This window comes from Hibiscus syriacus, unplaced genomic scaffold (assembly GCF_006381635.1).
Source record: "Hibiscus syriacus cultivar Baekdansim isolate YM2019G1 unplaced genomic scaffold, ASM638163v2 tig00110059_pilon, whole genome shotgun sequence".
NCBI classification, from domain to species: Eukaryota; Viridiplantae; Streptophyta; class Magnoliopsida; order Malvales; family Malvaceae; genus Hibiscus; species Hibiscus syriacus.
The window spans coordinates 238820-310908 of record NW_024062582.1 but is presented as its reverse complement, the minus strand read 5'-3'; the positions used below and the strand labels follow the sequence as shown (position 1 = coordinate 310908).

The window sequence follows — 72089 nt, the reverse complement described above, 5'->3', positions numbered from 1 at the left end:
ACGTAAGATAAAAAATGCTTAAGGTAACCAGATGACACTTCCTTTTACTACTTTTTGATTTACACACTGGATAGCAAATTCTGACAACAAGATCTGCCAATGAGCTAACCTTCCAGATAATGCAGGTATATTCATCATATACTTCAAAGGATCAAATCTGGATATGAGCCATATGGTGTGATATAACATATACTGTCTAAACCTTCGAGTGGCCCATACCAAAGCATAACACAAATTTTCAATTGGTGAGTATCTGGAAGGTTAACACAAATTCTTCGATAAGTTCCCAATGAGCTAATCTTCACCAAATGAAGATCCCAAGCTTGTAGAATATCGTAAATTTATTGTGGAACTTATCGAAGAATTTAAATAAGTAACATTCAATTACCTCCCTAGAGAAGATAACCAGATGGCAAATGCCTTGGCCACTTTGGCAGCGGCATTCAAGGTAGATGAGCATTCGAGCATGATGCCTATTGAAATGCAGGCTTATGAGTACCCAACCCATTGTTTTAACATTGAAGAAAAAGAAGATGAGAACCCCTGGTACTATGATATTTTTCAATAAATCAGATATCGGAATTATCCTGAACAGGCAACCGAGAATGATAAAAGAACTATCAGAAGAATGGCATCAGGGTATGTACTCGATGGTGAAATACTATACAAAAAAAGCTTGGATCAAGTCTTATTGAGATGCGTGGACACCAAAGAGACCAAAACATTTCTCGAAGAGGTGCATGAAGGAGTATTTGGTACTCATGCCAATGGGCATACAATGGCTAGACAAATTATGAGATTTGGGTACTATTGGTCAACTATGGAAACGGATTGTATCAATTATGCCCGAAAATGTCATAAGTGTCAAATTTATGGAGATAGAATGCATACCCCTCCTCATCTATTACACATGATGACAGCTCCGTGGCCATTTTCTATGTGGGGCATAGATGTTATTGGACAAATTTTCCCAAAAGCTTCAAATGGCCATCGCTTCATTTTGGTAGCAATAGACTATTTTACCAAATGGGTAGAAGCGGCTTCTTATGCAAACATCACTCAGACTACAGTCTGTAAATTCTTGAAAAAGGAAATCATTTGTCGATATGGTTTACCAGAAAATATTATTTTTGACAATGCTTTGAATTTAAACAACAAGATGATGAAATCAGTTTGTGTGCAATTCAAAATAAAGTATCATAATTCCACTACCTATCGCCCAAAGATGAATGGAGCAGTTGAGGCAGCTAATAAGAATATCAAGAGGCTTATAGAGAAGATGACTGAAACTTATAAAGATTGGCATGAGAAACTACCATTTGCTTTATTGGCTTATAGAACGTCAGTACGAACATCGACTGGGGCAACTCTGTTTTTGTTAGCCTATGGAATGGAAGCTGTCCTACCTATTGAGGTAGAAATTCCTTCGCTTCGAGTTTTATCAGAGGTAAAACTAAATGAAGCAGAATGGGTACAAGCTAGATATGACCAGTTAAATTTGATTGAAGAAAAGAGACTGAAAGCTATTTGTCATGGTCAGATATACCAAAAGCGGATGATACGAGCATATGATAAGAAAGTTCACCTCCGAGAATTTTACGAAGGAGATCTCGTACTTAGAAAGATCTTACCTATTCAAAAGGATTCCCGAGGAAAATGGATGTCAAATTGGGAAGGACCTTATATTGTAAAGAAAGCCTTTTCTGGAGGAGCTCTAGTTCTCACTGAGATGGACGGGCCATAATTACCCCACCCAGTGAATTCTGATGTGGTTAAAAAGTATTTTGCCTAATTGAAAAAATGAGGGTTTAAGATGAAAATATGAAAAGGATATATTGAAACCAAATGAGGTCTCAAGTTGAAAACTCATAAAGGGCGACTTGAGTGTTATAAGATTCATGTTTGAAATCTTGGATTCTTTGTTATGGATGCATAACATCTGGAGATTTGATAGTCAATAAGAGATTTTACATCCTTAGCTATTATCACGATTCTCGAAATCCTTTTGACAAAAGCTATACTTGAATCACTTTGCAGCATGCCAGCTCAGAAGTATTTATGTTATTGATATGTGAAGATGCCTACTAATTTTTCTTGTACATTTTTCAATAAAAGTTTGCCATGTGATTATTTAAAAACTCTTTACATTTGTATAAATAAAAAGAGACTTTTCTTGTTAACTCTCATTTTTGCAAGCATTTTGCTTTGAAAATTTAAAATATGTAGTTTAACTTGAAGTACATAAAATCATGGTGTATTATTGTACAAAAAGTTTTTTTTAAATGCAGGTTTTCTGAAATTGATAATGATTTCAACTTTCAAGATTGTATAATGACATTGATACATGGAAAATAAAATTTGAAGTACCTAGAATGTTTCAATCTTATTAAGATGATCCAAAATATTTTTCACATATGGAATAGTTGATCATTGGTACTAGCGAGGTTCAAGAAGAAAAAAAAGACTATATATGAGTAAAGATGAGATCAAGATATTCCGTTGAAGTAAATCGGCCTTGTTTGTTGTACCCAAAATGAAATGAGTCAGAAGATGGCCAATGAGAAAGGGTCTTTATTTGAAAAAGAAAATGCACTAAAATTACATCATTGTATACATTTTAGGCAAAAATAGGATCATGATATTCATAAATGCATCATTTGTTGATATTTTAGGAAACATCATCCTTAGATAACCAGACGTCCTCATCACGAATGAACCGTGTTATCTCAAATATCTTTAAAGATGGTCAGACATTCACATCACGAAGGAATAATGTCATCCACCGATCAGAACTCCTCATCACGAAGAAGCAGTATCATCCTTAGATAACCAGATGTCCTCATCACGAAGGAACCGTGTTATCTCAAATATCTTTAAAGATGGCCAGACGTCCTCATCATGAAGGAGCAATGTCATCCACCGATCAGAACTCCTCATCACGAAGAAGCAGTATCATCCTTAGATAACCAGATGTCCTCATCACGAAGGAACCGTGTTATATCAAATATCTTTAAAGATGGCCAGACGTCCTCATCATGAAGGAGCAATGTCATCCACCGATCAGAACTCCTCATCACGAAGAAGCAGCATTATCCTTAGATAACCAGATGTCCTCATCACGAAGGAACTATGTCATCTCAAATATCTTTAAAGATGGCTAGACGTCCTCATCATGAAGGAACAATGTTATCCACCGATCAGAACTCCTCATCACGAAAAAGCAGCATCATCCTTAGATAACCAGATGTCCTCATCACGAAGGAACAATGCCATCCATTGATAAGAATTCCTCATCATAAAGGAGCAGCATCATCCTTAGATAGCCAGATTTCTTCATCATGAAGGAACAATGTCATACACTAGTCTGATTTCCCTTGAATAAAGCGGATCTCTCATCAAAGCATAAAATCAACTGGACGAAAATTCTTTGTATTTTATCTTTGCTATATTCTTGTTAACATAAAAATAAACAAACAGGGGCAGTTGTCGACAGTCATTTTCGTCTCGTTATTATTTATATATTATTATTTTATTATTATTATAAATATTATTAATAAATACTAAATTTTACTATAATAGATATTTACAAATGAGGACACGGAGGCCCATTTACAAGTTCAACCCGAGTCAGGCCCAAATAACCCGAAGGCCCAACAATACCAGATCCAGTCAAAAAAACCCGATTCTTCAGCAGCCAACAAGCTCAGTCGTTGGATCTAGAGAGATCCAACGGCCCAGAATGATTCCAGCAGAAATCCTAGGGTTCACCAACCCTAGGGAGACTTTGTTGCTGCCTCCAACTGCTCCGCCGCCTATATCCAACTGCCCCATCGCCTACATCCAACTACTCTCCCGCTATGTTCCCCAACTAAATTCTTCCATGCCATCGAAGGCTCCAGAAGACGTGAAGAGGACCGCACAACTCATCGAAGCTACGGTGAGTCACCATCGTAGATCCGGTGACTCACCGAAGGGTTTAGCATAATAGTGGCTCATCGAGGCCTATAAAAAGCCTTGAAATCCTGCAAAGAAAGAGGACAGAGAGCAAGGAGGAAACAACCAACAAAGAAAGCTACGAACAACCAGCAGTGGCCATTTAAAATCAAGGAAACAAAAGGGAGAAGAAACATACCTTTGTCAAAGCTCAAAAGTCGTCAGAAACCATTTTACCGAAGGTAAAATCTTAGATCTAGGCTGATTGAAAGACTTTTAGGGAAAAATGAGGGTGGTTTCAGGTTTAGGGTGTTTCGATTTACGATTTGGTGTATTTTTATTTTTTTCGATCGTGAATAGTGATAGGAATAGTAACCAGCGGTGGTGAATAGTGACTGGTGGTCGGAGCTCCCTCCGGTGAGGGAACTTAGAGAGAACAGAGAGCTTCTCTTTCTTTAGAGAGAGAAGCAAAATAGAAAAATGAAGAAGAATAACTTGAAATGGTCATTTAATGCCTATTTATACCCAAATCAAAACTACGTCGTTTTGGGGAGAAAGTGTTTGTGTAATTTCATTATGAGAAAACCCTTTCTGTGGTCCCTTAAATTTGTAATAATTTCAAATTGGTCACTAAAATCATATTTTTGTGCCTTTTAATTTGGACATCGTATTTTGTTTTTTTATATTTTAGTCTCTGCTAGTATTTATATATATTTAGGGTAAATATTAGATTTAATCTCTTAGATTTTAATAGTTTATAATTTAATTAGAATATTATTTAGGGATAAATTACACTGTTAATACCTATATTTTATTATATTTCAAATTAGGGCTATTAATTTATATATTTTTGTAAATTAATCTTATTTTTTAATTTCTTTTATTTTGGTCACTATTTTATTTTATATTTTATTATTACACCTTTATTTTTCAATTTTTTAAATTTAGTATTTTAATTTTTATCCCCTATATTTTTAATAATTTTTATTTTAATTCCTTATAATTAATTATGATTAAATTACTATTAATACCTATATTAAATGTTTTGTTTATTGATTACAGATGTTAGGTTATAAAAATTATATTATATAAATATATTGATAATAAAATCACCATGGGAATAGTATGTTGTTAAAGCTATTCAACTACTCTTACTTTTTAAATTGTTAGTCATGCATGTAGTAATGTATTCAAAGATGATTTTGTTTAAAATATATATATTTACTTTATTAGAATATACTTTATTATTAGTCACGCACATGTAGTAATGTATTCAACATGGGAATATATTGGAAATTATTAGTCATGTTTAATATATATATATATATATATACTTTATTTAAATTAATTTTTAGGAAAATTATCATATTCTTATTAATATTTATTTATTTTTTTATATCAAATAAAAGGGTTGTTTTAAAATAACTAGATGTCATTTTCTGATATTTTTAAATAAATAAATACCATATTTTATAAAACACTACAAAATATAAATATTTACTTCAATTTTATAAAAATCATTTTCTTTAGAATTATCTGATTGGATCTGAAATAATAAGATCATAAATTAAATTTAAATTCGAATTCAAATTCTTAGACTTTCACTAATAGAGACAATTTTATAATCAATGGGTACTAATTTTGGGCATTATGGGGTGCTAATCCTTCCCCAAACGTAACCGACCACGAATCACTTTTTATTACTAAAAAGAATGAATTTTTGGTTATACGCAGACCAATTTATCTTTTAACTAATGTTTTCTTAAAAACTCTCTTAAAAGGTGATTTTGAGGTATTCGACCTACCTAACTCAAAAAGGTCGATGGCGACTCTAAAACATTTCCTTAAAAAACCATTTATTTCATTCACATATTTTTCCGCCAAGGAAATTCGTGCCCGGGCGAAAACCGGTTACGACATAAATATTTTCTATTTTCTGCAAAAGCTTCCACCAAAATTTTAATTGCCAATTCACCCCTCTTGGCTATTTCGTCGATCAATTAACTCAACATTTTCCTCTTTCGTACTTTCCCATTTTCAGCTCGCATTGTGTGTTTTTTTGTTGAAAATTTTATGTTTCTGGAACTGTATGTCAAGGATCTGGATATTCAGTGTTAGTTTTGAACCAAAACCATCTAATTTTCTTTCATTCTTCTTAATCAAAACTTTTAGTACTCCTTATGAAAGATATTCAGTCCATCAGAATAGAAGTGAAAGAGGGTCATAGGCTAAATTTTTTTATCTTCTTGTTTGGTTTTTCTTTAAATCAGGGAATTGGTTGTGAGTATCGACTTAGTGAAATCGCCAGGCTCAATCCGAGCGACTGCTGGTACAAGTTTACTGGGAATTGTATTGATCCGACCTGTGGTTTTCGACATCCTGTGAGCTCGTATTCTTTTTAATAAGTTCATGTTGATTATGGGACTGATATATCGTGAACAAATTGGATTTTTTTACATCTTTTAGAAATTTTACAGTTGAATCTGTATTGAATTATAGCTTTAGAAGACAATTATACATGCACGCAACTCGAAAGGAATCATGACAGGTAGTATATTTAGAGCAACTACTTGATATGTTGCCCAAACATTGCACATTTGCACCTTCATTTCTGGCATATATATGTTTGTTGCAGTGTCCTCTATGTTTTACAATGTCTTTTATTGCTGACATGCCATGAATTTACAAGAATTATGGGGTCCTATGATTTTAGTTCCACTATCTGCTTTAGATTCTCATCATGTTTGGCTATTGAGGAACATTAAACATGGAGCATTAGAAGGAATTATACGTTAAAAGGGTAGGCCATTAATGCATTTGCAACCGGTAATGTTGTATTTGGCATCTAATGTCTATCTTAAACAATCCATTTGACGCCTTATTTTTGGAGTGACTATGACCGAACCTCTTTCCCTTTATTTATTAAGTCCTCCTTTTGAATTAGTTATTAATTGATATTCTTGGTTTATTTTAGTTATTGTTTGGTTGTATGTTGTAGTCCAATGAACTAAAACTCTTCACTATTTTCGCAGTCGTTAGATGTGCATGCTCAAGTTCTATCCAAACCTATTGGATTGTCATACCAAAGTGTGGCAACTACGAACAAGACAAATTGGCCTTATTACTTTTATTTCAATTGTTTATGCAATAAACGTGATAGATGCACTTTTCATGTTCAAAGTGTGGAAGCCGTTGGATGTGCATGCAACAAATCTCAAATTTATATTGAAGTAAACACTGTCAAATAACAAATTCATGTTCAAAATTCCAAAACACTTCAATTACATTCTAAACCCCAATTTTCAAAATACTTTAATTACATTCTAAACCCTAAATTAAAGTATTTTAAAATTTAGGGTTTAAAATATAATTGAATTATTTTGGAATTTAGGGTTTAGAATAAAATTAAGAACTGTGTTTCAAGTTTTAAAAGTTAAGGGGACCTAAATGCAAGTGCCTAAAAAGTTCAGTGACCATATTGCAAACGTACTAACGATAGTGTAACGGTCGGGGACCATATTGCAAATGGGCTAAATGTTGGAGGACTGTATTACAAGCTTTAAAAGTTGGGGGACCTAAATAAAAGCTTTAGAAAAGTTCAGTGATCATTATTATACTTTACCCTAAAAACAAGGGGCAGATATGCTGGCCTAGTTCATCTTGGATGTCGGCAATCACGACATGGGCACCATGTTCCACGAAAAGACAGGCGACGGCTTTGCCTATGCCGCTTGCACCGCCGGTGATGATGGCTACTTTGCCTTGTAGCTTGTTATTGGACATTGTGGGAATGCTGATTGTTTTTCCTACACAATTGAAGATAAAGAAGCAATCAGCAGATTTGACGAAGGCAATTGGCTCAAAAGATATGGGCATATTTAAAGCAATGATTATTATTATTTCTGTTACAGTAATTTTTTTCTATTACTCTAAGGAATTTAAAAGTGACTATATTTGTTTTTAAAATATTTTAATCATTTAATAATAAATATTTAAATATTTTATAGTCTTCAATATTAGAATTTAAGATTTTTAAAATAAAATTATTCTTTTAGCTATTAAAATAACTTCTTCTACTTCTGTCACCGTAACTTGAACTTGGAATTTGTATTTTGGTAACAGAAATGTTATAAAGCAATGGTTTGTATTTTAACATATCATTTTCATAATAAATTAATAACCTCCAATAAATTGACTTGTCATTGTTCTATATATAAAATAATCAGAAATATAAATTACACTTAATGAAGTCAAATTTAAAATTTGGGTAAACTGCACAAATAATTATTAATGTTTGAGTAAGTTTTCGTTTCTCTCTTGAGGTTTAAAAAGTAACAAATCGATCATTAATGTTATCAATTTATAAAAAAATTGGTCACTAACATTATTGATTTCTAACAAATTGGTCACTCGCGGTTAATAATCGTTACTACCGTAACATAATACTGTTGTGAAACGTTAAACCAACTGACGTAGCATGTTTGACTATGTGAAATATCCTTTGACTAATTGTTTGACTTCTTCTTCTCTTCGCCAAAAATGTTAAGGAAACAATGCGACAGCAAATCAGAATACAACTTGGATTTAAAGAGGTTAAAAACCTCGGCAGATATCTAGGCGTTCCATTATTACAAGACCGAGTAACGAAGACATCGTACCAATACGTCGTGCAAAAGGTAAGAGACAGACTTTCGGGGTGGAAAGCTTGTAGCCTCTCCCTAGCAGGACGAATAACTTTAGCAAAAGCAGTCCTTTCTACGATTCCATACTAAACATGCAACAACATTATTACCGAGGGGGAAATGCGATGAAATTGAAAGACATATCCGCAGGTTTGTGTGGGGTGCGACAGAACAAAAGGGTGGCATTTACGTAGTAAATTGGAAAGAGATATGCAAACCAATCCCGATCAAAGGCTTAGGATTTAAAGAATTACACCACCAAAACGACGCATTCTTGACCAAGATTGGCTTTAATATGATAACAAAGCAAGAACAATTATGGGTGCGAGTCCTAAGATCGATATATAAATGGGGTGACGGCCTCCCTGAATCCATAGATCGAAGGCAATGTTCACACATTTGGAGAGGCATAAGCCTGGTTTGGAAAGATATACGTGAAGGAATGTATGGAACATAGGGAATGGGAGAACAGCAGATTTTTGGTGGGATCCATGGTTGGGGGATAATGGAACGCTAAGCTCTTTAATGTTGAATAGAGAACTGGTGCAACAATTACCCCACACAAATGTGGCCTCCATGGTTGACGAGAGGGGAAGCTGGAAATAGTTTGAGTTTCAAAACTTGCTGCCCCAGTGGTGAATCAAAAAATTGCAGCAACCATGCCATCAAGACAAGAACTAGGTGAAGACACTATAGGATGGAAGTGGAAATCGGATCGCCGTTTTTCAGTCAAATCCGCATACGATCAGAGAAGATCCAAGCTGAATACAAACGTGGAAAGGGAAGACATTATTTGGTCTACGGTAGCCAAGTTCAGAGGAATTCCGATTTTCAAAAGCTTTTTATGGCTCATGGCTCATGAGCGGATTCTTACAAACAAGGAAAGGGCTCGCAGACACTTGACATCCCAAACAAAATGTGAAGCATGCGGTGCAGCAGAAGAATCAATACACCATATTTTTCGAGAATGTCCGATAGCTTATACAATCTGGCAAAGTTTAATCAGACAGGAGAAGATGACAGAACTCATGGAAACTGAAATAAAGCAATGGATTTATATAAACATCGACAAACCGGAACAGTTCATCAGAGATGCAGAAGACTGGGATCTATTATTCGGATCAATCATATGGTCGATATGGCTACACCGGAACAATAATATATTCGGATCACTCATGGAAGATAACGTGGCAACATTAAAACAGATGGATAAGACGAGACATGGAAAATATGGACTGCAAGCATGGAATCCACCCCCTACGGATGGATCAAGCTAAACACGGATGGCGCACGACACATTAAGAACGGGATAGTTTCCTGTGGGGGGAATTATTAGGAACAGCTCAGGAGGCTGGGTGGTAGGATTCTCCAAAGTTATTGGGATATGTACAGCAGCGGAAGCGGAACTATGGGGAATATGGGAAGGGCTTCAACTAGCATGGAAATCAGGCGAACGCAAGGTAATACTCGAAATCGACGGCTTGGAAGAGGTCCGTCTATTAAATACAAGGAATGCATCTTTCACACTTGTGAATAAGATTTACGGACTACTGGATAGAGAATAGAGTGTAGATATCAAGCAAGTATCAAGGGAATCGAACTTTCTAGTCGACAGGTTGTCCGAGCTCGACAAGATGGACACACAAGACCATATCGTGCACACAAATCCTCCGATGAAGATTCTTTCGCTAGTACAGTTAGAAACTGATGCCTTTAGGCATGACTGAGTTGCTTTAGGTTCTAGTCTTCATTTACCAAAAAAAAAAAAATGGAACATATGACTTATAGCTTGTTATTGATTATTGTGTAGACCGCCACCGTCCAAAGCCCCTCCTCTAAACAATCTTTCTGTAACACCAACTCGTATCTAACCCGGATACGAATCCGAGGTGTCACATTGACTTTTCAAATCATTTACTTTTTAAAATATAGTTGAAAATTTAAACTTTTATTTGTATAAAAATGGTAGAACCCTTGATCAAAGTATATAAAGATAATTCAACTTAATTTAAAAATAAAAACTCAATATATTACATAAATATAATAGTATATGTTACAAAAATGATCAGAGCATATACAATTCAACATTTAATTATATGCCAACCAAATTTAATACAACAAAATACATTGTTAAATCTTTTCTGATCCGATCTTCGGTAGAAATATGTTGTCCTGACTCCTAGCTTTGATCTTCTTGCTTCTTTGAACTTACGTGTGAAACACTCACATGCTAATTCTTTGACTTAGTGAGGCATATAAAGTGCGTAATAAAACATTAAAACATCTAATCATATGCATAAAATATTATAAAATCACATAATAAAGAATTCATAGAATATATCATAAAACAAAACATATATTATCATGCTCTGTTCATTCATGTTATTTCTTTTAATAGGCCAAAATACATAATTGAGAACTGAAGGTATGTGAGTGTAATGAGGTTGTGCACTAATGCTGTCACCACAGCTCACATATATTGCATCGAAGTGTCACGCAGAAATTGTTTGAAGGACCACAAATATACGTCCCGAAGAACCGCGTAGAAATGTTTCGAAAGACCACATAGAATTGTCCCGAAGGACCGTGCAGAACCCTCGACTCTATGCATGCCAATTATACCTTTAGCTCTCATATCACATACTTTTGGGTTTTATCATTTATAACATTTCACATAGCTTATATCACATAGATCATTATCACATAGCTTGTTTCACTTTTTTAGATAATCACATAGGTCAATGCCACATAGCTTATATCACATTTTCATGTAATCACATAGGTCAATATCATATAACATGAAATATAAACAATGCATGTTCACATAGTATCAGAATCAAAACTATGTTTATATTCATGTAATCATGTAATCAAAACATTGGAAATAGACTCATCTCAAATCTTCTTTTCATAAAACAATAAATATATAATAGTATGCACTCACCTTAGCCTCACTTAGTCAAGACACAACACTTATCACTCTTTTGGTCAATCTTATATCGTCGATTCGTCCGAAACTTGCTTTCGTTCGATATCTACACAAATATACGATCGATATGAATATTGGAATTCGAATCACTATTAATTAATCATCAATAACTTAAGCTAAAAGAAACACTTAATTCACAATTTCATTCTAAATAATATCAGTACCCTAGGCCAGTACCGATACTTCCTCACTATGGTATCGATATTATACTTCAGTGTCGATACCCACTCTACATTCTGGAATTCGACTTCTAAAAATGGTATCGATACTTATCCATTAGTATCGATACCCTTGGTATCGATATTACTCCTTCGGTCTCAATATTGATTAAAGGATTTCATACTAGTTTACCTTATGGTATCGATATTGTTCTTCCAGTATCGATACCCAAACCCAAATTTCTCTTATTTATGCTTTGAAGTATCGGTACTATTCATCCAGTACCGATACCCTTGCCTAGAAATCACCTTTTTCATTTCTAAAATTTACCAAAACTCAATTAAAATCTTCACTTTTAACTACTTTTTGCCTTTAAACTACAATACACTTATTAAAACTAATTTGTCTCACTTTAGTACTACTCAACACCCAATATCTCACTAGAACACTTGGAAACAAAAATCACACTAAATAATCAATATACCCCAAATCCATTTCTAACACTTTAGATTTCTTATTCCAGCTTATGAAAATTCAAATATGATTTCAAAATTCATTTACTAACTCTTTCTCTCCAATGTACTCAAAAACCCTTTATATTCAATCACCCATAACTTGTAAATCTTTTAGTTTCTACTTCCTTTTAAAGCTTTTTCAAGCTTTCCTAGTACCCAAAAATCAAAATAATCAAAATTTAAAAGAAATAACTAAGTTGAGTATTTCTTACCTTAGCTCAGAGACTCATGGTGAAGAAGTACAAAGAAAAGATGAAGAGCAAGAGAAAAGTCTAGATTTCTTTTTACTCATCGTTTCCTATACCCAAAGAATGAATTTTTAATTCATTTCCTTGACTAAAGACCTTTCTACCCTTTATTCTTTCAATTCTTGATAATCAATCCTACACAAATAATTTCTAATTAAATTCCTAAACTTTTCAATTTATCAAAATTGATCACTAAGTTTTAAAATCTTACACTTTAGTCACTAGCCTGATTTTTGGGATGTTACAAATCTCCCCCTTAAGAAAATTTGTCCTCGAATTTTCACTGCACAAAGAGATGGGGAAAATGTCTACACATATCATCCTTACGTTCCCATATTGCTTCCTCTACTTTATGATTCCTCCAAAAAACTTTGTCCAATGAAATTGTCTTATTCCTGAGCTGTTTAACTTCATATGCCAAAATTTGCACCGGTTCTTCCTCATAAGTCAGATCATGTTGAAATTTTATCACTCCCAACACAATGATATGAGAAGGATTAGATCGATACCTTCTGAGCATAGAAACATGGAAAACATTATGAATATTCTCCATTTTCGGTGGCAAAACTAACTGATATCCCAATGGTCCCACTCTTTTAACAATCTCATACGGACCAATAAATATGGGGCTAAGTTTTCCTATCCGGCCAAAACATATTTTCTTCCAAAGAGAGACTTTCAAGAATACTTTATCTACAACATTGAACTCAATCTCTTTTCTCTTTAGATCAATATATGACTTATGTCTATCGGCTGCCACTTTTAGATTATGCTGAATCACTTGAATTTTCTCTTCTACCTCCTTGATCAGGTCAGGACCATGAACGTCCCGTTCCTTAAGCTCATACCAATTCAGTGGCGTATAACATTTTCTCCCGTATAAAGCTTCATAGGGAGCCATCTTAATGCTTGACTGGTACCTATTGTTGTAAGCAAATTCGGCAAGTGGCAAATACTTCTCCCAAGATCTCTTGAACTCGATAACACATATTTTTAACATGTCTTCCAGGATTTGGATAGTCCGCTTGGACTGTCCCTCTGTCCGAGGGTGAAACGTTATACTAAAATTCAATCGGGTCCCTAAGGCTCCATGTAAATCTTTTAAAAATGTCGAAGTGAATCGTGGATCTCAATCAAAAACAATTGAAATAGACACACCATGCAATCGAACAATCTATTTAATGTACAATTCAGCATACTTATCCATGGAGAAATCAGCTTGAACGGGAATGAAATGTGCCGACTTGGCCAATCGGTCAACTATCACCCAAATTGAATCTCTTTTGTTCGGAGTCAAAGAAAATCCTATTACAAAATCCATCATAATATTCTCCCATTTCCATTAAGGAATACAGATTGGTTGCAGCAATCCAGAAGGAAATTGATGCTCAGTTTTGACTTGCTGACACGTCAAACACTTGGACACAAATTCAGTAATATTTCTTTTCATTCCTGGTCACCAATATCGACTTTTAAGATCCATATACATCTTGTTTCCTCCTGGGTACATAGTCAAAGGACTACAATGAGCTTATGATAATAATTCATTATTTAACCCCTCATCGTCTAGAATCATAAGCCTTCCACAATAATATAGATTACCATCATACTTAACATCAAAATCCTTACTCCCTTCATTTTCATTTGCTCTATTCTATTCAAACACTTATGGTCTTTACCTTGTAAATCTTTAATTCGATCTAGCAACATCGGCTTAAGCTTTAACTCCGCACATAATGCACTATCTCTATTTAATGAAAGTCTCGCATCTAAAGCTCACAAAGATGAGAACGTCTTCCGACTCAGAGAATAAGCTACCACATTTGCTTTCTCGGGATGAAAATCAATTATTACATCATAATCTTTGAGGAACTCAACCCATATTTGCTGCCTCAAATTTAACTCTTTCTGATCATCATATACTTCAAATTATGCGTCAGATAATTCTTTTTATGTGGTTTCAATTGTCTCGATGTATATGCCACTACTTTACCTTCTTGCGTCAATACACATCCCAAGACATTATGGGACACATCACTGTAAACCACAAAATCCTTTCCAGATTCTGGTTGAACCAATACTGGAGCTTCTGTCAAAATTCATCATATTTTTAGAGCGAACATCATTACAGCCAACTCCAAATCATGCGTCAGATAATTCTTTTCATACGATTTCAATTGTCTCGATGCATATGACACCACTTTACCTTCTTGCATCAATACACATCCCAAGCCATTATGGGACACATCACTGTAAACCATAAAATCCTTTCCAGATTCTGATTGGACCAATACTGGAGCTTCTGTCAGAATTCTCTTCAATGATTTAAAACTCATTTGACATTCAGGGGTCCAAACAAAAGACACATTTGTCCTTAACAACTTGGTTAAAGGAAAAGATATCATTGAAAAGTTCTTAACGAACCTTCGATAATAACCTGCAAGACCTAGGAAACTAAGAACTTCTGACACATTCTTTGGAATTTCCCAATCTATCACATCTTTTATCTTCTGGGATATACCCGAATCCCCTCTGTCGATACCATATTTCCAAGAAATACCACTTTAGTTAGCCAAAACTCACATTTAAACAATTTGGCATAAAGCTTCTTATCTCGTAGAGTTTATAGAACTACTCTAAGGTGTGCATCATGCTTTTCATTGGACTTTGAATACATCAGAATATCGTCAATAAAATTGACCAAGAACTGATCGAGATAGGATTGAAATACTCTATTCATTAGGTCTATAAACGCAACAGGTGCATTAGTCAACCCAAACGGCATAATGATGAATTCGTAATGACCATATATCATCCTAAAAGTTGTCTGTGGAATGTCTCTTTCATGAATCTTTAATTGATGATAACCAAAGCTAAAATCGATCTTAGAGAATACTGATGTTCCTTTTAACTGATCAAAAAAATCGTCGATTATAGGGAGAGGATACTTGTTCTTTATTGTCACCTTATTGAGTTATCGGTAATCAATGCAGAGATGCATAAACCTATCTTTCTTCTTTACAAATAACACTAGAGCTTCCCAAGGTGACACACTAGGTCTGATAAATCTCTTATCTAACAACTCTTGCAACATAGTCTTTAACTCACTCAGTTCCTTCCGGGCCATTCGGTAAGGAGCCATTGCAATCGGTGTCGTTCCAAGCATTACTTCAATTTAAAACTCAACCTCTCTATCTCGAGGTAATCCCAGTAACTTAGCTGGAAAAACGTCAGGAAATTCTCGGACTGTCAGAATATCCTCTAGTCCTATCTCATTGACTCTAGTGTCAAACACATTGGTAATGAAACATTGACATCCTTGTAACAATAACTTCTTAGCTGACATCACTGATATAATATTAGCTAACGGATTAAATCTTTCACTGCTCACAATCACTTCTAATCCATCACGACTTATCAAAGTTATTCTCTTAAATCTACAGTCGACATTGACATGATAATGATACATCCAATCCATTCCCAAGATCAATTCAAATTCATCAAAGGGTAATTCCATCATATTAGTAGGGAATTCAATTCCCTGAATCCTTATGGGACACCCACGACACAACTGATTCACCCGAGTACTATGCCCTAATGGGTTAGTCACTATTACATCGTTACTTATTGCTTCTAATTGGATTTTCAATTCTCTCATGAGCTTTATACTAATATATGAATAAGTTGATATCGGATCTATTAAAACCAACACAAATTTATCAAATAATCGAAAAGTACCTGCAATGATCTATGGATCATCGCGATCTTCATTGGTCTTTATGTTGTAAACCCGGGCAGTTGAACGCATCTCATGTTGAGTGGACGACTCGGATTGATTCCTTGCTCATCCTCTACCTTTACCTCTCTGATATACCATAGCATATTCTCGGTTTGTGCAGCCTCTCCCGTCATCAATGGACAATCCCGGATAAAATGTACAATGTCCCTACAACTAAAGTAGGCTCTGGAGACCATTCGACATACTCTGAAATGAGTCTTTCCACAATGCTAACACTGCCTCGATTGTCTTTGATTTGATCGCTCAGGACCAGACCCTACTGATTGAGTCTGTCTGGCTCTCATTAAATTTGATCCTCTAACAGAGGATGCAACTGACTCATATCTAGTATGAGGTTGAAAACTAGAACCTCTGCCTCTATTTGATGGTGCTAAACTCGATGAAGCTCCAGTTCTCTTAGTCATCTAATCTTTTTGTTCTCCAAGCCTCTCATTTTGAGTTATCTATAGACTTTAGCACGATTAACCACTTCTTGAAACGAGGACAGATTCAAAGCTAGCAACAACTCTTTTAATCTAGGGTGCAAGCCCTCAAATTTATCAAATAATTGAAAATTACCTACAATGATCTTTGGATCATCGTGATCTTCATTGGTCTTTATGATGTAAACTCGGGCAGTTGAACGCATCTCATGTTGAGTAGACGACTCAGACTAATTCCTTTCTCATCCTCTGCCTCTACCTAAACCATAGTAGATGCTCAGTTTGTGCAGCCTCTCCCATCATCAATGGACAATCTCAGATAAAATGTCCAGTGTCCCCACAACTAAAGAGGGCTCCAGAGACCATTCGACATACTCCGAAATGAGTCTTTTCATAATGCTGACACTGCCTCAATTGTATTTGATTTGATCTCTCAACACCAGACCCTACAGATTGAGTATGTTTGGCTCTCATCAAATTTGATCCTCTAACAGAGGATGCAGCTGACTCAGATCTAGTCTGAGCTTGAAAACTAGAACCTCTGCCTCTATTTGATGGTGCTAAACTAGATGAAGAACCAGTTCTCTTAGTCATATGAGCTTTTTATTCTCCAAACCTCTCATTCTGAGCTCTCTCTAGAGCTTTAGCATGATTAACCACTTCTTGAAACGAGGACAGATTCAAAGCCAGCAACAACTCTTTTAATCTAGGGTGCAAGCCCTCAACAAACCAATCACATGCATCCTTTTCAGTTAGAACTAACTCAACAGCAAATCTACTCCGCTTATTAAACTCGCACTCATACTCATATACGGTGTGATTCCCTTGCTTCAAGCTTATGAAGTCTAGCTTCATTTTCCTTATAAACTGATCATCAATGTACTTGTTTTTAAACTCTTCAAGAAACAACGACTATGTTACTTAACCACTTGCCAATCTCATGGTAACATTTGTCCACCAAAGTCGAGCTTGCCCTCGTAACAATGAGACTATTCCATCTAACTTCTCCACTTCAGAGCAGTGGAGACCTTCCAACATTATCTTCACGTTATTAAGCCAAAGGTGCGCAACAACATGACCTTCCTCAGCTTCACCCTTGAACTCGGGTGCTCCTAACCCTTTCAATTCTTTCGCTACATTCATTCTAGGAGTTGAGGGAGCAGGAGAATGAAAATGTGCTAGAATAACGTCCAAAGTCCTAAAAAAACATCCCCTGATCTTGTACAGTGACTCTTTGAGGTGTCTGCTCTTCACCTTACCTTGTCAGGGCAGGTGAATTGTTAATACTTTCATGACCTTCATCTCCCGCTTCACTTCGGGAGCCCTCGTGGTCAGACATCTAATAAGATATAACCATTCAACTCTATTAGCAAGACAACACACTCCTTACACTATCATATCAGAATTTTTCACTTTTTGTTGGCATGTATACTTTTAAAACACACTTGACTTCGATTTAAGCCTATAATCAGCTAAACAATGAATCTGATACCATTAAATGTAACACCCCAATCCGTATCTGATCCGGATACAAATTCGATGATTCACATTGACTTTTCAAATCATTTACTTTTTAAAAGATAGTTAAAAATTTAAACTTTTATTTGTATAAAAATAGTGGAACCCTTGATCAAAGTATATAAAGATAATTTAACTTAATTTGAAAATAAAAACTCAATATATTACATTAATATAATAGTGTATGTCCTGACTCCTAGCTTTGATCTTCTTGTTCTTTGAACCTACGTGTAAAATACTCACACACTAAGTCTTTAACTTAATGAGGCATATAAAGTATGTAATAAAACATTAAAACATCTAATCGTATGCGTAACATATTATAAAATCACATAATAAAGAATTCATAGAATATATCATAAAACAAAACATATATTATCATGCCTTGTTCATTAATGTTATTTCTTTTAATAGCCCAAAATACATTACTGAGAACTGAAGGTATGTAAGTGTAATGAGGTTGTGCACTAATGTTGTCACCACAACTCACATATATTGCACCGAAGTGCCACATAGAAATTGTCCCGAAGGACCACATAGATATGTCCCGAAGGACTGTGTAGAAATGTCCCAAAGGACCATGTAGAATTGTCCCAAATGACCGCGTATAACTCTCACTCTTGGCATGCCAATTATACCTTTAGTCTCATATCACATACTTTTGGGCTTTATCATTTATAACATTTCACATAGCTTATATCACATAGACATATAATCACATACATCATTATCACATATGTTATTTCACATTTTCAGATAATCACATAGGTCAATGCCACATAACTTATATCACATTTTCATGTATTCACATAGGTCAATATCATATAGCATGAAATATAAACAATGCATGTTCACATAGTAACAAAATCAAAACTATGCTTATATTCATGTAATCATTTAATCAAAACATTAGAAATAGACTCATCGCAAGTCTTCTTTCCATAAAACAATATATATATAATAGTATGCACTCATCTTAGCCTCACTTAGTCAAAGCACAACACTTATCACTCTTTTGGTCAATCTTATATCGTCGATTCGTCCGGAACTTGCTTTCATTCGATAACTATACAAATATACGATCGATATGAATATCGAAATTCAAATCATTATTAATCAATCATCAATAACTTAAGCTAAAAGAAACAGTTAATTCATAATTTCATTCTGAATAGTATCGGTACCCCATGCCTAGTACCAATACTTCCTCACTATGATATTGATATTATACTTCAGTAACGATACCCATTCTACATTATGAAATTCAACTTCTAAAAATGGTTCCGATACTTGTCCATTAGTATCGATACCCTTGGTATCAATGCTACTCCTTCGGTATCAATACTGATTAAAGGATTTCATATAATTTTACTGTATGGTATCGATATTGTTCTTCCAGTATCGATACCCAAACCCAGATTTCTTTTATTTTTGTTTTGAAGTATCAGTACTATTCATCAGTACCGATACTCTTGCCCATAAATCACCTTTTTCATTTCGAAAATTTACCAAAACTCAGCTAAAACCCTGACTTTTAACTCCTTTCATGCCTTTAAACTACAATACACTTATTAAAACTAACTTGTCTCTCTTTAGTACTCCTCAACACCCAAAATCTCACTAGAACACTTGGAAACAAAAATCACACCAAATAATCAACATACCCCAAATTCATTTCTAACATTTTAGATTTCTTATTCCAACTTATGACAAGTCAAATATGATTTTAAAATCCATTTACTAATTCTTTCTCATCAATTTACTCAAAAACCCTTTATATTCAATCACCCATAACTTGTAAATCTTTTAGTTTCTACTTCCTTTTCAAGTTTTTTCAAGCTTTCCTAATACCCAAAAATCAAAACCAATCAAAATTTACAAGAAATAACTAAGTTGAGGATTTCTTACCTTAGCTCAGAGACTCAGTGGAGAAGGAGAAAGAAAAGATGAAGAGCAAGAGAAAAGTTTAGATTTCTTTTTACTCCTCCTTTCCTTTTCATGTGGATATATAATACCTAAAGAATTTTTAATTCATTTCTTTGACTAAAGACCTTTTTACCATTCCTTCTTTCAATTCTTGATAATCAATCGAATACAAATAGTTTTCAATTAAATTCATGAATTTTTCAATTTATCAAAATTGATCACTAAGTTTTAAAATCTTACACTTTAGTCACTAGCCCGGTTTTTAAAATTTTACACTTAACTGTTAAGTCTATAATCCCCAAAACCCAGAAACATTCACACTTCGTTATCCACTGAATTATCATCTTTTATATGCCCTTTCATATGCGAATACTTTTCTCTTCAAATCTGCTTATTGTGTTCAGATTATTGTGGATGAAAACGAACCCGAATAAAGGTTGCTTAAAAGGTTCAGAAGATAGGAGATGAAAGCGGGTGTGGTTCAAGCAAAGAAGAGAAGAACCGTATGTCACGAGGGGCTACTAAACGTAATCGATGGTTTCTTGGATTATTTTGAGGATTTACCACATTGTGATTACGTGTGATGTAAAAGACATTCAACATTTTACCAATCTTAAAAACTGAGCTAATGTCTAAGGACATTGTGATTATCTGTGCTGTCTTTTCTATCCTAAAAATGATCAGATTCGAACCATCATCGTCGGACACACCAAATTGTGACAAAACGATCACACAACTCAACCCAATTATTTTTGTCACATACATCACAAAACTTCAAACACTAAACGTAGATATCCAATACATTAACCAATTTAATTGAGAGGAGCAAATTTCTTTTTCTTACTGGCCCCTAAGAATAAAGCATCGGGATCCATGTCCAACACTCCCGATCGACTCAATATCACCTCCATTAGAGGAGTAACTCTATAACACCCGGATTTTGAAACTTCAAAATTTAATTAAATAAATATAATTTTCTAATTTAATTAATTACTATAATCGATATCAAATGGTGTTTTTCTCTACTAATACGGACGAAGATATAGCCATGAAACTCTATTACTCTTTAGGATTCCAACACTCCACAGACCTTGACAAGTACATGGGCATGCCCTTATTTCGCTGCATAGTGACTAAAGCTATATTTCAATTCGTTATTGACAGAGTTCAGAAGAAACTTAATAGTTGGGTGGCTATCAAACTCTCTAATTTGGCTGGCTGATTAACCCTTGCTCGGTCAACCCTCCTAGCTATACCCAACTATTTTACGCAAACAGTTGCAATTCTGAAAGTGATGTGCGATTAAATTGAACAAATAGATCGTCAATTTATTTGGGATGGTTCGCGAGAATATTCAAAAGCTCCTCTCATGAAGTGGGATACTTGTTTCCAACCCACTAAGCATGGAGGCCTCGAGATTTGCCCACTTTAATCGCAAAATGAGTCCTTCCTGATCAAGTTGGGTTACAATTTTCTGATACATTCGGATGCTTTGTGGGTCCAATTAAAGCGATCTAAGTATAAAGTCCAAGACCCTTTGTTGGTTCAACTCGATACAAAGAATGGCTCCTTTCTTTGGAAGTCGCTCTCAAGGGTTTGTGACTGTATCCAGGATAACGTCAGTTGGTTCATAGGGGACGGGAGAAAGACTAGTTTCTGATTTGACTCATGGCTGCAAGGTTTGCCTCCGCTTGCAAATCTCGTCAGCACTGACCGCTATCCTAGCTCTCATGCGGTGGTCCGTGACTTTGTCACCTCCATAGTAATAAATTAAGACCACAACACAGCGTAAGGCTTGTATCGTAATATTTTTTAAGGTGACCGCAACGTAGCGTAAGGCATGTATCGTAATATTTTTTAATGTTACCGCGACGCAATATCGGTGCAACGTGATAAGACAACTGCATCACGATTGTTGCGGTCAAAAATCGTTAAGTAACACCACAACACGCTATAAATTGCGCCGCAACGCTGCAATAAACTTTAAATTATCTGAAATATAAAATTACATAGATGAATTGTTCTAATTTAATTCTTAAAACTGGATTATAAATATATATCATTAATAATGTCATAATAGTTATGTTTAAAATTAGTTACTTAAATTTGAATTAATTAAATTATTTATTAACATTATTTTAAAATTAAATTAATTTAAATTTAAATTTTATCATATCTAAAATTAACATGATTAATTTTAAATTAAATTTTTATATTAACATTAAGTATCATAATTATATGTTTATTTATTATTATATAAATTCTGTATAAGAGATGAATTCACTTTATAATACTATAATAGTATATGTATTTTATCTATTTACTATGAAACTATAAAATTTTATCTAATCTATTTACTACAAAATTTTATCATACAACATGTTTCCTACAAATAATGCATCTTATGATGCACATAATGTAGTGTCTTTTTCACATGGAATATGAAGGAATCAAAATCAAGAAAATGACAAAGATATAAATGCTTTAAATCTGTTATGTCATTCATTTTGGTGGTTAACTATAAGATATAAAAAATTTATATTTGTAGTTATGTATTTTCTTTCTTTCTTTCTTTCTAAGTTATGTAAAATGAACATTTTTATGTTACAATATAAAAAATTTGATATAATTTTAGTAATATTGTTTATATGTTATTCATTAACATTATAATTGTTATTACACATTATCCAGTATGATAGCACTTCTATGTTTTATATTTGTTTTTAATAAATTTTTATCTATGAAATTAAATTTTTTATTTTTAAATTATAATATTAAAAAGAGTATATTAATATTAGTATATTAAAATATAATTGTAAATTGTATAAATATAATATTTTAGATGTATTGTGATTTTTGAGGAAGAGATCACGCCCGCGACAGCCGCAACACGTTATGTAACGTCCGCAACATTTGTAATTGCGAATCCGCAACCGCATCCATAACAAAATCTGCAATCGTAATTTGATATTATGGCTACCTCTAATGGAAACTGGAAGGTGACGCAGCTTAGAAAGTTTCTTGACGAGGAATGGATCCAATGGATCATTGGCACCCCTATACCGTGCGATGATGTTGGAGAAGACAAACCTATCTGGCACTGGGACCCTTCTGGAAACTGTCTGATCAAGTTCGCCTTCAACATCACCCAATAGAATGGTTGAGATATGCGGGATGTAGTTTGGAACGTGGCTTGGGATTTTCATGGCCCTCAAAGAATGAGACAATTCATTTGGCTCGTGCTAACGACATATAATGACCAATGTGGAACGCACAAGGAAAGACATTTCTTTCGGCCCTTGTTGCTTGGTTTATGGAACGGGGAAGAAACAATCTCTCACGTTCTAAGGGGCTGTCATCATGCTCGCATGATATTGTCTCAATTGGTCCCAAACTAGCTAGTTACATATAGTATTCTTTTCTTCTCATTTTTTGGATTGGTTGCAGTTTAGAAAAATGCAGGTCTAGATCATGCAGATTCTTATAATATCATAACGATGATTATCGACAAACAAATAAATACGATCGTAAAGAAAAAAATAAAGAACACCAAGATTTACGTAGAAAACTCAAAAGGAAAAAATTACGACAAGAGGAGAATAATTTCACTAATATGAAAGAAAAAAATACAAGATAGTTTTGGTGAAAGAAAAAAAAATTGATATTTAACACTAACCTTTAGTATCTATTTATAGGGATAGATATTTGATTATAAAAGAAAACTAAATAAAGTATAAATATATTTTAATAAAGTTTTCTACTTTTAATTAAATTGAGTTTCCTACTTTTCCAATATTTATATATTAATTAATTTGTGCAGTTTTGAATTTGAGTCAAACTCTAACAGATCTCCACCTTGAAACGAATTCTAAAAGTGCAAAGGTTTCGAGACAAAAACACCCAAATTCGATGTGACACCCAAACTCAACAAAAAAACAATTATTCACTTCAATGAACAAGTTCTCATCCTCTTCCACAACACCCCTCAAAGGGGTTATCTTCAGTAACGGACACCGATCAAGTTTAAGTTTTTCTAGGTTTGTATTTAGTCTTCACATCGGCATGATTATCATAAGTGTCAACTTTGCTCACAAATGTTTCACCACGAGCAATATCATGCACAACACAATCATTATGTTTTTCTTCATTCGTCCATTGTGTTACCGGCTTCTTATCAAATCCTTCTATTGCATCGTCGAGATCTAATTGTGCAAGAACATTTCGAATCTTCGCCTGTCATAACGAGAACCTGGTGTTTCGATCCAACAGCAGAATATCATACTTCATTGTTGCCATAATCTTGAACCCGAAGCTCTGATACCAGTTTGTTATAATATCAGAACGATGATTATCGGTAAACAAATAAACACGATCGAAAAGGAAAAAACAAATAATACCAGAATTTACGTAAAAACCCCAAAAGGAAAAACCACAGGCATAGGAGAAAAATTTCACTAATATGAAGGAAAAAATACAAGAGAATTTTGGTGAAAGAAAAGAACTTGATATCTAACTCTGACATTTATTATCTATTTATAGAGATAGATACTTGATTATAAAATAAAACTAAATAAAGTAGAAATATATTTTAATAAAGTTTTTTTACTTTTAGCCAAACTGGATTTCCTACTTTTCCAATATTTATATATTAACTAATTTATGTCACTTTGAATTCGAATCAAACTCTAACACAGGCTACCGTTGTAATCATTTCTTTGGTATACTCTTATGAAGGCTTTGGAAGAACCATAATAGTTTCATGTTCAATGGAAAAAACTGGTCAGCGATGGAGACTATCATTCAGTTAAGGCGTGTGCTGAAATCATTAAGAAACATCAGCAGCACCACTAGGGCTGTAAATGAATAGAGTCAAGCTCGAGTATTACTGAGTTTGACTTGACTTAAAAATTCTAAAATAGAGCTCAACTCGACTCAAAAACTCTTGAGCTTAAAATTTTCAAGTTCGACTTGAATTCAAAACCATGAATTGAAGATCATAAAAGCTCGAAAAAACTCGAAATGAAAAAAAATCTTAAACTTTACTCGATTGAAGTCTCAAACTCAAACTCGGATATAAACCTTAAATAAATAAAAATCTTATACTACATATTTTTTTAAAAAATTCAACTATTAATATTATTAATAATTTATTTTAAAATAAAATATTAGTATATTATATTTTCGAGTTCCTCGTGAGCTTTACAAGTAGGGTATCAAGTAACTCATTTCGGTTCATTAAGAATTCGAGCTCGAGCTTGAGTCGAGTATTTATCGAGTTTTAATTTAGTTGATCTTGAGTAGCTTACGGTCTGTCTCGTCCCATTTACAATCCTAAACCACACAGCTTGGAACTACGCAAGCAGCAGGGGAGCCCGTTGGAAACCACCTGATGAAGGCACCTTCAAGCTCAACACAGACGGAGTCGTAACTCCTTCAACGATGTTGGCATCCTGTAGAGGTGTTGTTCGGAATAGAAATGATGATTGGGTAACTGGCTACATCAAAAATATCAGTCGTTGTTCAGTCCTTCAGGCCGAGCTATGGGTTGTCCTAGATGGTCTTCAAATAGCATGAAATAGTGACATACAACGTTTGGAGGTAGAGCTGGACAATATAGAAGCTGTAACAAGCTTAAATTCTACTCCAAAGGCTCACGAGTCAGCTATAACCAGGAAAATCCGATCGTTCCTTAATCGACAATGGAGCATCAAGATAAGCCATATTTCTCGACATGCAAACAAACTAGCTAATTATCTAGCCAACCTGGGGCGTAAAGTGAGTCTGGGACTTTAGATCCTTCAGAAGCCGCGGCCACCTAATGACATACAAAACACCCTCACCTCTGACCAAACACCCGTGAGAAGAAGATATAATCGCTGATATTTCAGTGCTTCCATTTGCAACCAAAAAAATACAAACGTTATCCACTATTGTGATATAAAAACATATCAAAAGATGGAGGAAAGTATGTCATCAAAGCAGAGTTATTAGAAATAGAAAAAAAAAGAAAAAATGTGATATAAAAAAATAAATAAATACCGGTCGTCGACTATCAAAATCAAAGATGGTGCCACCTCCAACAAATATAAAAATAAATAAACGGCTTAAAAGTTGAGAAAAAATATGATTAAATGCATATCATCTTCGATAAATATCTTTGTTAACTATTTTCATGAAATTGTGAGTCTCGTTCATTGATCATCTTATCCTATATATGTATGAACGTTCCTAGTCAAAGGGTCCTCTTGTACCAAATGATTTATTAATCAGCCAAAGGGAAAAAGTTTACACCATTTATAATACATAAACCGAGGCCTCAGATGAGGCCTCATTGCTGATATTTAAAGAACTGAACGACTTGATTGTACACAATGTCCTTGGCATTTATACCCATAATGAAATCCGCATGTGCATAATCCTTGACGTACTGAACCGACAGCTTGTTCACATCATGGAACTTGAGATGATCCAGCAACAGCTCCACATCTTCAACATCAGACAGAGCGTCTTGCCCTCCATAGCTAACGAATATCGGAAGGTCTCGTGGGATGTTCGATATGTTGTAAACCGGCGGCCTGTCTTCTCCGTAATGCATCAGGTTATAGTCCGGCCTCCCGTAGTCGAATTTCTTGATGATCCCGTCTCGGACTGCTGCAAAATCATGAAACAAACTTAAACACGCATGGTTTTTGGTTTCTCTAAAACAAGAGTTGGGATTCTTTCTTCATGGACTTACTCTGAGCTAAGTGCACCATGTTTTTGCTTGCTGTTGACTGCGGCTCATTCTTCAAGAAAAGATCAACCGTGGAAGTGTTGAGGCAGCAATTTTTACCTTGAATTACAAGTAACAAAACCCAATTACAACTCGAATGCACCTTGAATTACAAGTAACAAACTCAATTACGACTCGAACTATACATTCGACGGTTGTAGTCTATACCAGCAGTAAGATTGATGCAGTACCTGTAATTGCAGATACAAGATCGTAGCAGTCAACTCCTGGATAATCACACAAAGCTTTGAGAAAGACTGATGCCTCTTGTCTGTCAATACACATGTATAGAAACCATTAGATGATTACATTTCTAATATGCGAAGTTCATCCTTTAAACGTAACAATGATTTTGCTCACCCTTTTGGGTTGAATTCTGCTATTCCAAACATTGTAGTGATCTGTTGGAAAAACCATTTGGACACTTTAAGCTATTAACATTCCTTTTGTTAAAGATGAAGTGTTTTCCACACATACCTCACCAACAAAGGCTCTTGCAGCAAGCACACCGAGTGCAGTCTTCATATGGCTTAAGTATGCAATTGGACTTAAAAAGGCTGCAGATTTCAGCTTGTCTGCCTGATGTCCCTCTGAGAATGATGCCAAACCTATAAGAGTTCCCTGTCAACCACAATGCACATGAAAACAGATTAACAATGTCCTCCGTATGAGCCGAGTTAGTTCGATTAATCCGGGTCTTACCAGGGAATGGCCTATGTAATGAATCTTCTGGCCGGTGTGGTTGAACACAAAGTCGAAAACAGCGGGTAGATCATAAGTCACCAGTTCATCCCATGACCAGTCCCAGAATTCCTGCCATTTTTGTTTCGGTTTTAACAATCTGTAAATCAGTCGGTCATGATGCATCAACAGACAAAACATGTGTGATAGGGAGGAAAAGAACCGGGTGGGCAGGGTCAAGGGAAACATGCTGCCTGCAGAATCTAGTGCCTCTGGTGTTTGCAATCCAGACATCAAAGCCTTTATCAGCCAAAATCATGGGCAGGTTTTGTTCAGGTGAATTCAGGAGCCACGTCATCCCATCCTGAAACCAAAAGTATCAGTTGCATGAAATCAGGCCACGTAATGAGTCCAAACTTTTTTCAGAAACTTTGGGTCGCCTGAAACGGTGCGTTATGTTGTCTAGTAGTATTTAGCCCATCTCTTGGGTCTCGTGAAGCACAATATATAACAAACGGGGACAAATTATTATACCTTGGAAATCAACATGCCACACTTGTAATCGGCAATCGGTTCTATTTTCTTTTAATAATCGCTATCTTATTTATTAATGAATTATTTCGAATTAAATTTTATTAATATTTATTATGGAAATATCATTTTAATTAAGTTTACTTTATTTGTAAAGATTAGAATTCGAACTCTTAAATAGTTTGAGTTATATTTGTTCAAAAAAATAGTTTGAATTATATCAACTTAAACATGCTAATTAATAGTTTGAATTATGTTCCAAAATGGTGAAGATGAACTCACCACAAGTACACCATGCTGTATCAGCACAGGCTGCTTCTTGTTTCCGCCGCCACTCCCACCCACACGTCCCTCTGGGATTCTTTGCATGTTCAAGATATATCCATCCTGGGTTTTCACCTGGAAAAAAAAAATAACCCATTTTCCATTAGCCTCCACTCTGTTTAAATCCCATGTCATTTCAATTAATTTGATGCTCTTACTTCGTACTCCTGACACTCGTAACCATGGGTAGTCACCGACGTGGCACATATCCCATTGATTACTGGAGCGGCTGCACCATCGATTCCGCCTAACGAACCACGGCTCGAGCCATATGCTCCAAGGGGTTCGACCACCAAGACCAGGAAACATAAGCCCAAGCCAACTAAACCTGCTGGGGACGCCATAATTTGCATTCTGTGTATGAAAGATGTATATATATGGAGATTGAGAGCAATGGATTTATATATATAGAGAGAGAGGGAGACACAGAAGAAGATGATAAAACTTAAAAGCAATGAGAAAAGGATTTAAGTTTCTTTCTTGCTTTGGTTCAATCAATGCTGATTACTGACAACAAAAAGGTTTTGATTGCATAAGATAAGCGTGGCTTTCCACATTTGTATATATTTCCAGAATTCTAGTGAGGACAAATGGAAAACTGTGGGGCCCAACGATTTTGCGGTGTTTATTTATTATTTTATAAATATAATAATAAATCTAGCTTTTAATATCTATATTTATCAATTTCATCGTCATTTTTAAATTATTTATCAATCTTATTCCTTAAATTAAATTTAACTTTTAACATTTAAAGAGTTAAATTATTTTACAATAAAAATATTAATTAAAATATTAAAGTTTTAACGATATTAACATGAAAACCCATATAATAATAAATTTGTGTTGTTATAATAGCACGATATCATTTATTTTTTATGCTCAATACACTTTCTGCCCCTCTACTGTTTATATATTTTTCTAACTGGGTATTTAATGTCTTTTTTTAACAATAAGGTCTTCTAACTTTTATAAAAATATTTTTTTTAAACTCTTTTAAATCTGTTCTAGATGTTACAATCAAATCTTGAAGATCAAATTAACGAAAATTCGTCAAATTATAACATCTTAAAATAAAATTTCATAAATTCATAAAATGATGCATGTCAAAAAAAAATTCAATATCTCATATAAAAAAATTTCTCCAAATATATATTTTTTTGACTTGGTATTTAATGATTTTTTTTAATAATGAGGTCTTCTAATTTTTATAAAAGTAATATTTGTGTTTACTCTTAAATCTAGTTTAGACGTTATGATCGAATGTTGAAGATCACACTGACGAAAATTTGTCAAATCATAAGATATTAAAATAAAATTCTATAAATTCATAAAATGATGCATGTCAAAATAAAGTTCAATATCTCATATAAAAAATATTTCCAAATATATATTTTTCTAACTTGATATTTAACAATCTTTTTAATAATGTCAACACACATTTTTTGTCCTACTAGGATTCAAACTCCTAAAAATAGGATAAAATTTTGCTAGGATTCAAACTCCTAAAAATAGGATAGAGTTCTACTATTATTTAAATTCCTAAAGATAGGATTCACAAGCACTATAAATAGCCATTGTAACTCACCATTTGAGGAGGATTTACACACAAAACACATAGGAAAGCACGGAAAATACAAAGGCAAAGTTGTTGTAAACGATTCGAAAAGGAAATAAAAGGTAGCATCTTTTTTTACATTGGTTCGTTCATTTCTCGCATGTGCATGTTATTTTTCTTGAGATTTGGTTCGAATAACCCAAAACGTGGGTTGCGCCGATGACTAAAAAAGGGTGGGATTTCGAAGTTTCGAACCTAGATCCACCCCCGAGGCGTGTTCATTTTTTTAAAATATTTAATTCTCCCCCCTAAATCATTTTTTTCATACTTTATTATTCTTGTTATATATGCATATTACTTTCTATTAATTTTATTATATATGTATATATGTTTTTTTATTAGTGTTATTATATATATATATATATATTTATATATTTCCTATTTTGCATATATATATACGTATATTACTTTTGATTTTCTTTTTTTTATTATTATTATTTTACTTATATATATATGCTTTTACTTTTTTATATATTTTACTCATTTATTTATCTATTTTTATATTTATCCTATATTTTATGTTTTTATATTCTTTTACTTGTTTTATTTATTTATTTGCATTATCATTTTATTTTTATTTAGTTGTTTGTTGTGCATATATTAGTGTTATTGTTTTTTATTTTATATATTCTATTCATTTTATATTTACTTTATTTCTTACTTAATCTCCTTATTTTATTTGTTTTACTTTATTTATCATTTATTCATCTCTTCTAACCCATATTTTGACTTTTAAATTGTATATTTGTAAATCCGTCAAAGGTAAGTAATTTTGGATCATTATTTTATCTTTTAATTTAACTTGTTATTTTTCTTAATTAAGACAACTGGAAATTACGTAGTACCGAAAGGGCGGTTCAAGGTTGCTAATCCTTCCTTGACCGTAACCGACTCCCGAGCCCGACATATTTCTGGTAAGACGCAGATCAGGTAAGAAATAGGGTATCCGATCAACCCATTTATCTTTAAATAAATGATCGGTGGCGACTCCAATCCACATTTTTCAAGTCGAAGCCCAATTCCGGGGCCCAACCGAAAGACGGTTGCGACAAATAATAAGGTTTTCTAATTTTTATAAAAGTTATATTTGTTTTTAACTCTTAAATTTGGTCTAGAACTTACGATCGAATCTTGAAGATCACACTGACGAAAATTCATCAAATCATAACATCTTAAAATAAAATTACATAGATTCATAAAATGTTGCATGTCAAAATAAAGTTCAATATCTCATATATAAAATATCTCCAAAAGTTCGGTAATAATCATATTGTGTGGGATGAAAAATGTCGTTAGTCAATTCTCCAAGTACCATGAAGGTCCAAACGGTCAAGAGAATATGAAAATAAGAAAATTAAAGGGCAAACTATAGAGTTCAGTGTGTCCTCTAAGTGTAGGTTAAACAATATAAAGTATAACGTGCATTCAGTTCACTGTAAACAATAATTTAGACATAAAATTCTCGTACAATATCAAACATGATACAAATGCAATGCAATCCACTGTCTTATCTACACCACCATACAATTACTCGATGATTGGACATTACCATCTTAAGAAGGATATATGCATCAGCCTATAATATGGTTATTGAACTTTATCATCCAATGAAGATGCACCAACCTGTTATTCGATTATTGAAATTATCATCTGATAAGGATACACCAACTTGTTATTAAATTAGTGAAATTATCATCCAATAAGGATGCACCATCTTGTAATTCAGTTATTATTCCACTTCAAAAACCCAACCCAATGCAATATACATGATGAGTGTCATTACAATAGACATTGTGTAACACCCTAAATTATCCTCAAATTAAAAACCCTAAAAACTAAGGATGTTTTTCTTAAATACCTAAAACAGTTTCAGTGGCCAATTCATAAGAAAGACAAAAATCAGAGTCTGTTTTGAAAACGCTAGAGACTTCACGAACTAAACCTATAGTTTCCCTATTTTTAATAATAACATAATCTCACTTTAAAAAACCCATCACTGTTTCACTCTTTTCTTCTTTTGTGTTTTGCTTCAAGCTCATTGTCGCTTGCTCATTTCTCCTCATTAGTTGTTTCTCATCGAGGCAAGGTCAATAAGGTAGTCGTCTAGCCTAGCATTCTTCTCCCTTCGTGTGGTCAACAGTCAACACTGCTCTTTTCGATAGGGAGATATTAAGAAACTACCACTATTCTCAGCCATCCATGGCTATCGTGGAATTCGGTTAGCTGCACACTCGTCGAGGAAGGCCTAATCAGCCTGGTTCATGGTTGGACACCCCCTGGTAGGCCGTGAGAGTTCACTACCGTCTGCCTTTTCGTCGTTTCTCTTATCGGGCCGTTGTGTGGTCATCGTCACCGATCATGGCTAGGACCACTGCTTCCCTTACCGACTGATTGTCACAAAATAATTACATCGATAAAGTACTTAAAAGGTTTGATATGCAAAATAATAAACCGACTGACACCCCTATCGTTAAAGGAGACAAATTTAATCTTACTCAATGTCTTAAAATTGACATTGAAATTCAATAAATGAAAAAGATTCATACACATCAGTCATTGGGAGTCTAAAGTATACTAAAGTATGTTCGTGTCCAGATATTGCGTACAATGTTGGGATATTAGGCAGATACTCAAGCAACCCTAGTATGAACTATTGGATAGCAACCAAGAAGGTTATGAGATATTTTCGGAGAACAAAAGATTACATACCGACTTATAGGAGATTAGATCATTTGGAGGTCATCGAGTATTCTGATTCTAATTTCGATGGATGCCAAGATAGTACAAAACCTACTTCAGGCTATATTTACATGCTAGCTGAATGAGTTATATACTGGAAAAGTGCCAAACAAATAACTGTAGCTTCTTCCACTATGACAACAGACTTTGTAGCATGATATGAGGCATCAAACCAAGGAATATGGTTGCAGAACTTTATCACTGAGCTGCATATTTCGGAGAATGTTGAAAGACCGTTTAAACTATTTTGTGACAATAAGTCGACAATTCTATATTAAAAAAAAGTGAGTTCGTCTAAGTCAAAGCATTTTGACAAAAAGTTCCTAGTTGTGAATCCATTGATCACATTGGAACAAACTCCATGATAGCGGATCTGCTCACAAAAGGTTTAGCACCTAAGGTCTTTCATGATCACCCTGCTCATATGGGGGTTATATCACTTAATGATATCATTGTTTGAGTGGAGTTTTGTTTGCTTATGTTTGTTTTCAGACATTTATGTATTTGGTTATTTTCTGATCAGAAATAAAGTATTCGATTTATTCACTCTCTTTTATTGTTTAGAGACTGACCTCACTTATGTTTAAAGAAGACCAGTTGGAAATAGACATGCAATTCACATTGCATGTAATTTTTATGCTACGCTCCATGATTGATCTATGTCATTTGACTATGTTTGTATACGTGATCATTGATGGGTCTAGTCATGGTAGATAAGACAAATGCCGCTTTGATCCTATATGAATATAGTTGATAAACGAGATTGCTATAGAATACCTTTTACATGATAACAAATTTTGAGCTCATAAAGTTATACATTTATCATGAAACATATGTTGCCCAAGTGGGTGATTGTTGGATTAAAATCCATAATTATGGGCACATATGGTGCAGAGTTATAAGTACAAACAATAAATGATTCAATCAACTATATAAAGGAGTTATGATCCCTAAGAAATAGATATTTCATATTTTCTTTTATCCCATCGGAGAGTTTATACTAAAGAGGTTTCTATCTTCTTGGAAGATCACAACCACAAGACAATCTTCAATATCCCAACCTTCTAGGTAATCTTCAACAACGGATTCTGGTAAACTTATGCAAATCTAATATTTATTTTATTCTTAATGGTTTGACATGATTAGATCCTAATTTAATTTAATATTAATTTATGATTTAATTCTAACCTATGAAACTATCTTATATTCTTATATATAACTTCAATAAATAATTTGAAAACTTAAAAATTAATATGAATTACACTTGAATAATCATGCTATTAATAAAAGTTTAACATTTTAATCGACACCTAATTTACTTTTTTTGGAAATTAAATTAAAAAAAGTAGCCAAATTAATAAAAAAGTATGAATATTGAAAACAGACTTTATATTTCTTATCATCAACAGAATTGGTTAGGAAGATGTTTGGAAGAATACAGAAACTTTATCGTCTTCAAAAAGAAAACAAAGAAACTGATTTCAGTTTCAGAGAATACGCCAAGCTGAAGTAATGGGCTCTGCTGGCAACCTATTTATAATTTTCGTTTTACGTAAAAAATACAACCAAAATTACCTGTTTCTCATTTTCAAGAAATTAACAAATTAGGAATGTATTTATCCTTCTAACACATGTTCTACGACATAATTACTTAAATCTGGAATCTTAAAAAATAATATTTTATTAAAATCGCTCAATAGATGATATCTTTTTCAAACCACGACAAAGCATTTGAATAGACATTATATTATAACTTTTCAAGTGATCCCTCCCTCCTTGGCATAATCTTCCAAAGCATCGCTATTCGCTAGACTCATGATTCACAGAACATAATATTAGACATAAAAGACATGAAATTTATCATACTTGAATATTTATATGTACTCGATCTATTTAATCAAAATCATTGTTTACTAATAAGTTTGAGGAGGAGATCCATTAGTTGATCAAATGATTAAATATATTCATGTTGTTTTATTTTGCATAGGTTCAAATTCCGATATTTATCTTAGAATGCCATATTTCTCTATTTATTAAAAAAAATAAAGTTTGACGTGCACTGTGATCCCGACATCCGCATTAGGCCCAGGACAAAGTTTTGGCCCAATGACACCCACCATCCGAGATTGATCTTAGAGGTGTAGTCTTAAGTTCCGAAATAGGTTTGTCTCAGGGGGCCTGCAGATACGGCCTCGGTTGGTTATTATAATATATATACACACATTTTACATGCTTCGCCTGTTTTCCCTTTGATTCTTGTCCTTTTATTACAGAACACTTGTTTATGAGCTGATTTCCTGTTGAAAAATATGTTTTCCACTTATGGTTGATTGAAATGGTAAAAATCCTAATAGGTGCTTCACATCATTTACTTAGATGCTTTTTACATGCTTCACAATCCAGAAATAACTTATGTATGTATATCTAACCCCGATCCTACGACTTCACTAGTTGATAGAACTTCGAAGTTAGATCTCAAGCATATGATTCTTAGGAAGTCGGGATCCCGGCTTCAAGACCTATGCGCCGGTGAATCGAAGAGTATTAGGACCCATCATTTACAGCTATTGTAGGGCTCATCTTCTTCTTCCTCTCATTAAAACTACTGCGTGAAACAAAACTCGGAAGGCAACACTGCATGGACTTAAATGGCTGTTCCTTAAACATGGGGTTATCTCCATTAGCAGTCCTTTCACTACTGCAAAGAGAGTTTGCACCAGACACATATGGGGTTCCGTGTTTACTTGGGGTGTTTAGCTCATTTACATCTCCGTTTTCTCTAACGCTTTCTCGAAACAGTTCAAGGAGCTTCTTTTTCTTTCCAGTCGGCGATGTCTCAGAAACCGACGAAGGAGACCCATCCACAGTAGCCTTGTTAACTAGAGGAGTTCCCACGGAGAAGCTATGACGAACGGGGGTATTACCACGAGATGGAGTAAAATCTGCACAGGAATGTACAACATTTTGATGAGACAGCAATATAGACTCGGAAAAAATTGTGTACTTGAGTTGAAAACGATCAGCAATGTAGGTAGCACGTTCATATTACAGCAGTCAGAAGGAAACACCAGAGAAGAAATTGACAGATATGCAGGCTAGAAGACTTAATTCGAACAGTTAAAATAATCTTACCGCCATTAACACTGAAGAAATCATCCTCACAATCCGAATCTAGATATGCTCGGGAATCAAAAAAGGTTTCTTCTTTATTACCTGCAGAATGAAAAATCGATTCAGCTTAAGGTATCTAGATAGCTGAAATACTTTGGCAGGCTTATCATAGAGTACATATAGGTACTGCATCAGCATCCAAGTCATCAGTTTGATGTTAAAGGACATACAAAATAAAAGGGTTCATTTCCGAAGAAAGTGCTAACACACAACATAACTCAATGCCGATTTTACGGAGCTATTTATGAAATCTACAAACTCGCAAAGGATTGACCTGCCATTCAGAATCATCAAAGAAGCGACCTTTTGCATTACCCCATTTGAGGTTGACATGTATATGATGTACCCAAGTGTACCGTATCGATACATAAATTCTACATGTAGTAAGGACCACGGCATAATCCACAAGTTATTTCCATTATTGTCAAATTATGACAGTTAAAAGACAAAACACTCTTGAAACATTTAGCATCTTCCTACTATTTAAGAGTGGTCCATCCATCACCAAGGGGTCCCCACCATAGATGCATAGTTTTAAACATAGATACATACAGGAAGAAGATTGCTAATTGCTGACTTGTCTATATATTCAATCAGGCTGAAGTTTGGTTCTCAACTTCAAATTAAATACTGCCATATAAGGGAAAGATTAGCTTCATCTTGTTTCCCACTAATTTTCTCGATTATTGACACCGTTTTCGTGTAAACTAACAAATACCCAATACGCCTAGCAATTCCAAAACAGCCAATGACTTTTCTTGCAAGACATGGGGAAATAACCAAAGGATAGCTACCTTTTTTGAACAATTTCCATAATAAATTGGAAGTAACCATCTAATTAAACAGTGTCATGTTAACAAAAAGTAAAAGCAATTCCACAGGCAATTGCAGTGACATTTGTGATGAAGCAAAAGGCCTCAGTTTGGCCAATTGGTTGGGACATGAACCTCCTATGCTGTAATAAATCTCTCTATAAAGACTACAAATTTGACAAAAAATATCACCACGTTCATCTCATAATCATGAATCAACAGAGCCAAATACCCATTTCAGATCTCACATCATAAAAATAAAACATCATCCAAAAGTAGAACCGAATAGATTGTCTTTACCCTCATAACCAAGCAAAGTAATTCCAATATGTTTGTTTATTTCACCAAAAAACCCGAAGACACAGATAAAACGAAAAAGGAAGGAAATTTACCAAAATCTTTGAAAGAATAGGGAGATTGAGATTTGAGAGCAAAGTGACCATCGGCAGCTGGCTTCTCCTTCACAGGTGAAGGTGGGATGATGAGGTTATCCGTTTTAGACTCAAAAGAAAGTCCAAGCTTCATGGCTGACTCTTGAGGGCTCTTTTGCAATGAAACACATGAACCCATCTCTCTTCTTTTTTTCTTTTTTTTTTCTCACTTTATATACAAATCTCTAAAGCCAACGCATCAGCCAATCTCAGAGCAATAAAAAAAGGATGAAACTTTCTACCCTTTTTTTTACTTTCTCAGCAACCCAAAAGGCAGAAGCGATGTGAAAAGGAAGATAGATGAAGGAGAGAGCGATCTCTTGGCGTTATGCTAAAGGAGCTGAATAAAAAAAAAGGCTGCTTTTAGTTAGATAGAGAGAAGGATCGGGCTTGAATTGAAAAGGGAAGTTAGCACTGCCATTCCCAATTAGTAAGCATGGCATGTTTTGCAGTTTTATTTTTTTTAAATATTGCTTGTGTTTTCATTTTTCTCTTACAATAGTGTTAAGTGGTCCCACCTTCAAAGCATTCTTTTTATTTTTTTTAATTAATTATCTATATCTGATCTATTGATCGATTAATTCAGATCATATACTACAGAAGCTAAGGTGACCCTCATAATTCAATTTACTCTATTTACAAATATCAAGATTCGAACCACTAACATTGATTAAAGAACCTAGTATCTCAACTATCTATTATTGATTAAAGCATTCTTAATTTTAGTTTTACCATTATACTAATTTTGGACCCACTTTAAGATTTTGATGTGACAAAAATTTAATTAATTAAAGGTTTGATTGAAAAATAATTGCCTAAATAATATATATTTTTTATGTTTAAATGTCAGTAAATTATATTATAGGTTATTAACTTATGTAAAACTTAATTATTTAAAAAATTAAATTATATACAAAATTATTAAAATTTTCAAATAGATATAAAATGATTATTAAAATCTTTTGAATTATATTATTATGGGCTGTGCTAACAAATGCTTTATAATATCATTAAAAATTAATTAATATTTTTTTGAAACGTTAATTCCGTGTCAATACCTATATCTAGTAGTTAAACAAACTTTATTATTTTATGTTATTGATTTTTGAGCTAATTAAATACCAAACTTTGAACTTCAAAGCTACTATACTATAGAATATGATACCTAAAGTATAATATAATAAAATATATGGACTGTTCATGTATTCAAATCATATGCCAATCATTGTTCTTTTCTCAACTTTGCTTCATCTAAAGTATGATTAATTCTCTCCAAAAATAAAATGATTAATTCATTTCAACAAATGTACATGTGATCTCATTCTATACATGTTTCGGAAAAGGTAAAGTATAAAAATGATAATTAAATAATATTAAAATGACTTTTTACTATTATTTAAAAAAAATCATAAATAATTATTAAATTTATTGAATTATTATAATATAATCATTACACGTTATAAAATAGTGATATTTTTTTTTTATAAATTCAATGATTATTTTGTAATAGTTTGATAGGTTTAATGAATGTTTTGTAATAGTTTGATAAATTTTATTAGCTATTTTATAACAATATGATAAGTTGAATAATCATTTCATTATTTTTGAAAAACTTCAATAGTTAAAAGATCATTTCAACCTATTTTAGTGACCATTTATATATTTTACCCTTAAAAAATTGCACAAATTTTATTGCCTCGACTTCATTTTTGGACATGGAAGAATGCAAGACATTATTATTAATAAAATTAATATTATTTATTAATAATAAATTATTATAATAAACAATATTATACTTTTATTTTAATAATATATAATAAATTATTAATAAAATTAATATTATTTATTATTTCAATAATATTATTGAATTATTGAATTTTTGAATAAGCTCTTTAAAATATAATATCATATTTTTATTTTAATATTTTTATTTTTAATATTTTAATAATATTATCATTTTAATAAATAATTAATATAATTAATAATATATTATTCTTATTTTAATAAATAATAAATATAATTTATAATAATTTTATTTTAATAAAATAAAATATTTTTATATTTTTATTTATAAAATTGTAGATATAATATTTTAATAATAATATTGACATAAATAATATTAAATAATTTATTCTAATATTTTGAAAACAATAATATAATTTTAATAAATAATATTATTAATTGAATTTGATATTTATAATAAATAATTTTTAAAACACCAATGGAAAATGATTTACTTAACAACATTCAAAACACCATAAAATGATTTCCATAAAATATAATTCATTTTATAAAAAAAAATTTTGTGAAACAAACATACCCTTATACTATATTATAACACCGATTCCTTTGCTTGAAATTCTTGATCAAACAATTTATGGTTTCGTCGCGTCCATAAACATCAAATAAGTGAACTAAAAAGAAGGTGAACAAAACTCAACTCGACTTGAAAAATCGATTTTTTTTTAATTTCGAGTTCTTCGAGTGAACTCAAATTATCGATTAGGTTTTCGAGTTCGAGTCAAGTTAAAATTTTGAAATTTCGAGTTACTCGAAAAATAAAAAATTTGACCAAGTATATTGACAGTTTTACGATTTAGTCTTTAATTTCATTATTTCTTCAATTTCTTATTCATTTTAAATCCATTTCTTCTACCAAATTTGAACCACATGCTCTTAAACCATCGTATAATAAATATATATTTTAAATTCCACTTTTTGATAACAAATTTTCTATTTTCAATTTAATACCTCAATTTTTCATTATTTCTTTATTTATTTAATTCATCCTTTATTTTAAGTCTGTTTTTACCAAATTTGAACCACATGCTCATATACTACAATAGAATATATATGTAACTTCAATTCTAACTTTTTTACTAAACAAATGTACTCTCTTTTTTATTTAGTCCCTTAACTTTGCACTTTACTCAATTTGGTCTTTTGACTACAATTATTTGCAAATTCTTTTTTCCCATCAATTCATTGACGTATTTATATTCTAACCAATATTTTATCCTTAAAATACTTTCTTTAAAATATAAAATTATGATTATATTTTATAATTTTAGATTGTATTTGATATATTAAATAATATTATAATGTGAAAATAATATATATATATATATATATATATATATATATATTATATATATATATCTTATATGGTTAGAAAGAAATGAAAAAGGAAATGATCATCCAGCTCAGTTGGTAGAGCACAAGGTTATTAATCTTGAGGTCGTGGGATCGAGTCCCACGGAGGGCATTTCATAATTCGGAGGTCTCCTACGAAAGCTGCTCTCAACCTGGTGTTGGGAGCATCATACTATCTTACCTCCCCTTACCCCATACATATGGGAAAAAAGGGACATCCATTTATTTTTATATGGTTAGAAAAAGTAAAAAATTTGAAACAAATACTTATCATAATTCTATAAATAATTATAATAAAACTACTATAGAAAATTGAATAACTCGACTCAAATTTCTTAAACTCGATTAGACTCGAAAAATTTTTAAGTTAAGTTCGAGTTATAAAATATGACTTGTCAAACTCGAATAACTTAAATTTTTTTGACTCGACTCAATCAAATGCTCACTCGTAAGAAAAAGTAATTGGGAAGTAGAAAGACTGAGTTTAGATATTTATAAACACCTTATTTGTTTATATTCAACTCACTTTAGGGTGTGTTTGGTTGGGGAAATGTGAGATTCCCATGAGAATGTAATCCACATTCCCCCGTTTGGTTGGTCGGGAATGTCATTCCCGGTAATCTTACATTACCAATAGTGAATTTTTTGGGGTATATTACCGGGAATGCCATTACCTCCCTTTCCTTAGGTATTGTTGGATTACTGATGTTTTGGACTAAAATACCCTTAAATTTTTTGTTTTTTAAAAAATATCCTTATTCTATCATTGAATAATAAAAATTCTATGAAAGTTAAATTACAAATTTATCCTTAAACTATTTTAGATTTATAAAAAAATCTATAATTAAAATTTTATATGAAGTTCAGGGGTTAAAATAAAATTTTACCCTTTCATTAAACCTTTTTATATTTTTAATTTTGTAAAAAAAATTATATAAATTTTATGAATTTAATTTTTTTTAAAGAAAATTCCAACTTGTTAAAAAAACAAATATATAATAAGGACAATTTGGTCAAATATACATTCCAATAATCTTTTATTCTTTTAATCAAACACGGTAATCTTATATTCCTGCTAAACCAACCAAACACAAAATATAACATTCACAGTAATTTTATTCCATGGTAATCTTTTATTCCCACTGGTAATATTATATTATGTGAACCAAACGCATTCTTAATGTGTTGCACGGTAGAGATGAGGTGGAACGGGGAAGAACAATCCAAACGTGGAAAGGGAAATTGGTAAAGCAGCAAAAGTTGGCTTAATATAATAAAATAAATCCAAAGAAAAAGCCACACCTACGCCTTCCCTGTCCAATCCAAGTCATTATCCGGCGGTTTGTTTGATCCATAAAATCAACTATGATATCTTGTTAACGACCCACAATTTACATTACAATATTAATCAATCATTAATCATGACTCATAATTTAGTAACGATTTTATAAACGATTTCCGTCTCGATTAATATAACCATTATATTTATATTTTTCTTAAAAATTATTATAATATTTTAAATTTTATACATCTAAATAAAAATAAAAAATTGTTATAGAAATAAATTTATCTCATGTGGTTAACAATTTACTTCTTTTTTAATTTGAGCAGAGATGCGCAATTTATGAAATGAAAAATGTTGATCAATATTTTTCTATAAGAGAGAGTTGATCATAATGGAAAAGATGAAAGTAAAGAGTAGATTGTTAAACGTTCGACCCCTTTTAACAATTTAAAATCAGAATATTTATAGTGACTCTTAATTGGGTTGTCAAGGGTATATAGTTATGGTTATTTGTAAACCGAACAGACAAATAAATTTGTCAGTTGGACCTTGAATTTTGTTATGGTAAATTACATGGATATGTTCTAATCTTATATGTGCATTTAGTTTAACTGATGGTTTATGCATGGAGAATGCAGTTTTATAGGAAGTTTTGATAAGTGAAGAGTTGTAAAGAGTTTTACCAACGGAAACCTAATAGTTTATGTGAATTCTATTTAACGAAAATTATAAGATATTAGAGGCTATATTCGAGGTATAACAAAACTCAATTGATATTGTTATTTATTTTTGTTTTCTTTTGATAAAAATAAAGAAGAGAAGAAGGATGAAAGAAAGAACATTCGGCTTATAAAGTGAAGAGTTAAAACTTTCACTTTTTTTTTTTATTAATATAGGGTGTAATTATAACTGATAATAACTATTTTAAAGACTCTTAATCATTTGACAATAAACGCTCAAATACCTTATAGTCTCTGATACTTGAATATGAGACTTCTAGGAATATCAATCATTCCTTTAACCACTTAATTTGGTTCATACTTAAACTTCCCTTTTATATGATCAAATAAATTTGATCAAATTAATACTAAATTAATATATTATATAAGTAATGAATATTAAATATATAATTATATATAAATTTTATTAACTTTCACATCAACATCTTTGTTAAATACAATTACTTAAATCCCAATTCTTAAAAAAAATTAACATTTCTTATTATCATTAAAACCAATCAATAAGATTTTTTCCCCTTTATTATTATTCATAAGGAGACGTACATGGATTCTATTTTATTGCTTGCCACAGCGTGAGACCAAACATGATAACAGCATAAACAAGAGCAACCATAGCCCAAGGTTTTGTGAAATAGTTGTGCACTAAGGCTGCTCGCCATCGAGGCCACCACGTTCTGCAATGATCATCCAGTTTATCACTAAGTTCTGAATAATAGAATTCCTTGACGTAAGTATCATTGTAAAGATTATTGAAGAACTTGGTTGAATCTTCGAGCCCCAACCAGTTATCGAAGATGTCACGCTTGCATAGTATCTCCATGTCATCGTTGGTGTCGATAAGGCCATCAAGGAGCTTGGCGTAGCAAGTGAAAATAGGTAGACAATGCGGCAAACACTGCTCGTAGGCGATCAGGTTCCGGAATATCGTTTCCGTCGTCTCTTGGATAAGCAACGGCGGGATTTCGACACATCCGTCTTTAAACTTTATGTCCAACACGCTATCTGCTTCGCCTTTCTTGAAATTTATGCCTGCTTCTTTGAGCCTCGTTGCGGAACGAATCGGTTGCCATCCGGCTTTAGGTTTGTTTTTGTTTTCTTGGGATGGTAGCACCAATGATAATCTTAACAAATCAAGAATATGTTTGATCTCTTGTCCTTCTTTGAAACAGCTTGTTTTAGGTTGATCAGAAGTGAAAGTGTTGGCAAAGAAGGAAAGGGCATGTTTAATCAGGGTCGACTTGTTTTCACAAGGGATCCTGGTTTTTTCAAACAGGGTTTCAAGCACTAACCAGGGGATTTGATTCTCAAGCAAAATCAAGTCATGATGCAGATATTGCAGCATACATGACATGGAGAAAATGGGGTCATCAGTCTCCTTCTCTTGTTCAACACCTCTACGAAACAGCTCGATTAAAAAGACGCCATCCAGCAGCATTGTTTTGACGAATTCATCACCCAATTCCTCTGCGAAATCATGCCCTGCATAGCAAGCGCTAGCCTGTTTCTCGATCGAATTAACAGCATTAACCAAATCAGATAAAACTTTCTGTTCTTCAATCTGCTTGGATTCGTTCACCCTGCAGAGGAGACCTTTCAGGTACTTGAGTTTGATTTTCTCAACGGCTACCAAGTGCTGTTTGCCACGGTGCATTGGGCCGATGGAGAAACAATTGGGGAGAAACGAGCTTTCATTGTGCCTGAAGAGTATGCTGGGGATATTGAAGATGCAGTAGCTCTGGTGCATGGATATACAAGCATCCCTCAGTTCAACATTCAGAGAAGATACCAACGAAGATTGAACATCGATCACAACGTTTTCATTTGATCTTCCACTCTGTGCTGCCATCTTGTAGCCTGCAAAAAGAGATTTAAGAATTTGTAAAATAAAAGGCAGAGAGTATAAATTTGAACTCTTTCAACACTAAAATCTTTGGAATGATTACAATTAAAAACACCGAATCCTCAAGGAACAAAGATTTAATCAATTTGAAACAACCAAGTTTCTATTCCAAACAGATGGCAGAATTGGAAAGGAATCTGCAGATGGTTAACACAAGATGTGCTCCTTGGGGAATTTGCAAAGCCTTGCTTCATCTACGATAATAATAAGGTTTAAATATGCCTTGCTTCAAATTTGATCTATGTTTAGAACGCATAAGGTGTTCTACAGAGAGAATAATTTCCTTTTAAAACAGCAGTCTCAAACTAATCGCAGCTAATATTAAGGAAATTGTAAAAATACTTTTTAGAGACTAAATTAAATATTTTGAATAATGTTTAGAATTTCCTTTTCATTAATGAACTTAAGGTTATAAGGAAAAATAAAATAAAATTTTGGACCAGTTTAAGTTAAAATTAACCTTCAATTGTATTTTATAAATCTCGAGATTGATTTATAAAAATATTAATTATATAAATACTTGAAACAAAAAACTAACTCGTGGAGCCATAAATAATAATTTTAAATAATATTTTATATTTTTTGCTCGAGAGATTAATCATTCTATTCAAGAGATCGTTTTTTTTTATTGAAGCATGATGAGCAGTGAAGTCGGCATATATTTATATCGATGTTGATTTTAATTATAAAATAAATGTTTAAACTATATCATTTTTTTATAATTATAAAATAAGTGAAGTCAACGATGAATGGGTGGCCATTCGGCATCGGCGATGGTGGCCGGAGATGGGCGGCGGTATGGGGGTTTGGAATTAGGGATTTGAGGTTTTTTGAAATTTAAGAGAAATTAAGGTTTTTAAAAATATAAAAAAATTTAAGTTTATTTTTTCATATAAAATTTTTAAATTTAATAGAATGTGACACGCGCCACTTAACATAATTTTTTAATGGCCATTACGATCGGGGCACTTAAAGTGGTAACGTTAGGTATTTGGATGAATCGGAAAAAAACATTAGGCACCACTTCAGAAAAAAATTTATAGTCTGAGCACTTATTTTCTAATTAATCCTTTAAAAAATTGAAATAAACAATGAAGTCGGTATGTACTTCGACCAACTCTACTTTTACCATACAACTAAACTAGATTAAAAAATAAAAACGAGTGTGTAACATTTTCAAAATTAAAAAAAAAAAATAAGTACGATATCCAAATAATTTATCTAAGAGATTTTCTTGTGAAATTTGGAATAAAGTAATTTATAATAAAAAATTAAAAATGTTTATTGAAACCGAGTTCCTTTGAGGATTAGTGGTCCTTTGTTTTATCATGTTATCAAGTGATCTTTAATCTAACGAGATGAGTTATTAAATAAGATACGAGAATCTAAATTTAATATTTGTAAATGATACAAATTAAATTAGTATTCACTTCAACCTCAAAAATTGAAAAAGGAATATTCATGTGACACTTGGAATAAAGCCATTTATATTAAGAAAAGTCACAAGAAAATGTGGTACAACTCGATTTTTTTTTTTAAAAAATAATTAATAATCCTTAGCTTTATCATCTAATGGAGTGGTAATATTTAAAAAAATGTTCACGTCACACATAAAAGAAGTAATATATATTTTTTAAAAAGTTAAATAAGTCGTCAAGTGACCTACTGGTTAAAAGAAATATTAGTCTTCTTAAAATCTTGTGTTCAAACAGTTAAAGGTATATGCACACATTATCAATGATTAACTTTTTTTTGAATAGATATTATATTTTAATCACTCTAATACGTTTATAACCTAAGTTCATTTGAGACTAGAGATCCTTTGCTTCATCATCTAATAAATTGGTAGTGTTTTACTCATTTTAAATTATTATTTAAACATGAAAAGTGAAATGTTCATGTTACACCAAGAATAAAGGTTAAGGCCTTTGGGTCATTGAATACTCAGATAAGAGTTTTTTAATTAGTTATAGTTCTAATCTGAGTTCACTAAGTTGTTTATCACTACTCAAAAGGAGACATAAATCATCACTTTTTTACGTATGTTTGCCACAGAGTGAGAAATAACATGAGAAAAGCATAAATGTGAGCAACAAAAGTCGAAGTCTTGCTGAAGGTTTCCAAATAGGACGGTCGCCATTGAGGCCACCACCTTCTGCAATGACCATATCAATTGTTGTGAATAAAATTTGTGTGCTTGTTTTGTTTCTTTCCTTAAACTCGTGATTTCTTATCATTATCTTATTAGATTCTGTAATATTTTTATTTTTTTAAAATTATAACTTCAACATATGAATGGAACAGGAGATGTTTGTGTGACACTAAGAATAAAACAAATTTTTAATAAGAAAAGTTCAAAAAGAACATGTGTATAGAACCCGAATTCCTTTGGGGATAAGTAATCCCTTGCTTCATCGACTAATAAAGTGGTAATTGAACATCACATTTTCATATTTTCTTTAAATTCTATACAAACTAGTCTTCACAATTTAAGAGAAAGAATTAGTTATACATGCATCTCGTTGTTGGTTACATATATAAGTATGCAAAATCGACAAAAACATAAAATTATATATATATATAGGGGCAAAATCCACTTATACAATGTAAAACACTTTAAGTTTTACACATATTTAGGACTGTTAGATGAGTGAAAACAGATGACTCAGATTGACAGTAGGACATGAAGATATTCGCTTGAAAAAAAAACAAGGAGTCGATTTGGGCCATCTATTTTGACTCATCTAACGGTCTTAAATCTATGTAAAACTAAGTGTTTTACATTGTGTAAGTGGATTATATATATATGGGGCATGATCATCTTACACAATGTAAAACTCTTTTAGTTTTACACAGATTTAAAACCGTTGGATGAGTAAAAATAGATGACAGAGATTAAAAGTAAGAAATGTAAAGATATTTACTGGAGAAAAAACAATGAGACTATCTCAACCATCTATTTCACTCATTTAACAATCCTATATATATATATATATATATATATATATATATATATATATATATATATATATATAGCAGGACTACGTATTTGTCTCATCTTAAGAGAATAACATATTGAAGAGCTTCCAACTCCTCACTTACGATGTAGCAACACAGTTTTTTCCCAAATTAAAAACCTTAGAAATTAGGGATTCTTTCTTTAAAATCTTAAAATTTGATTTAGGATCAAATTGAATTTTTCAAAAAAATTAACGACCATTTTACAAAAAGAAAAAACTTTGCCACTTTTGAAAACCCTAAAAATCAGGAATTAACCTTACGATTATTCCATTTTTTTTGTTACAACCCCATTCCTATTTCTTCTTCCGCCCGTGTCGTTCCCTTTTTATTTTTCCTTCTTTTCTTTTATTTTCTTTCCCCTGCTACATCGTGCGCCGTTTCTGTTGAAAAAGAATCTGCAAAATAAAATCGTTAGAATTGATTGGATAATAGTACAAACAAATAAAAAGCAGATAAATAATTGTGTTATAATATGAACTACTTTTTTAGAAACGATTTTGTTTTGATGTGGGTAATCGCTACAGTAGATGATCGTTCTTTGAGATTAACATAATATCTTTGAATAATTGTACACTTTAAGGTTAGAGTGAACAACGATAATATTGCACTTTTCTTCGCACAAAAAGAACTCGGGAAAAAATGAGAGAAAAGAAGGTCACAAAGTAAAACTGGGATTAAAATATTTTTTTTGGATGAATAGAAATGCTGAAAAGATCAGTTATTTATGAGCTTATAATTGGGATTAAAATCATCCCTATTAAATCCCCCATAAACACAAATTTCATTTTGAAAATAACAGTTGATTAATTGTTGTAATTATTCTGCTGTAACTGGATGAATCTGACCTTAAAACTTTTTAGATTCGTTCAACATTATAGTTGTTATAATAACTATTTATCCCCAAGTCAAATGGCTGAAATAAAGCCCTGAAAATCAGTTGATAAAATCAATAATTAAGTTGATATATGATGCATTGAAGGTTCAAAACTAATCCCAAAAACGTCTAAGTTAATTCTGTAGAAATTCAACAATCAATCTTTCAAATATTAACAATTGCTATATACGAGTCAACATATAATTCCAACAATAAACATATAACTCATTTCAGTTTTACAAAAAGACAATTTCAAAAAAAAAATCTTTTATAATTTTCATTAAGATCATATCGGAATTTGGATAAAATTTGTTATAATGTCACGCTGAGTTGAGATATACGATCCGAGGAAGTTCAGTGAATTGACCCGACATATAAATTTTGGACTATTATGAATTTAGGTGTAATTTTAGAGATTATTTTGTAAATCTTAAGATTTTTAATGGAAATGACTTGTAATGTGACCAAATGTTTGGTATAAACATTTTTAGAATTGAAGATCGTCGTTCCTCCTATCTCAAATTGTTGGGTATGGGTGGATATAGAAGGGTACGTGATGGGTGGTGAGTATCCAATTGGGAAATGGGTGTGGGGATGAGTTTGAGAATGTATTTGCTTCGGCGAGTGTGGAGTTAAAAATTTTACCTGTCGTGGGTGGTGGGTAGTTGGGAAGTGGGTGTGAGGATAGAGGAAGGGGTATTCACACCCGCCCTACCCATTTGCCATCCTTATTCAAAAGTGTGTGTTTCTATGCTATCACATGCTTAGGAGATCATGTAATTTATATCCTTTATATTTATGCCATGATCATGCTTAGCATTATATATCATATCTTAGGTTATCATAATATGTTTCAATTTATTATTCACTATGACATGCATAATATTTGATATATCTAAGTATAACCTATAATTCACATCTTTATCTTAAGCATACTTTATGTTTAATGCATGATTAGTTTGCATATTGTATCATAGGTTATACATCTCATTTATATAAGTATGTTGATGCATTTTTCTCCTTAAGCTTAGGCGTGATATATCATATGATTAAGTTATATTATAAAGTTCCAATATATGTTATGTTTGCTTTTAGAGGGAACCAACAGCTAAGGCATGAAGGTTGTGATGCTTCAATCCAAACGATTAGGAACTCAAAGGTTAAGGGACATGTTTGTTCCTGCAACAAATGGCTAGGAGAATGAAGGGATGCAATTCTTCACCAAAAGACATACCTTTTCATGAAAAGTCATAACTCTTTACCAAGAGGTGCCTCACCAGAAGTTGTCTCTCTTCATCAAGAGGTGTTTTCCCAAAAGTCATGCCTCTTTACCAAGAGATGCTTCACCAGAATTCATGTCTCTTCACCAAAGTGTGCCACTTCAAGTCATGCCAGTTCACCAAAAGATGTGACTTTTCATCGAGAGGTGCGACTAAAACTCATGTCTTTTCATCACAAGATACTTCTTCAAGACATTCCATTTCACCAAAAGTTGTGACTCTTCACCAAGAATCGTGTCTTTTCATCAAAAGTCACCTTCCAAGCATCATGTGTAACACCCCCAACCCGTATCTGACCCAGATACGAATCCGAGGTGTCACATTGACTTATCAAATCATTTGCTTTTCCAAGATAGTTGAAAATTCAAATTTATATTAAAATAAAACTGAATAATTTACATAAATACAATAAAAAATATTTACAAAACCGATCAGAGCATATACAATTCTAACCTTTAATTACATGCCAACAATATTTAATATAACAAAAGAACCTACTGTTTAAATTGCTTCTGATATGATCTCTGGTAAAGATATGATGTCCTGACTTTCTATCCTTGCTCCTCTGGCTTCTTTAATCCAATGTGTGAAACACTCACTCGCTAAGTCATTGACTTAGTGAGGCATATATACATAAATGAAACATCAAAACATGAAATCATATACTTATTATCCATGAACAACATAGTATACAAAAATCATTATGCATTTCATCAAACAAGACATATATATAATATCATGTATTACTCATTTATGTTATTTATGGTAATAGCCCATGGTACATCCTTGAGAACTTAAGGTATGTGAGTGTATTGAGGTTGTGCACAAATGTTGTCACCACAGCTCGTATAAATTGCACCAAACTGCCGCGTAGAAATCTACACTGAAGTGCCACATAAAAATTTCCCAAAGGACCACATAGTATTATCCCGAAGAACCGCTTAGAAATTTCCCGAAGTACCACTTAGAGTTATCCCGAAGGACCGTGTAGAACCCTTGACTCTTAGCATGCCAATTATACCCTCAGCTCTTATATAACATACTACGGGCTTCACCATTTATATATTTCACATAACTTATATCACATACACATTTAAACACATAGATCATTGTCACATAGCTTATGTCATATTTTCATGTAATCACATAGATCATTTAACACATAGTATGACATATAACACATAGACATATACTTGTACTCATATACATATTGAAATCATATTAACAATATGCTTGTATTTATGGAATCATGCAATCAAAACATTGGAAATAGAATCATCGTAAGTCTTATTTCCATAAAACACCATATACATAGTATCATGTACCTTAGCCTCACTGAGTCAAAGCAATACACTTATAACTCTTGAACGCTCTTATATCTTCGAATTGTCAAGAACTTACCTTCGTTCAATATCTACACAAATATACGACCTATATGAATGTCGGAGTTCAATCACTATAAATCAATCCTTAATAACTTAACTTAAATAAAGCACCTAATTCAACATTTCAATCTAAATAGCATCGGTACCCAAGGTACAATATCGATACTTCCTCACTGGGGTATTGATACTATACTTCAATATCGATACCCTTCCTACATTCTGGAATTTTGTTCTAAAAATGGTATCGATACTTAAACATTGGTATCGATACCCCTGGTGCTGATGTTACTACTTTGGTATCGATACTCCTTGAAGGATTCATTAACTTTTAACTTATGGTATCGATACTGCTCATCCAATATCGATATCCAAACCCAGAAATCACCTATTTTTGCTTTGGAGTATCAGTACTGTTCATTCAGTACCAATACCCCTTACCCATAACTTAGTCATTTAACCCAAAAAGTTTCCAAAACTTTGCTAAACTCCTCACTTTACTCTCCTTTTAAACCTTTAAACTCAACTACACTTATCCAAATCAACTTACATAACCTTAATGCCTCTAAACATCCCATATCTCACTAGCATACTTGAAATCAAAATTTACACTAATTAATCAATGTTGTTCTTAGTCTTTTCTAACATTTAAGATTTCTTATTTCAACTTATGACAAATCAAATTTCACTTCAAAATTCATTTACTAACTCTTTCTCAACAACTCACTCAAAAACCCTTTTTGCTTAATCACCTATAACTTGAAATTCTTTTAGTTTTTACTTCCCTTTAAGCTTACTTTAGCTTTCCTAATACTCCAAGAATTAAAACCAACTTAAAAATGAAAGAAACAATTAGTTGGAAACCAACTCACCTTACCAATAGAGTCACGGGAAAAGAAGAAGAAGATAGCTAAACCAAGTCTTTATACTTTTCTTTCATTTCCTCTCATTATCTACATGTATATAATACATGCGCTTATGAATTTTTAATTCATTCTTGTCTAATGACCATTATGCCCTTCCATTTCTCAATCTTTGTTAAACAATACTACATAAATAAATTCCAATTAAGTCCCTAAACTTTTTAATTTATCACAATTTAACCACCAAGTTTTAAAATCTTACACTTTGGTTACTAGCCCGGTATTTGGGATGTTACAAATCTCCCCCTTAAGAAAATTCATCCTTGAATTTTTACTTCACAAAGAGGTGGGGAAATTGTCTATGCATATATTCTTTGCGTTCACATGTTGTTTTCTTTACTTTGTGATTCCTCCATAAAACTTTGACCAACGAAATCTCTTTATTCCTTACTTGTTTAACTTCATATGCCAAAATCTGCACCGGTTCTTCCTCATAAGTCAAATCGAGTTGAACTTCTATCTTTTTCGTTACAATGATATGAGAAGGATCAGATCGATACTTTTAAAGCATGGAAACATGGAAAACATTATGAATCTTTTCCATTTCCGGTGGAAAAGCTAGTTGATATGCCACTGGTCACACTCTTTTAACAATCTCATATGTCCCGATAAATCTGGGGCTATGTTTCCCTTTCCGGCCAAAACGGAACACTTTTTTTCACAGAGATACTTTCAAGAATACTCTATCTCCAACTTTGAACTCGATCTCTTTTCTCTTTAGATCAATATATGACTTCTGTCCATCGGATTCCACTTTGAGGTTATGCTGAATAACCTGAACTTTTTCTTTTACTTCCTTGATCAAGTCAGGACCAAGAACTTCCCTATCATTAAGCTCATACCAGTTCAATGGTGTACGACATTTCCTCCCATACAAAGCTTCATAGGGAGCCATCTTAATGCTTGACTGGTAGCTATTGTTGTAAGCAAATTTGGCAAGTGGAAAATACTTCTCCCATGATCCCTTGAACTTGATAACACATGCTCTTAGCATGTCTTCCAGGATTTGGATAGTCCGCTTGGGCTGTCCATCTTTTTGAGGGTGAAAGGTTATGTGGATCGATGATCTCGGTCAGATACTATTGAAACAGGAACACCATACAATCGAACAATTTCTTTGGTATACAACTCAACATACTTTTCCATGGAGAAATCAGTTCGAACATGAATACAGTATGCTGACTTGGTCAATCTATCAACAATCACCCAAATTGAATATCTTTTGTTTGGAGTCAAAGGTAACCCATCACAAAATTCATTGTCACATTCTCCCATTTCTACTGAGGAACGAAGATTAGTTGTAACAATCCTGAAGGAACTTGATGCTCAGCTTTGACTTGCTGGCACGTCAAACATTTGGACACAAATTCCATAACGATTCTTTTCATTCCCGACCACCAATATCGACTCTTAAGATCCATATACATCTTATTTCCACCAGGGTGCATAGTTAATGGACTACACTGAGCTTCTGTCAATAGGTCATTCTTCAATTCCTCATCATTGGAATAACAAGCCTCTCTCGATAATACAGTTTTTTGTCAAGCTTAACCTCAAAATCTCTAATTCCTTCATTCTTCACTTGCTCCATTCTTTTCAAACACTTATTATCTTTAGTTTGCAAGTCTTTGATTCGATCCAACAACGTTTTCTTAAGCTTTAATTCTGAAAGTAATGCACCATCTCAACTCATTGACAATATCGCATCTAAAGCCCGCAAAGCTGCAAACATTTTCCGACTTAAAGCATTAGCTACCACATTTGCTTTCCCGGGATGAAATTCAATTATCACATTATAATATTTGAGGAACTCAACCCATATTCGATGTCTCAAATTAAGTTATTTCTGAGTCATTAAATACTTCAAGCTCTTATGATCCATATAAAGGTAGCAACGTTCACCATATAAGTAGTGACTCCATATCTTGAGAGCGAACATTACTACAGCCAACTCCAAATCACGTGTAGGATAATTCTTTTCATGTGGTTTCAATTGCCTCAATACTTATGCCACTACTTTACCTTCTTGCATCAATACACATCCCAAGAATTATGAGACGCATCACTGTAAACCACATAGTTCTTGCCAGATTCGGGTTGAACTAACACTGGATCTTTTGTCAAAATTCTATTTAATACTTCAAAACTCTCTTGACATTCAAGGGTCCAAACAAATGGTACATTTTCCTCAATAACTTGGTCAATGGAAAAGCTATCATCGAAAAGTTCTTAACGAAGCTTCGATAATAACCTACAAGACCTAGGAAACTTCTAACTTCTAACATGTTCTTTAGAATTTCCCAGTTTAATATGGCTTTTATCTTCTGAGGATCTACCCGAATTCCATCTACATATACCACATGGCCCAAAAATGCCACTTTAGTTAACCAAAAATCACATTTAGACATTTTAGCATATAGCTTTTTATCTCATATTGTTTGCTGAACTACTTTAAGATGAGCGTCATGCTCCTCATTGGACTTTGAATATACTAGAATATCATCAATAAAAATAACTATAAACTGATCAAGATAGGGTTGAAACACTCTATTCATTAGATCCATAAACGCAGCAGGCACATTAATCAACCCAAACGATATAACGATAAATTCATAATGATCATATCTCGTCCTAAAAGCCATCTTTGGAACGTCTCTTTCCTGAATCTTCAATTGATGATAACCAGATCGTATATCGATCTTACAGAAAATCGAAACTCCCTTTAACTGATCAAATAAATTGTCAATTCCTGGGAGGGGATACTTGTTCTTGATTGTCACCTTGTTGAGTTGTCGATAATCAATACAGATATGCATATACCCATCTTTCTTCTTTACAAATAATACTGGAGCTTCCCAAGGAGACACACTAGGTCTAATAAACCCTTTATCCAATAACTCTTACAATTGAGTCTTTAACTCGTTCAATTCCTTCGGAGCCATTCTATAAGGAGCCATCGAAATCAGTGCTGTTCCAAGCATTACCTCAATTTAAAACTCAATTTCTCTGTCTGGAGGTAATTCTGACAACTCAGCTGGAAAAACATCAGGAAATTCTCTGACAGACAGAATATCCTCTAGTCTTTTTTCCTTAACCCGAGTATCTATCACATTAGTAATAAAACCTTGACATCCTTGTAATAATAACTTCTTAGCCAATACCAGCGAGATAACATTTGCTAACGAATTCAATCTTTCACTGATCACTATCACTTCTAATCCCTCTGGACTTATCAAAGTTACCCTATCCAATCTACAATCAACATTAGCATAATAATGATACAACCAATCCATTCCCAATATCACTTCAAATTCATCAAAGGGTAATTCCATCATATTAGCAAGGAATTCAATTCCTTGAATCCTTATGGGACACCCTCAACACACCTGATTTACCCGAGCACTATACCCTAATGGGTTAGTAACTATCACATCATTACTTGTTGCTTCTAATTGTATTCTCAACTATCTCACCAACTTGCTACTAATATAGGAATAAGTGGAACCCAGATCAATTAATACCAAAACAAATTTATCAAGTAACTAGAAAATACCTGTAATGATCTCCGGATCATCGCGATCTTCATTGGTCTTTATGTTGTAAACACGGGCAGTTGAGTGCACTTCCTATTAAGTGAAGGATTCAGACTGATTTATTCCTCTACCTCTCTGAGATACTGAAGCAGATCACTCAGACTGGGCAGTATCTCCCATCATCATGGGATAATCTCAGATAAAATGTACGGTATTCCCCGTTCGGAAATAGGCTCTGAAGACCACTCGACATACTCCGGTATGATTTTTCCCACAATGCTGACACTGTCTTGATTGGCCTTGATTCAATCTCCCCACACCAGACCCTATTGATTGCGTATGTCAGGCTCTCATTTGATTTGATCCTCTAGCAGAGGATGCAGCTGACTCAGATCTTACTTAAGATCGAAAACTAGAATCTCTTCCTCTCTTTGATGGTGTTGAACTCGATGAAGCACCATTTCTTTTAGACGTTTGAGCTTTCTGCTCTTCAAACCTCTCATTATGAGCTCTCTCTAAAGTTTTAGCATGGTTAACTACTTCTTGGAACAATGATAGATTCAAGATTATTAACATCTCTTTCAATCTAGGACGCAAACCTTCAACAAACCAATCACAATCATCCTTCTCAGTCGAAACTAGCCCAACAACAAATCGATTCAACTTATTGAACTCGCACTCGTATTCATACACAGTGCAATTCTCTTTTTTTTAGGCTTATAAACTCTTATTTCATTTTCCTTATAAACTGATCTCCAATGTACTTGTGTTTAAACTCTTCTAAGAACAAGGACCATGTCACTTGGTCCTTTGTCATTCTCATGGTGACATTTATCCACGATACTCTAGCTTGTCCTTATAGCAGTAAAACCACTCCATCTAACTTCTTCTCTTCAGAGCAGTGGAGACCTTCTAACATTATCTTGACATCATTCAACCAAAGGTCCGCACCTCTGCTCCACCTTTGAATTCAGGAGCTCCCAATCCTTTCAACTCTTTCACGATATTCATTCTAGGAGTTGAGGGGGTAAGAGGTTGGAAAAGCGTCAGGATACCGTCTAATGTCCTGAAAAATGCTCCCTGATCTTGTACAGACACTCCCTGAGGTGTATGTTCTTCACCTTGCCTGGGCAGGGTAGGTGAATTGCTACTACCTTCTTGTCTATCATCTCTCATTTCACTTCAGGAGATCTCATGGTCAGACATCTAATAAGATATAATCATTTAACTCTATTAGCAAAACAACATACTTATTACCTATCATATCAGAAATTCTCACTTTTTATTGGCATGTATACTTTTTAAAACACATTTGACTTCGGTTTATGCCTAGAATCAGCTAAATCATAGCTCTAATACCATTAAATGTAACACCCCAACCCGTATCCGACCCGGATACGAATTCGATATGTCACATTGATTTATCAAATCATTTGCTTTTACAAGATAGTTGAAAATTCAAATTTATATTAAAATAAAACAGAATAATTTACATAAATACAATAAAAAAGATTTACAAAACCAATTAGAGCAAATACAATTCAAACCTTTAATTATTATATGCCAACAATATTTAATATAACAAAAAAAAACTAATGTTTAAATTGCTTCTGATATGATCTCTGGTAAAGATATGTTGTCCTGACTTCTTATCCTTGTTCCTCTGACTTCTTTAATCCTACGTGTGAAACACTCACACGCTAAGTCATTGACTTAGTGAGACATATAAGCATAAATGAAACATCAAAACATGCAATCATATACTTATTATCCATGAACAATATAGTATACAGAAACCTTTATGCATTTCATCAAACAAGACATATATATAATATCATGTACTACTCATTTATGTTATTTATGTTAATAGCCCATGGTACATCACTGAGAACTTAAGGTATTTGAGTTTATTGAGGATGCGTACAAATATTGTCACCACAGCTCGTATAAATTGCACCGAAGTTCCGCATAGAAATTTGCACCGAAGTGTAATATAGAAATGTCCCGAAGAACCACATAGTATTATCCCGAAGGACTGCGTAGAAATATCCCGAATGACCACGTAGAATTGTCCCGAAGGACCACGTAGAATTATCCCGAAGGACCGCGTAGAACCCTCGACTCTTGGCATGCCAATTATACCCTCAACTCTCATATCACATACTACGAGCTTCACCATTTATATATTTCACATAACTTATATCACATAGACATTTAAACATATAATCATTATCACACAGCTTATGTCATATTCTCATGTAATCACATAGATCATTTAACACATAGTATGACATGTAACACATAGACATATACTTGTACTCATGTACATATTGAAATCATATTAACAATATGCTTGTATTTATGGAATCATGCAATCAAAACATTGGAAATAGACTCATCGTTAGTCTTATTTCCATAAAACACCATATACATAGTATCATGCACTCACCTTAGCCTCACTGAGTCAAAGCAATACACTTATAACTCTTGAACGCTCTTATATCTTCAAATTGTCAAGAACTTACCTTCGTTCAATATCTTCACAAATATACGACCCATATGTATGTTAGAGTTCAATCACTATAAATCAATCCTTAATAATTTAACTTAAATAAAACACCTAATTCAACATTTCAATCTGAATAGTATCGGTACCCAAGGTCAATATCGATACTTCCTCACTGGGGTATCGATATTATACTTTAGTATCGATACCCTTCCTACATTCTGGAATTAGGTTCTAAACATGGTACCGATACTTAAACATTGATATCGATACCCATAGTACCGAGGTTACTACTTCGGTATCGATGAACCTTGAAGGATTCATCAACTTTTAACTTATGGTATCGATAATGTTCATCCCATATCGATGCCCAAACCCAGAAATCACATATTTTTTTGCTTTGGAGTATCAATATTGTTCATTCAGTACTGATACCCCTTGCCTAGAACTTAGTCATTTAACCCGAAAATTTCCAAAACTTTGCTAAACTCCTCACTTTACTCTCATTTTAATCCTTTAAACTCAACTACACTTATCCAAATCAACTTTCATCACCTTAACACCTCTAAACATCCCATATCTCACTAGCATACTTGAAATCAAAATTTACACTAATTAATCAGTGTTGTTATTAGTCCTTTCTAACACTTTAGATTTCTTATTTCAGCTTATGACAAGTCAAAATTCACTTCAAAATTCATTTACTAACTCTTTCTCAACAACTCACTCAAAAACCCTTTTTACTTAATCACCCAAAACTTGAAATTGTTTTGGTTTCTACTTCCCTTTAAGCTTAGTTAAGTTTTCCTAATACTCCAAGAATCAAATCCAACTTAAAAATGAAAGAAACAATTAGTTGGAAACCAACTCACCTTACCAATGGAGTCGCGGGAAGAGAAGAAAAAGATAGCTAAACCAAGTCTCCAGACTTTTCCTTCATTTCCTCTCATTATCCAAGAGTATATAATACCCCCACTAATGAATTTTTAATTCATTCTTGTCTAATGAACATTATGCCCTTCCATTTCTCAATCATTGTTAAACAATCCTATATAATGAAATTCCAATTAAGTCTATAAACTATTCAATTTAACACAATTTAACCACCAAGTTTTAAAATATTACACTTTGATCACTAGCCCGATATTTGGGATGTTACATTATGACTTTTCATTAGGAGGTGTCATTCAAGTGACACATCGTTTATTGAATAGTTGCTTCCAAAATATACCATTTCTCCAACATATCTCGTCATGAAAGGTCACAAAAGTCAAGCATCATGACTCTTCATATTGTGATCTTTCATAAGACTATCATACTATGAAGAGATGCAACCAAAACGAGGCCTTTTTCACTTAAAGGAGGGATGATACCATTAGTTATAAGATGAGAAGACATATGGTTCAAATTCAAATAATAAGTTGCTTTCAAAGGAGACTTTTCTCTTTACTATGGTCGGCCACCCTTTCAAAGAGTTGACATGCCTTCTCGGCCTCAACCTTTGTGAGCCTATAAATAGGCAATGCCTTTGGCATTTATAATCAACTCATTCATTCTATACAAAACATACTTGTGATATTTTCTCTCTAATTGCTCTTTTAAGAACTTTATCTACTTATCAAGTCTTGTACTTGTGGCGTCATCCTCATATCTCGATACTTGTGATTTCTAGTTGTTTAACTAGAGGGTCCAAGTCATTTTCATCCAATCAAATGTCCTACAAGGTTCTAGTCTATATTTTTATATTATAGGTTCATCATTGATCCAAGATAATTTATCCTTCATTTCAATATACCAAACATCAATTGCCATCTAAATAACACCACCATCATCTTCACGCCAGCATCACTATCCTCAAACCTTAACATCATCCTTATTATTCTTATCAAACTTCTACCAACACCACGCCTATATCATTCCTTACCTTGAAACCTTTCTTTTGATGCCTTCATACAATACAAGGATTAGTTATTTTGCCTTCCAACGATTGGGAACAATGAAGCAAGCATTCTTCATCAACATCATCAAAAGTGTCACACATCATGATGTAAGGTGTTTGAGTTCATTTACATTTGCATATTAATTGTACCTTGAATATTAATACGATTCAGATTGTGGTTATGCTTTGTGGTCTAAAACTTGTGTGTTTCGTTGCACTTTAGAGACACACTAAGCTTAATATCTTACACCATTTAGTTTCTCTTTCATATAATTAGACTTAGGTGATCTGATACTTAGAGAATTTCATCACTTTTTGAGATAAAAACTATTATTTCAATATGACTTTATTCGACCTTTCCTTCATCGGTCTGTTATTTATATTTTGGGATTTTTATATTTGTAAATAGGACTTTGGATGTTACTATTATTTTTGGAATTGTTTATGCATTTCATTCGAATAATTATTGTTTATATCATATTTTCTTCAAACATTTTTTTAATAAAATTTTTGAATTTTGAAATTGAGAAATATTTTTATAATTATAATGTTAAGTTTCTATCGATATGATTTTCTTTATGGACAAAATATAATGTGGACTCTCTGGATCCGACCTATTTCTTCTTAGTTGGTTAAGGGGTTACACACGAACCTATCTTCATTTCCATTGGCATGTTGAAGAGCTTGAAATGCTGCAACACGAGACCCAAGCTCTTTGAATGCCTTCTTCAGCTCTTCGTTGCTGAGACGGCCATCTTTGTCGCCGTTGAATCGCTTGAATCACCTGTTCATTCGAGAAGGGAGCACGGCTTCCGGGTTGGGTTTCCATCTTTGATCCATTGAATATCACCTATGGTCATAGGAACTTTAGAGTTTGTGTATGCTTGCGTTCGCCTTTGTGTTCTACAATGGATAGGTAGGGCCAGGATTTATATATTTCTCATCCTTTTTAGATCAGATCAGATCAGATGGACCGATTCAATTGGCTGAACTAAAAATTAATCAAAATACGAGTATAACAAGGATAAGATTACAGCAGACAATAAAAATTTGAGACATGCGACCAGACATTATCGATCAAGATTGGGATTTAGATAATAGCATATAAGTTTGAGTCTTAATTCCATTCAGTACTTGAAAGTAGTTGGAACTTATCGTATTTCATTGTAGAGGTTTTGATCTCAGCTAGTAAATGTTGTGAATTTCAAGTCCACAACAGCGAATCCGGTTGTGAATTTCATCCGAGTTTACTGCTTGTAAAGGCTCGAGCTCCTAAGAAGAACATAACTAATATGAGTAAGTTCCATTAATTGATATCAAACCAGGTTAGAGAGATATAACAGATAGACAACATCAAAATCAGCAAAGAACAAAAATCATCTGCAATAAACCAGAAATTACAATAGTCTACGTTAATCTTTCCCAACCGAAAGAAACCGACTGAATGTACTGAACATCTAAACGCTAGATGATCCTCCATCGTCCTGATCCTCATGCTCGGTGACAACTTTTTCGATAAACCGCCTTCGAACCCCTTCAAGAACAGCTTTTTGTGGTTGGTCGCCCTCACTTTGACCATCGTTTAGCACAGGGTCTGACTGACAGAGAACTAATGCAACACCTATAGTTTAAGAGAATAACAAAAATAGGTCAACAAAATCGATATAACAAACTTTCAATCCAAAACACATGGTAGTGTTGGGATAGTAGGTTCATCAAGAACACCGAATGCAAAGGAGACGAGGGAACGTACAAAAATTGTGTGCAAAAAAAATCGAATAATGATGTAATTCAAACCCTAAACCAACTAAGTCATCCTTTAGCAGTGACTGCGTGAACGAAGTTGACTAAACGGGTTCTAAAATATCAATATTCTATTAATCCAAGACTAGAAAACAAGATCGACAAGCATAATCAATTACTACCCAATTATCAATAGCATACCTTCAGGCGTGCATCTTCGGCCAAAACTATGCAAACCGATATAATTGGCTTTTACTGCTCTTTTATTATACACCAAGAGTTGGAAGATTACGATCGGGGTAGTTAGGAATGCAATCAGTGGATATTATCTCGACAAACTTTGTGGCAGGGTATTTAACTGCCAGTTCTTTCAAACACCGCAGAAGCAGCCCGAACTCGGGAAATCTAATAAGAGATACCAATAAAGCAAAGATTACTCAATACAAGGAACATCCACACATGTTTTACAACGAGCATGAACATCCACACATGTTTTACAACGAGCATGAACATCCACACTGAAAAGGAAAAATGCTATGATTTAATTAGATTAAGTGTTACAAAAGTGAAAATTTATATAGTTCACTAAGCAAATAAATCCAATCAACAAGCTCAAAAAAGAATAATGATGAACAAAGTGCTCAATGCAAACAAATGTCACAATTTAGATGACTAACAATTGTATAAGAAACAAGCAATATTTCAGATGTAAAAATACCCTTCTTTGTAGAGAAGGACAACCACCCAGACATCTTGAGGAGCTTGTGAAACCTCTCGTACAAAATCGGATCCCGAAATCTGAATCACTGATCCATACTTTAAAACCTTAGCTGCTTCTCTCATCTCAGCTAGCCTCTTCTTTCTATCAAAACAACACTATTTTTCCAATAGTATGCATAAACATATATATAGATACCAATGAACATTTATGTTAAACTTGAGGGTGAGAGCCAAATTAGAATATATGTCCGAAACTGATGTTTTTCACGTGTTTGAAGGATCCGGATCAAATGAAAATCCAATCACAAGACAAATGTTCTAACTTTTATAAATCATGAATTTGATACAAAATGAAGAACAAATAATAATTAGCTTAAAGTTTATCACAGAAGTTACTCTTATTCATTTTAAAACTCTTTTCTTCTACAAATTTCACCAATTAAACCAAACACATATTTTAATTCAATAAAAAAAAAAGCATCTCTGCACCTCATAATTAAAAAAACATTTCAAACCTTAAATTTAAATCCGAAAATATCCAATTAATTGAAGAAAAACTAAATAAAACCTATATTCTTAAAGGAAACAAATATCATCGAGATCATCTTCGAGAACTTCAAGTTCTTCTTCAATCTTTTGATCGATCCAAGGCTTATCCTTGGAGGCAGATTCCGAGTCAGGTGCGGGTTCAAAAGGAGGAGGCTTGAAAGCAGGTGGCTTTGCAGGTAAATTGCCAAACTTTCTTTGGATATCGATCCATCGAGTGGAAGCTCCTTCTACATCTTTGTAAACGAAATTGTAATTCACCATTATTTCGAGCCCTGTTTTTCTTTCTCTGATCCTTCGGCCCTCTGCTTCTAATTCTAAGCAACACCAAAACAAAAAAGGTGACATGAGTATGAAGTACTGATTCTGCCACACTCACATGAAGTAGCATCCAAAAAATACCACATTCAACCAAAACAAAGAAATTTAAAACACTAATCAGCCATAAAATACCATAAGAAAGAATTTCTACAAAGCAATTGTCCTTAAAGCTGATCAAGATAAAATTTATATGATAAAGAAATGATTAAAAATTACAGATTTCATCTTCGGATTCCCTTATACTTCTAGGTATTTGGCTGCAATATGAAGTTTTCCTCTTGATTATTAGAGAACCATGTTTCTTGCTTGTTCCTAGCTTTTCTATGCTAATATAAAGAGGAGATTTGAATTTTCCAATTAAAATGTAAACGTACAGCCATCAGTTTTGTGAAAAATAGACATTCTTGTTTACCATGCAATACCCATATGTTCTTATAACCTCAGAAAATAACCCAACATGAAAGCATTCAGAAATAACAAAATTCGATGTTTCTTAGCAAATCTCCATCATCTTCTACAGATCCTATCTCCAAACAATATTAGTTTAAAACCCAAACTTATACTCTCTTACTCAAAGAGTAAAACAAGAAAAACACTCATTTACATAACAGATCTTGAAAAAAAAAATGAAATCTATTTTCTAAAAGAAAAAAGAAGCAAACACGTGGAGGAGTCGTGAGAGCGTTGGTGATGCTGGTGAGGAGAGTGGAATTGAGAAAATTATCGGGTAAAAGGAGGAAAATATTTCTTGGAAAATAAATAAAAAAAAAGCATAATATAAACAAATGCCCCTAATGTTTGATTAATATTCATTTTAGATGTTATTCTTTTTTAGAGTATTTTAACCCAATTTTTCATTTTAGAGCAAAAAGAATCCTAAATATATGGAAAACGATAGCTAATGAATGGTGAATGCTCCAAAATGATTTAAAAAAGATTAAGAGCTAAAACAATTATTCACTTAAATATTAAAGGTCTTTTTTTCTCTAAAATAAAATATTGTGGTCAATTTTTTTTAAAAAAGAATATGAACCAAAATGATAATTTTTATAAATATTTGGAGGCTAATTTTGATATTACTCCAATAAAAAGTACTGAATCAAACAGGGGTTGTCTCAGGAAAGGCGGCCTAGTATACGACTAATATACAAAGTTACCGGATACATTAAAAGATATTTAAGAAATTCAGTTTAGCGCTACCGGAAATGTTGAGTAGTAATAATGTAGTAGGTGTAAATAATGAAATAATATTAAAAAATTTGGCAATCGGCAAACTTAGCTTGTCGGTTTGTGTCGATCCAAATAAAAATTGTATCGATCCATATCAATATAACATGTAAAAATATGACAAAACTAGTTTAATTATGACAAAACCGGTAAAGCGCTACCGGATATGTTGAAAGTATCGATTAGATTGAAATAAGTATTGACACTTTGGGAATTTAAAAGAGAAGCAGTAATAGCGCCTATAAAGTGTCGATACTTTATAAAAATGTGTCGATCCATAACCATATAACATGTAAAAATATGATAAAACTGGTCTCGAAATGACAATACCGGTAAAGCGCTACCGGATATATTGAAAGTGTCGATACTTTAATATAAGTATCGACACTTCGAGAATTTAAAAGAGAAGCAGTAATAGCGCCTATAAAGTGTCGATACTTTATAAAAATGTATCGATTCATAACGATATAAAAGGTAAAAATATGAAAAAACTGGCCTCGAAATGATAAAACCGGTAAAGCGCTACAGGATATATTGAAAGTGTCGATACTTTAATAAGTACGCGTAATAAATTATCGATACTTTCAAAGAAATAGGTAATTATCTTATCGAAAGTATCGACACCTGATATAAAAGTATCGACACTTGGGTAGTTGTATTGATTAAATATAAATAACATATCCAGTGAAAATATAAAGGGTATAGCTAAATATCCTCTGAAAAATAGATAGAACGGACGAGTTTTCGAAATCGAAGCGTAATTGTTGCTGCATTTCAGAAGACGTTTCTAAAACGAAGTTTGTTTGTTTGTTGTTGCAGTCGAATCGAAAAGTACGTTGTCGAAACCCTAGTTTTTATTATTACAGTAATCGAAAATAGGGTTTTATGTGTTATTTGGAGTTTTGGAGTAAAGAAGCATTTGAGACCGATTACAGGTAGAAAGTGATATTCTAGGTAAAATATAAATGTCGATACTTTTATTAAATATTATAGGTAGAAAATGATATTATAGGTTGTATAAATGTACCGATACTTAGAGTATTGAGTGTTCCCATTCGTTTGAAGGAAATAGGGATTAGGGTTTGATTTGGGGATTTCAAATGGAAGCCAAGAAGGATCTGGGACTGATTATATAATATTATAGGTAGAAAATAAATATGGATACATGTTTATAATATTATAGGTGGAAAATGATATTTTAGATTGTATAAATGTGCCGACACTTGTTGTAGTGGCCATTCTAATTCTTTTGAAGGAAACCTTTTTACTACAAGAGTAGTTATCGATATTTGTATATTAAATAAAGTTTACGTAACCAGTATTTGATTTGATTTGTGTAAAATGATATATGAAGGAAAAATGAAGTAAAAAGATCTTGAAATTTTTGGTGGCGAAGATGACTTTGAAATTGAGGTCGAGATTCGAAAGCAACCAAAGGGTGGATATATGTACTTCTAGTAAGTATCAATGTCTTTTTGTTATTATTGTTGAAATGATAATTGTATTAAAGTATTTAATAACTTTAAATTGATTACAAATTTTAAATGTTGACAGTATGATCGAATGCCAAAGGATGAAGGAAGCTGACAAACACATCGGTTCGATATGTAAATTGAAATTGACATTGAGTATTATTTAGAGTTAATGTATTGATTAAGAAAAGTTTGTGCTTAATATTAGGTGAGAAATGATGTGTTGGAGAAATGAAATTCGATGAGTGATGCTGAGAATGAACCTTACATCGCACAATCAAAGATCAAAGATGGATAGTGAAGAATACAAAGAATGGAGGAAAACACATGAAAAGAAGATATTCATTAAACTTGTAAATACGTTGATACAAAATATATAAGAACAATAACATTATATATTGTTAAAAATGTAGGAAGTGTCGATAAGGTGCAACATTAAAAGGGTGAATTCATTAATTAAACACCTTAAAGAGAAGGATCAGTTGAATGTACTAGAAAAAATGGGGTTTGGATCATTAGTAGGAGTAAGGGATCGACCTATTCGGAGGGAATTGTGTCGATCCTTGATGGAGCAATTTGATGTCAAACAATGTATTGCTAAATATGGTGATTATTCATTTCCTCTGGGGATCCCATGTGCTGCAGCCATCTTGGGGGTAGGAAATAAAGGAAAAAGTGTTGTAGAAGTCTCTAAGAGTAAGAACTGGAAAGCACTTGACTCCAAATATGGTTTGAAGCAGAAGGTGACATATGTTGAACTTGAAGAGGAAATCAAAAGTGGATTTTACGGGGGATAACCTGAAGGCACGAGTTCTATTGTACCTTGTCGGGATCTTTCTTTATCCAATGGATGATACGTCAACGAACAAGGACTATATGAAGCTCATTTGCGATGAAGGCTTGAAGGGTGAATTCAATTGGGCTGAATATATCCATTCGAGATTGATTGATCAATAATCACCTTTAAAAAGGGCAGCCAGAGATACCTCAAAGGCTGCATAGCAATCTTAGAGGTAAATGAGTTGAAGAACGTTTTTGTTTTTTTTATAAAATGATAGTATAATTATTATATAAAATGATAAATTTTATTATAAATGCAAGTTGCACTGTTCGATTTTTGGTCGGGCTATGATAGTGTGTCGGCTTATGAAAGAACCGAAGTGGCACGCATCCATGCATGGGGGAAGGAAGAGGTGGTTAGAGTGATGGCGAAGTTGAAGTTGGATAGACCGAGGAAGTAAGAAAGGGTAATAAATGTAATTAAATAATATTAAGAATATAATCAATGTCTTAATATTATAATTTAATTTTAAAGGTTATTGGCAAGGAGGCAGAGGAGAAGGAAGAAGAGATGGTAGTAGGGAGGATGACGGTCAGGGGGATGACGGTGAGGGAAAATAGAGTAAATTCGACATTTTGATGTCTGAATTGGCTGATATAAAAAAAATCCTTTTTGATATTCTACAAAGAGAATCAAGAGTCAAAAAGACACTTGAGAGGCATAAGGGGGAAGTGGAAGGAAAAATAGATGGAGTGGTGAAAGAAGTTGAGGTGTTGAGGGGTGAAGTTAAGATGATGACGGGTGAAAAAATTTATGGAGTGGTCAAAGAGGTTGTGAAATTGAGGAGTGAACTTACGGGGGTGAAGGGGGTGGTTGAGAAAAACTTGGATGAAGGGGAAAATGAAGGGTGTAATAAAATAGATGAAGAGCTATATAGAGAAAAAATATGATGAAATGAAAAAATATGAAGAAGAAAAGATGGAGGAATAAGAAAAGATGGAGGAAATGAGGAGGAAGGATGTCAATGTAATCTATACACCGGAGAGTGTTATAGATGCAGATTTGGATTCGGAATGTCCTGTACCCCAGGAGAAGAAGCAGAATGTAAGTTGAATAAAAGAAAACTTAATTTGATTTTTATCATGTTGTTGTGACAAAAATTTGTATGCAAAATTGTAGGTTGAAAAAGCGGATATTCCAAGCGGAATTGATCAGCTCGAAGCTGCATTGTGTGATTATTTATGGAATAGTGGGTTAGAATCGGAGTAAGTGTAATATATTGCTTTGTGAGTGATATTTAAATATTTCATGACAAGATATTAATCCTAATGATTCATATAGTCTTTCTGTAATCTCAATAGGAAATCAATACGCTCGTGTATCCGACGTTACAACGTTGAAGCCTACGGAATGGGTTGGCGGTGTGGTAAGTAGAAAGTACAAAATGTTAAAACCTATTGAATATGTTCTGATTGTGTAATTAATTTTGTTAGGTTATTGATTTGTTTGCCTAGACAGTATGCTACGATGCGAAAAAAAGTCACTCTGGAGGATTGGCTACCTTCCATACATCTTAGCGGTGAGTTAAATTAATAAATGTTGAAAAGTAGTGTTATAGACGGTAAATTAATAATGATTGTCGCGTAATTACAGCAACAGGCGTTGGAGACCAACAAAAAAGTAAAAATTGAGGGTATTGCGAGCTTTTGGGGTCCCATATTGGATAACTATGTGAAATTCACCGACTGTGAGAATGTAAGACACCATACGAATTGCAAATGATGTTTTCGGATATATAATGTTGAATTTTGTCAAATTGGGTGTGAAATTTGTTGCAGATCATGATCACAATAAACTACCATAATTCACATTGGTATCTGTTGGTGTTGGATATGGTAAAACGTGTTACAACGGTATATGATAGTCTGTTTACATCTGAAACAGCTAAACAGAGAGTGAATGATGCTAAGTGATTGATATGTATAAAAGAAAATTATGTAAATTATAATGCATAATTTGTTTGGATCATAACTTCATATTTTTTAATGCAGATGAAAATATTAGATAGTTATAATAAGAAACGTAATTGGGTACAAGCATGTGGCTCTCTATGAAAGGTCCCCTTGAAAAATTTCCAATTTGTGGAGCATAAGATGATTGAGCAATTGAATGGGTATGAGATGTTATCATAAATAGAAAGCTTAATTTATGTAGGTTTCATAATTAACATGTCTGTGATTCAAATTTTGTAACAGATATGATTGCGGCATTTATGTGATGATACGGATGGAATCGATTGGTTCTACAGGGGCAACTAGTGATTTTTTAAGTGGAATTAAAAATTAGTTTGCGGTTAAATTGTAAAAGTCGTAGATTGAACGCTGTGGTTTACAATACTTAACGTACTGACAATTTGAATATAGGTTGCTAGATATTTGGATCGTATGTGAATATTAAACGATCTCGTAAGCCAAAATCAAAATAAACTAAGAGATGAGATGACAAAAGCTGCCATGACACACAAGAATAACAAAATGAAGCGATGATGTAAATGTAGGGTTAATTTTGTATAACATTTATAATTTTGTATACGATTTATAATTTTGTATGTGAATGTAATTATGTATGAGATGAGAAAAGTTAGCAATAGGTTATTGTATATGTTTCTTATACACAGTAGGAGTCATGTTGATAATTACGATATATGGAGATCGTTGTCTGCATTATTCCAAATGTCACTAACATAATTTTCATCATGTGCGATACTTAATGACCATTCCATATTTAGGTATGTATAATGACTACAAAATTCAATAACTTTAAAGTAATAGGTAAATTTACAATGTAGGTGGTAAAAATAGACTTTTTTAATGAAAAAATTAATAAACACAAAGATTAGTTTCCAATATTTTGTCGAGTATGATTCCAAAAGGTAAAGTTTCCAAAAAAGTGTGTCGATACATTTATTGTAAGTATCGATCCTAAAAACATCGAAGCCAATTATTATAAAGTAATAGGTAAAATATACTGGTTTAATGAGAGAATAGGTAAACATATGTGTCGCTACAGTTATAAAAAGTATCGATCCCAAAAATATCAAAACCCATAATTATAATGTAATAGGTAATTTTTCAATGTAACCTGTATAAATATACCGATTTTATGAAAGAATAGGTCTACATAATGTATCGACACTTGTGAAATTTGTGTCGATACTTTTTGTCCACAATGAATGCCCAAAATGGGTGCACGCATAAAGCGTCAATACATTTATAAAAAGTATCGATTCCAAAAACATCGAACCCCATAATTATAATATAATAGGTAATTTTTCAAAGTAATCGATATAAATATACCGGTTTTATGAGAGAATATGTCTACATAATGTATCGACACTTGTGGAATTTGTGTCGATACTTTTTGTCCAGAATGAATGCCCAAAATGGGTGCTCGTATAAAGTGTTGATACATTTATAAAAAGTATCGATCCCAAAAACATCGAAATCCATAATTATAATGTAATAAGTAATTTTTCAACATAACCGATATAAATAGATCGGTTTTATGAGAGAATATGTCTACTTAATGTATCGACACTTGTGGAATTTGTGTCGATACTTTTTGTCCAGAATGAATGCCCAAAATGGATGTTAGCATAAAGTGTCGATACATTTATAAAAAGTATCGATCCCAAAAGCATCAAACCCATAATTATAATGTAATAGGTAATTTTTCAATGTAACCGGTATAAATATACCAATTTTATGAGAGAATAGGTCTACATAATGTATCGACGCTTGTGGAATTTGTGTCGATACTTTTTGTCCAGAATGAATTCCCAAACTAAGTGCACGCATAAAGTGTTGATACATTTACAAAAAGTATCGATCCCAAAAATATCAAAAGCCATAATGATAATGTAATAGGTAATTTTTCAATGTAACCGACATAAATATACCGGTTTTAAGAGAGAATAGGTCTACATAATGTATCGACACTTTTTAAATTTGTGTCGATATTTTTTGTCCAGAATGAATGCCCAAACTAGGTGCACGCATAAAGTGTTGATACATTTATAAAATGTATTGATCCCAAAAACATCGAAACCCATAATTATAATGTAATATGTATTTTTCAATGTAACCGGTATAAATATACCTGTTTTAAGAGAGAATAGGTCTACATAATGTATCAATATTTTTAAATTTGTGTCGATACTTTTTTTCCAGAATGAAGTCCCAAACTAGGTGCACGCATAAAGTGTCGATACATTTATAAAAAGTGTCGATACTACAATACAACGGGTTGCTAGAAATAGCCCAATTCACTTAGATGTAGAGTCGAGAGTGTTTCACAAAATGCTCACTTGGTTTATTCGGCCTACTGGGGGAAAACATTCAATGATTCGAGACAACGATTATTGGTGGATAGCAAAGTATAGATCCAAAACGGCTCTAAATATTGCTAAACTGATATATAATTCAATTGTATATATGATCACAAAGGGAGCATCAATTTTAACATCACTACAATATGGATGTGTCATCACCCATATGTTGAATAAGAAAAAAGTTGATTTTTTTCTTGACACCCCTGTTCGATTAACCCGCAAGATTGACATGTTATTTATTGCCAGAGCGGGATATGATTTTGTTGAAAAAGTCGGTTTGAAATGTGTCAAGGATGTCAGATTAGATCAAGATAGGGAGTAAATCGACCCCATTGGCCATGAAGACGACCAACCAATCGGAGACACAATGATGGAAGAAGCTCCAGAAGCTCGAGAAGCTTCAGGTGAAGATGATGTCATAATTAAGGCAGTGATGGAATACATGGTCAATTTTCGGGAGCATATTGATTCCCTTGTGAGTGGAATGCGAGCCGATATTACATCATTGCATGATGAAGTCTGCATCTTGCATGACGAATTACATCAACAAAATCAAACGAATTAGGTAATTAATTATTTATGTTTCTAAACATTTACACGTTGTAAAATGTATTTTATTTTCTTTTAACAGATGGGAAAACCAGGCGGTCAATGAAAATGATGATGATCTAAACAAGTATATCGTGTCTGTAATACCGCCTGCAAGAAAACTTGTAATTTTTTATGTCAATGATATCCTTGCCTACTTCCCAAGACATCCAAAAGGTTTTAATTCTGTTCTTTTGTATCCATTATTTTAACATATAAGCGTACAACTTTAATCTCATTTTCTTCATGTTGTAGATGTTATCCTCAGAATAGATTATATGAATTTATGCATTTTTGTGTAGACAATTTTGTTGTTGCCATTTGATCTTCCAAGATGAGGTTAGAACTGTTGAACAATTGAATTACTATAGCCAAAATCGTTAATATACAATTAAATGTTAATATTCAAACTTCATTATAATCTCAGGCATAGCATCGACCGTGTATTTGATAAACTACCTTTTTTGTCTGACAGTTTTCTATTCATTTGGGTAAGAT

At 33.0% G+C, this 72089-nt stretch overlaps 3 protein-coding genes and 1 pseudogene across 4 annotated transcripts; all 4 read right to left on the bottom strand.

The window, feature by feature from the left end:
* Positions 1-26485: 26485 nt before the first annotated feature.
* LOC120214346 (triacylglycerol lipase 2-like) lies at positions 26486-28876 on the bottom strand. Of its 2 annotated transcripts, none has more exons than XM_039212263.1 (9): positions 28658-28876; positions 28458-28574; positions 27868-28008; positions 27666-27776; positions 27441-27584; positions 27324-27364; positions 27155-27234; positions 26928-27023; positions 26486-26842 (listed from the first exon to the last, which is right to left on the bottom strand). In XM_039212263.1, exons 1-9 carry the CDS (start codon positions 28850-28852, stop codon positions 26520-26522), a joined length of 1248 nt encoding a protein of 415 aa, XP_039068194.1. In that variant the 5' UTR covers positions 28853-28876; the 3' UTR covers positions 26486-26519. The 2 variants fall into 2 exon arrangements, with proteins under 2 accessions (XP_039068194.1, XP_039068196.1); XM_039212265.1 differs by having other exon boundaries at positions 26486-26839; positions 28658-28829.
* Positions 28877-35251: 6375 nt separating this feature from the next.
* Positions 35252-37647, bottom strand: LOC120214385 (uncharacterized protein At3g27210-like). Its single transcript, XM_039212291.1, has 3 exons — positions 37229-37647; positions 35986-36066; positions 35252-35795 (listed from the first exon to the last, which is right to left on the bottom strand). Exons 1-3 carry the CDS (start codon positions 37404-37406, stop codon positions 35398-35400), a joined length of 657 nt encoding a protein of 218 aa, XP_039068222.1. The 5' UTR covers positions 37407-37647; the 3' UTR covers positions 35252-35397.
* Positions 37648-42995: 5348 nt separating this feature from the next.
* On the bottom strand, positions 42996-44375 carry LOC120214352 (UPF0481 protein At3g47200-like). The gene has a single exon (XM_039212268.1). The coding sequence runs from the start codon at positions 44289-44291 to the stop codon at positions 42996-42998; it is 1296 nt and encodes a 431-aa protein (XP_039068199.1). The 5' UTR covers positions 44292-44375.
* Positions 44376-61228: 16853 nt separating this feature from the next.
* LOC120214375 lies at positions 61229-63165 on the bottom strand (annotated as a pseudogene).
* Between the last annotated feature and the right edge of the window lie 8924 nt (positions 63166-72089).

What these genes read in the sequence shown, in the direction of transcription:
- LOC120214346 (XM_039212263.1), bottom strand. Translation starts at nt 28,852, where the DNA reads ATGCAAATTATGGCGTCCCCAGCAGGTTTAGTTGGCTTGGGCTTATGT. An exon ending in ATTACATAGGCCATTCCCTG is followed by an intron (nt 27,585 to 27,665) that starts GTAAGACCCGGA and finishes TGTGGTTGACAG; the next exon opens with GGAACTCTTATAGGTTTGGC. An exon ending in CAAGAGCCTTTGTTGGTGAG is followed by an intron (nt 27,365 to 27,440) that starts GTATGTGTGGAA and finishes TTTTTCCAACAG; the next exon opens with ATCACTACAATGTTTGGAAT.
- LOC120214385 (XM_039212291.1), bottom strand. Translation starts at nt 37,406, where the DNA reads ATGGGTTCATGTGTTTCATTGCAAAAGAGCCCTCAAGAGTCAGCCATG. An exon ending in CTATTCTTTCAAAGATTTTG is followed by an intron (nt 36,067 to 37,228) that starts GTAAATTTCCTT and finishes TTCATTCTGCAG; the next exon opens with GTAATAAAGAAGAAACCTTT. An exon ending in TTTCTTCAGTGTTAATGGCG is followed by an intron (nt 35,796 to 35,985) that starts GTAAGATTATTT and finishes ATTCCTGTGCAG; the next exon opens with ATTTTACTCCATCTCGTGGT.
- LOC120214352 (XM_039212268.1), bottom strand. Translation starts at nt 44,291, where the DNA reads ATGGCAGCACAGAGTGGAAGATCAAATGAAAACGTTGTGATCGATGTT.